The sequence below is a fragment of the Vicia villosa genome, linkage group LG5 (assembly GCF_029867415.1).
Source record: "Vicia villosa cultivar HV-30 ecotype Madison, WI linkage group LG5, Vvil1.0, whole genome shotgun sequence".
NCBI classification, from domain to species: Eukaryota; Viridiplantae; Streptophyta; class Magnoliopsida; order Fabales; family Fabaceae; genus Vicia; species Vicia villosa.
Window position 1 is genome coordinate 18,812,437 of NC_081184.1, and position 72,089 is coordinate 18,884,525.

At 34.5% G+C, this 72,089-nt stretch overlaps 1 protein-coding gene across 1 annotated transcript; it reads left to right on the forward strand.

Moving 5' to 3' along the window:
- The first annotated feature begins 27,551 nt into the window (after positions 1-27,551).
- On the forward strand, positions 27,552-34,893 carry LOC131604321 (uncharacterized). The gene is made up of 2 exons (XM_058876768.1): positions 27,552-29,104; positions 34,845-34,893. The coding sequence occupies exons 1-2, from the start codon at positions 27,552-27,554 to the stop codon at positions 34,891-34,893; spliced, it is 1,602 nt and encodes a 533-aa protein (XP_058732751.1).
- The last annotated feature ends 37,196 nt before the right edge of the window (positions 34,894-72,089 follow it).

A 72,089-nucleotide genomic window follows, 5' to 3' on the forward strand; every position in this document is an offset into this window, starting at 1 on the left:
TTGGTCTGTAAGGAGATGAGTTGTGATGTTCGATCTTGAATTCTTCACAAAGCTCCTTCATCATTTTGTTATTCAAATTTGACCCATTGTCAGTGATTATCTTGCTAGGAACACCGTAGCGACAGATGATGTGATTCTTGATAAACCTGACGACAACTTGTCTTGTAACGTTCGCATATGAAGCTGCTTCAACCCATTTGGTGAAATAGTCTATGGCTACCAAGATGAAGCGATGTCCGTTGGACGCTTTTGGTTCGATCATTCCAATCATGTCGATTCCCCACATGGAGAAAGGCCAAGGGGAAGAGAGTATGTTGAGAAGAGATGGTGGCACATGAATTCTATCGGCGTAGATCTGACATTTGTGACACCTCTTTGCGTACTGGAAGCAATCTGACTCCATCGTCAGCCAATAATATCCTGCTCTCAGTATTTTTCTTGTCATGGTATGTCCATTGGTGTGAGTACCAAAGGAACCTTCATGTATTTCTCTCATGAGTATTTCTGCTTCTTTTCTGTCAACGCATCTGAGCAGAACCATGTCGAAGTTTCTCTTGTACAGAACATCTTCATTCAGGAAGAATCTACAAGCTAACTTTCTCAAAGTCTTTCCATCTTTCTTTGACGCCCCAAGAGGGTACTCTTGCTTTTGAAGAAAGTTCTTGATGTCGTAGTACCACGGTTTGTCGTCGATGATTGCTTCTACTGTGAACACATGAGCGGGCCTATCCAGGCGCATAACATCGATCCGAGGAATGTCATTCCAATGATTTATCCTAATCATGGAAGAGAGTGTGGCTAATGCATCAGCCAAGTTGTTTTCTTCACGAGGAATGTGATGAAAATCTACCCTGTCGAAGAATGGTAACAATCTTCTCGCGTAGTCTTTGTAAGGAATTAGCCCTGGTTGGCGTGTTTCCCATTCTCCTTTGATTTGATTGATGACCAAAGCAGAATCTCCATATACATCCAAGTGTTTGATTCTTAGATCCATGGCTTCTTCGAGACCCATGATGCAAGCTTCATATTCGGCCTCATTGTTTGTGCATTTGAAAGTTAATCTGGCAGTAAATGGAATATGGGTACCCTGAGGTGTAACAATGATTGCCCCAATTCCTCGTCCATAAGCATTGACAGCTCCGTCAAAGATTAAGCCCCACTGGGATCCTATCTCAGGTCCTTCGTCTGGTAGTGGCTCATCGTAATCTCTCATCTTGAGGTACATGACGTCCTCGTCCGGAAAATCGAAACTGGTTGATTCGTGACCATTGAGTGGGTGGTGAGCCAGGTGCTTAGCTAGAATGCTTCCTTTCACGGCTTTCTGTGCGTGATACTCAATGTCATATTCTGATAACAACATCTGCCAACGGGCAATTCTCCCGGTTAAGGCAGGCTTCTCAAAGATGTACTTGATTGGATCCATATGAGAGATCAAACAAGTAGTATGTCGAATCATGTACTGGCGGAGACGCTTGGCAGCCCAGGCCAAAGCACAACACGTCTTCTCGAGCATGGAGTAGCGGGATTCACAGTCAGTGAATTTCTTGCTCAGGTAGTAGATGGCATGCTCTTTTCTTTTTGTCTCGTCTTGCTGTCCAAGGACACAACCCATGGAGTCTTCTAAGACGGTTAAGTACATTATCAAAGGTCTTCCTTCCACTGGAGGAGACAAGATGGGTGGTTCGAGCAGATATTCCTTAATGCTGTCGAACGCTTTCTGACAATCGTCTGTCCAGACGCAACTTTGATTTTTCCGTAGAAGTTTGAAAATAGGAGCGCAAGTTGCAGTCATGAGATGTATGAATCTCGAGATGTAATTCAGACGTCCAAGAAATCCTCTAACTTGTTTCTCGGTTCTGGGCGAAGGCATTTCTTGAATAGCCTCGACTTTGTCTGGATCTACTTCAATTCCTCGTTTGCTGACAATGAAACCAAGGAGTTTTCCTGAGTAGACACCAAAGGTACACTTGTTGGGGTTCAGGCGAAGCTGAAACTTCCGTAAGCGTTGAAATAACTTTGTCAAATTCTGTATGTGATCTTCTTCATTTTCTGATTTGGCAATCATGTCGTCCACATAGACTTCCACTTCTTTATGCATCATGTCGTGGAAAAGTGTAGTCATGGCTCTTTGATAAGTTGCCCCTGCGTTCTTTAGTCCAAAAGGCATAACACGGTAGCAGAACGTGCCCCAGGGGGTGATGAAAGCTGTTTTTTTCCATGTCTTCAGGTGCCATTTTAATTTGGTTATATCCTGAAAATCCGTCCATGAATGAGAAGACTTTGGATTTTGCTGTACTGTCCACCAACATATCAATATGTGGTAAAGGAAAATCATCCTTAGGGCTAGCTTTGTTCAAATCTCTGTAGTCGACGCACATGCGGACTTTTCCGTCTTTCTTAGGAACGGGAACAATGTTAGCTAACCACTGAGGGTATTCTGAAGTGACGAGGAAACCTGCGTTGATCTGCTTTTGAACTTCCTCTTTGATTTTCATGGCCATCTCCGGATGAGTTCTTCTCAATTTTTGCTTGACCGGAGAGAATTCTGCTTTTAATGGCAAGTGATGCTCCACTATACTGGTATCCATCCCTGGCATATCTTGATAAGACCAAGCGAAGACATCTGAGAATTCTTTGAGCAGCTGTATCAAACTCTCTCTGATCTCTGAACTGAGCGAAGCTCCAATCTTAACCTCTTTTCTGTTTCCATCGGAACCAAGGTTAATGATCTCTAGAGGCTCATTGTATGGCTGAATGGCCTCTTCCTTTTGTTGAAGTAACCGTGAAATTTCCTTTGATATTTCTTCGTCTTCTTCTTCCTCTGCCTCGAATACAGGAAACTCAAAGCTTGGAGAAGTCATACGGTCGCACGTTTCAACGGGGTATTTTATGATTAATCTGCATATGTGTGATAAGTTTTATTTAGACAACGAGGGAAGACTCGGTGTATGCAGTTAATGATTTTTTTTTTGATGTTTTCTTTTTTAAGGGTGTTTTTTTTTAGGATTACCAATTTCCGGAAAAAAAGAAAAGGAAAAACTAAACGAAGGAACAGAATGACATTTTTATTTATGGACAGTCATTTCTTGAAACAAAGACCCTATAAAACAAAACTCTATTGCTTTGGGCGAAGCAAAGAGGGACATTTAACTAAGAAATAGTAAAATGCAAAGCCCTATGAAACATCTCTTCACCCTGGGCTATGGTGAGAGGACAAAATAACGGTGAAAGTTCCTACTTAGGAGTGCGAACAATAGTTGAAACTTCAACAGCTGTCCAGTAGTGGCGAACCCCATTGTGCACTAAGTAATCTGGAACCTTAGGCTTAAGCTGGCCTGTGGTAGGTCTTGATTTACCAACCACTGTCTTTGCAACACTCAGACGATCTTCTTCTACTTCAGCAGACTGAGCGGTGTGAGCATACCCCTTTCCAAGTGGAGTATGTCGAACTTTCTTTTGAGGAAACTTCCAATCTTCTGAATGGAGAGACTCGTTGTCGGAGACACTTTCGAGATCATCCTCTTCTGTATTTTGGTCTTGCTCTTCTCCCAAGATGGCATTGACTAGATATGTGAACTCTAGATCCTTAGCCTCGGAAGGTGACTTGGGGACATAATCCTCAATGATGATTTCACCAGTAGATGATGATGAATAGCAAGGGTTATATATCTCTTTTGGCTGAGAGAGGTACTCAAAATCACTGTTCCATCCAGTTGGAACAATATCTTCAAGGGATATTCTTGAACTTCCAGGAGCGGAGTATTTCACCATGTAGTCGAATTTTCCGCTTGGTTCTCCTAATGTATCCCAAGTCTCTTCGGGGATAGGAGGAACTTCTTCTGATGAACCATGACTTCTGGTGGTGAAGTTGTCAGTAACTTCATCACTGCTTGGTTGAGTCTTACTTTCAGATCCCTTAATCGGATAACAGCAAGGTGATTCAGATTCTGATAGGGAGATATATCCTGCTTTGTTAAGATAGGATAACCACTCCTCTTCATCGGTGTTTTCCATACCGATGGTATTGACTGTTTGTTGAACAGGCTGAAGAAAACCTCCACTGCAGAAAGTTTCTTGAATAGGGAGACCTACTTCAATCCCTGGGATAGCTTTTGATGATGTCGGAAAGAATCCAATTCCTGTTCTGTTCTTGTTGTTGGTAGGAATATTAATGTGACCCCAACCACTGGTAGTACCATCCTTCACAACTTGGATTGCATCTCTGTATGAAGAGATAGACGCTGCTTTCTCCTTTCCTTTGTCTAAGGAAAGCGCTTGGAATTTAGTTTCAACAACTTCTTTTGGTTCTATGTCGGAGAATGATGATAGGTTACTGACGATCAGAGCTCGTTCTCCACATACGGTTACCAATTTGTCATTTCTTATGAACTTCAGTTTCTGATGAAGTGTTGAAGTAATTGCCCCAGCCTCATGAATCCATGGGCGACCTAGCAAACAACTGTATTGTGCTGGAATATCCATAACTTGGAAAGTGATTTTGAACGTCTGAGGTCCAATAGTTATGGGAAGATCTACTTCTCCGAAAACTGACTTCCTTGATCCATCAAATGCTTTGACGATGACATGAATTTTTCTTAGAGGGTAATCTTCGAAAGATAATCTTGATAATGTTGATTTAGGCATGACGTTGAGCGAGGATCCATTGTCTATTAGGACTCCTGTGAGTGTATCACCCATGCAGCCAACTGAGATGTGAAGTGGAAGATTGTGGTCCACCCCTTCTTCAGGAAGATCTTCGTCACAGAAACTTAGGCTAGTTCCCGCAGAGATGTTGGCAACGATGTTGTTGAATTGGCTTATAGTAACACTTGGTTCTACGAAAGCTTGTTCCAAAACTTTCTGTAGAGCTTCCCTATGAGCTTCAGAACTCAATAGCAGGGAAAGAACCGAAATCCTAGACGGAGTATGTAGTAATTGATCTACAATGTTGTATTCACTCCTCTGGATTAACTTCAAGATCTCATCATTTTCTTTCGCTTGAACAGCATTGGTCGGATGATTGTCTTGTCTATGTGGTACTTCCTCCGAAGGTTTCTCCACATTTTCTGTCGTTCTGTTGAAGACTCGTCCACTTCTGGTGACTCGACTAACATCAGCAATGTTGACAACAGACGGTAATGGTATTTCCTTACCATTTTCAATGAATGTAGCGTTGTATTTGTATGGTATAGCCTTGCTGGACTCATACGGTACAGGACCTGGTATGTAGATGACTAGTGGTGCAACTGCTGTTTTCCTGCTATCATACTTAACTTGCATAGGTTCAATTTGATTAATTTGAGGAGATACGGTAAAGACTTCATCATCTTCTCTGTTGTCAAGAACAGTAATGGTATTGTCATCCATCAGCTTTTGAATGTCGTTGCGAACACGCAAACATCCTCGTGAATTTCTTTGACAGATTCCGCATCTACTGTAAGCGTGGAAATCTGTTCCAAAGTAGGCAAGTCCATTTAAAGTTTTGTGGAACCTGACTACCGATCCTTCAAGGTCTTCAACTTTGTAGATTTTGTATTCTCCTGGACATCCTTGAACCATGTTGATGTCATGTTCAGTTCTGACTCGGATATGTTGAATCCATCCCAGGTTCATTTGTTCTTGTAATGCAGCTTGAACTATGGCACATCCTTGAGTATTCTTTGGACAAATTTCACATGTGAAGTAGTTGTGAGGAGGTACATGACCGTACCCAGCTTGTTTAGCGTGCATCTTGACAAGATTTTCCCCTATCTGACGAATGTCGTAGATTTGAATGACATTGGGGTGTTGATCTATCAGATTTACTGAAGCTTCTTTGTGCTGCGGCAAAGGATTTGCTTGAACGTTTGGATTAGTATCTTTGAAGGAAAGCATTCCGCTCTTCACTAATCGTTGGACGTCAATCTTGAAAGGGAAACAGTTCTCAATATTGTGACCTGGTGCCCCCTGATGATAGGGACAAGATTGGTCAGCCTTATACCATGGTGAGGAACTGTTTGTAGGATTTGGAGGACTCCTCGTCTGAATGAGTCCTTTTGCCAGTAATGTTGGAAACAATTCCGCATACGGAATTGGTATGGGGTCAAAGGCAGGATACCTTGGAGCCCGATTGTTGTAGTTTGGAGGTCGAACCTGCTGCTGAGGTTGCTGCGACCTTTGTTGAGTTTGTTGTTGCGAAACCTGAGGTTGATAAGCTGGCGCTGAGTTAACAACCAGAGTTATTGTTGCAACTTGAGGTTGGAATTTCTTCTTGATTTTGTGTAAGACATTGCTGACATCTTGATCCTTTTTCTTCTGGAAAGAACTTCCATACTTCCTTGGACCAACAGAAGATTCTGGTTCTTTGTTCAAGCGTCCTTCTCGAACTGCTTCTTCTAAACGCACACCCATGTTTACCATCTCAGTAAAATCACTTGGTGCACTTGCAACCATTCGTCCGTAGTAAAATGGACTCAAAGTTTTGAGATAGATTTTTGTCATTTCTTTCTCTTCAAGTGGTGGACAAATTTGAGCAGCAACTTCACGCCATCTTTGAGCGTATTCCTTGAAGCTTTCTCTATCCTTTTGAGTCATGGCCCGGAGTTGATCTCTGTCGGGAGCCATATCCAGATTGTACTTATACTGTTTGACGAAGGCCTCTCCGAGGTCTCGAAAAGTACGAATCTCTGAACTGTCCAAGTTCATGTACCATTTGAGTGCAGCACCAGTCAGGCTGTCTTGAAAATAATGAATGAGCAATTGTTGATTATCAGTCTGAGTTGACATTCTTCGAGCGTACATCACAAGGTGACTTTGTGGGCATGAATTCCCTTTGTACTTCTCGAATTCTGGTACTTTGAATTTGTGAGGAATCTTAACATTTGGAACCAGACAGAGGTCTGCAGCATTCTTTCCAAATAGATCTTGTCCTCGGAGAGTCTTGAGTTCCTTCTGCATTTGCAGAAACTGTTCCTGGAACTCGTCCAATCTTTCATACACGCCAGCATCCTCACTGGGAGCGTGATGATATACTTGTCCGCCCTGCGGGGGAAAAGTATGCATAATGGGCTGTGGAGAAGCCATGACAGCAGATCTTGGAATCTCAGCATTTTGTTGTGTGAAACCCATTGCCGTTGCTCTTGGAACTTCAATTTCCAGAGGTTTGTAACCCTCCGGTGGACGCATATCCATGGTGACTTTTGGAGCTTCAGAAGCTGGAGGTATGTACCCTTCTGGAGTAAAGTTATACGGCATGCCCCAAGGTCGATCAGGCGGCATGGTATACTGAGGAATAGGAGTAGAAACGATCTCGGAAACCACAGTCCTTTGTGGTTCTTCTGGTGTTGGTCGATTCTGCGCAACTACCAGGGCTTCTACCATACTATTGAGTCTTTCAACAGTACCTTTGAGAGTATTAATCTCTTCCCTGAGTTCTTCATTCTCTTGCTCAAATTTCTCCAAATGTTGCTGCTGGTCCAGTCCGAGTCCCAGTTCCTAATCAAGATGACAGCGCTCGCGGCAAAGAGCCACAAGTTGTACAAGTTCAAACCCCGGTGGAGATCACTGCTGAGGATCCATCAAAGCAAGAAATGGAGGAAATATTGAAAATCATCTGCAAGAGTGATTACAATATTGTTGAGCAACTGGGGCACACTGCTTCAAAAATCTCAATGCTATCTCTGCTAAAATATTCAGAAGCTCATGCCAAAGCTCTGATGAAGTTCCTTAAAGCTGCGCATGTGCCTCAAGAGATCTCAGTCGACCAATTTGAGAATTGTGTTGCCAATCTAACCGTGAACAATGGTCTCGGTTTCTCTGATGTGGATCTAACCCCTGCTGGAAAAAATCACAACAAAGCCCTACATATCTCCATTGAATGCAATGGCACCACTTTATCTCATGTGCTAGTAGATAACAGTTCTTCTTTGAACGTGTTACCGAAAAAAGTACTAGAAAAGCTTGACTTCGAAGGAATTGTGTTACAACCAAGTGATGTTGTGGTAAGAGCCTTTGACGGGTCAACCAGAACGGTATACGGAAAAGTGAATCTCCCAATCAGAGTGGGTTCTCAAATCTTCGATTCTATCTTTTACGTAATGGAAATTCACCCAGCCTACTCCTGTTTACTTGGACGTCCTTGGATACATGGGGAAAACGCTGTAACTTCTACCCTGCATCAGAAGTTAAAATATCCAGTAAAAGGAAAGATTGTCACAGTCTATGGCGAAGAGGAATATGTGGTTAGTCACCTAAGCAATTCCAAATATGTTGAGTTGGAGGACGAATTCATCGAAACTCCATGCCAATCATTTGAGGTGGTCTCCCCAGATGTCTCTACCACCAAGCATATTCCTGCTACTCCAACTACAACTATGACTTCTCTCAAAGGAAAGTAACTTGAACGAGTGTTGTATGGATGAGACAGCTTGAAAGTCTTTGTTCACCTCCTTCTCCTCCTCTCTTTCTGGAGAAAGGAAAGTAACTCTTAGATCCGCGACAATTCTCATGTCAGTGCGTACGACTAAAGCGATGTATGATATGCAATTAAATTATTATTTTTCAAGGAAACATCATAATTACGTTGTGAAACATCAAACTTTATTAATTAAGCGAAAACGCCGTTTTTACACACTTTGAAAAAGGAAATACAGAGAAACTGAGAGAAAGGACTCTAAAACTTTGACGAAGAGCCGACTTCACGTTCTAACATCTTCTTTTGTTTCTTGAGCTGAGCGTTCTCTGACGTGAGCTGATCGATGATCCAGGAAGCAGGAGGGATATGATGAGAAAGTGACGTTTGTGTCACTTGTCGATCGAGTACTTCAAGTAACTCATCCTTCCTTCTTAGGATGTTCTGAATCTCAACGTTTTCCATGTTGACAATTCGATACTTGTTCCTCCAAGCATTCCTTTCTTGGCATACCTTGTTTAATGCTGCTTGCAGTTTTTTAACATCGGTGGAGAAAAGGTAAATTGGTTCCCTTAGGGGAATAGGTTCTTGATGTTGATATGGCATCCTGAGCTTGAACGCTCTGACGCGTACCCATTGAAGGTAAGGATCCAGGGAGATGCAAAGATGTTTTCCTAACAATCTTCTCCCTTTACTGTGAACAAAACGCCAGGCTTGGACAATTTCCTTCTTCAGCATGTTTCCATGATCGTCGATGTTCTTAAAGAACAGACCCTCCAATTGGATGTTACTTGGTATATTTTTCATAGGATAGCCGTATTGACGACGGGCTAAAGCTGGATTGTAACTAATTCCTCCCTTAGTTCCAATAAGGGGTATGTTGGGGAAACTTCCGCAACTGAAGATGATCTTGGTTTCGTCGTTGTCAGGACTACACCAATCAATGTCTGTATGAGTGAGAGACATGATTTTCTGTGACCAGTAAAGGCCATCCCTCATGTTCCAGAAAGTGCTAGACTTCGGTAGGTGCGAAACGAACCATTCGTATAACAACGGTACGCAGCATGTGATTAATCCTCCTCGCTGCAGGTTTCTTGAATGCACAGAGTGATAAGCATCCGCAAGCAAGGTTGGAACTGGATTTCCAATTAAGAAGATCTTAATTGCGTTGATGTCGACGAAATCGTTAATGTTAGGGAACAAAAACAATCCGTAAATAAGCAAAGCCAAGACTTCCTCAAATGCGCTCATATCTTGGATGCTGACGAAGTACCGAGCTTGATCAAACAGGAGGGCAATCCTTGAATTCCTCCTCTACTCACCATATGAGTTCTGATGTCGACTACGTTCAAAGGAGTAGTTGCAGCAATGATAATGTCGTCAGGATTCTTTTCCAAACCGGAGTACAGATCTTGTGCGTACACGGGTATTCCAATCAGACGAGAGTACTCCTCTAACGTAGGTATGAGCTGATAATCTGGAAAGGTGAAGCAGTGATACGTTGGATCGTAAAACTGTACCAAGGTGGGAAGGATCCCATCCACCATGTTGGTATTGAGCAAAGGCAGAAGTTTTCCATACTTCTCCTTGAAAGCCTGGGGGTTGACCACCAGTTTTCCGAGCTTTCCCAGTTCCTCGACCTGGGGAATCTTGAAGGTGTATTTCCTAGCTCTCTTTCTTCCGTAATCCATGGTATAGATCCTTAAGTCCTTTCTCCGTTTCTCTCTTTCTATGAAGTTCAAAACGTTCGATATTTAGTTTCCTTGAAAAACGACTCGAAAAAGACTCTTTTTGTTTTTAGTTGTTTATTAATGAATGATGCATGAATGCATGAATGCACACACAAGAGTTTTAAACAAACATGGCGTTGAAGGGTATAGTGGTCATGAAGTCAAAACGCAGTCTCCCGCCCCAATGGTAAACTAAGGTTAAGGATTTTTGTACCTGTAGAACGGGTTCTAGGGGTCTCAGAGTTTTTGCTCAACCTTAAAGATACGTTGATTGGTATCTATAAGAGAGTTTTCTCTGAGTGTAGTATCTGCGTGACAATTACTTCCGTAATCACCGCTCTACGTCCTAAAAAAGGCTTTAAGTGGGGTTAATGTGTTTCTAGGTCCTCCTGGTACAAATCAGTCTCGGAATGCAGTGGCGCAGTTAATCACAACCAGCCAAGCAAATCCCAAGAGTAGAATTGTGAACCAAGATTAGAGGGTCTTCACCGGGAAGACATCCTCCATCCTATCTTATGTTGCACTCAAATCCGGGTATAGGATTTCTCACCACAAGGGGGAATCAAGCCCTTTCCCGATACGGAAAAAACAAAATAAACAAATATAAATGCAGCAAACACATGATATGACACAGAGGTTAGGCAGGACCTCTCTTGCTTGAGGGGGAATTTGGCATCCCTAATTCCTCATTGGGGCTGGACCAGCAACAGGTCAACCATTGGTTTGGATGAAAAACCAAGGTTTTTAACACTTATATCCCCAGCAGAGTCGCCATTTTTCTGTGGTGGTCGTTTTCTTTACCTCCCCGTTTCACTTGGGAGGACGGCACGCTAAACCCTTCACGCGAAATTTGGAAGGAGAATGCGCCCGTGGTGGGATGAATTTTATTTCAGTTCTTCCTACGATATCACACGAACTTTCTTATTTGTCCTACGAGTAGGAAAGGGAAAAAAAGATCTCAACTAAACCCTAGGAGTTTGCTAAGTGTGGGGATTTACACCTAGACTAGAAATTCTGGAGTCCGGGGGGTCGGTTATACATAGGGAAGTGTTTAAACACCCTACATATCTGTAGTACTCTACAGGAACCTTCTCTGTGTCATTGTGTTTGTGTTTATTGCTAATGATTGGGAAAGTTTCTCCTTTGTATTAGGAGAGAGAATTGAATTGATTTTAAAAGACAGACAGACAAACAAACTGACTATTTTTGGTATTTTATTAGCTCGCTGAGATTCCTTGTGAACCTCATGCCTACATATCCCTAGTGGAAGTCAGAGCTTAATGTAGTTCGGGGAACTAACTAGGGAAATTAATTGTTTTTTTGTGCCTTGCTCGAAGCTCAAGGTTGAAGCTTGGAATTAAATCTCTGTTTACAGTAAAGAGACATGGAATTATCTCTACAGAGAGGTATTTGTACTATTCTACCACAAACATTTAAAGGAGTGACAGAATAACTGAATTCATTTCATTCAAGAGGGGGACCTTACTTGTGTATGTGCAAGTATACCAGTCAAATGCCTCTTAAATGAAAGAAAGATGCTCATCCAAATTAGGGAAAGTTACCACATGTCTGGGTTTTACTGCCAGCTCATGCCTTTCAAAATCCTAAATGGGAGACTTGATTAAAATTGAAATGAAATGTTTGTTTGTTTGAATGTGGTAGAGTAGTAAAAATATCTCTCTATAGAGATAAGCTATGCTTATCTACTGTATAAAAGATTTGACTTTAGCTGGCTTGTATGAGGCCCAAGCTTGAGGCTTTTTGATTGATTAATTGATATTATTGACTCTGGGAGATGACTCCACTGGGGATTAATTACAGGGTATTTTTGTGTTCTGTACAAAGCCCAGAATTGAGGCTGACTCTACTTAGGGAGACTCTATTTATGTGCCTTGTACAAAGCCCAAGGTTGTGGCTAACTGTTGAGGATAATTGAATGAATGACTCTATTTTATGTGCCTTGTACAAAGCCCAAGGTTGTGGCTGACTCTAGCTAGGGAAAAACACTATTTTCTGCCTTGTACAAAGCCCAAGGTTGTGGCGGACTCTTAAATGAATTAAGTATGGATGACTATATGGGGAAAGATCCTAAGTGTTAGGAATCTTTGACACATGAAAGATATGGTTTATCTGCCTTGTACAAAGCCCAAGGTTGTGGCTACTGAGTGATGAAGGACTCACTGGGGAGACTCTATTATCTGCCTTGTACAATGCCCAAGGTTGAGGCTGACTCTTGACAGGGGAGTTTTATTGTTTGGGTGCCTTGTATGAAGCCCAAGGTTGAGGCTAACTGTTTTTGTTGGTTTTGACTCTACTGAAGAGGTTTTATTTATTAAAAGACTGTTTTTTCTTTGGAAGCTAACCCTTTCCAGGGATTTTGACTCAGCTGGTGAATTTGTCTGTTAAAAGACTGACTTTATCATGTTTTTTGGAGGCTAACCCTTTCCAGGGGTTTTGACTCTTTTGGGGAAATTATCTCCTAAGAGAAATGAATCTTTATTATTTTGACATTTAATGATTGACTTTGGAGGCTAACCCTTTCCAGGGGTTTTTTTATTAAAATGAAGGAATGTGTGGAAGCTAACCCTTTCCAGGGATTTTGACTTTTTAGACAGATGTTGGAGGCTAACCCTTTCCAGGGGTTTTTAAAATGAATGGCAGAAAGATTATCTAATGGGACTTCTTGTTTAAAGCCCAAGATGAAGGCTGACTCAATGCTGAGGATGATCAAACATGGATCCTAGACTCTGCTAAGGAAGATTGATGAAGATAAGGGTGACAGAGAATGTCCATGTCTCTCATTCCAAAAATGTACTCAATGCAAAATTGAGACAAACTTAGCTTGTTTAAAGTCTGGTTTAAATTGGAAGAAACTCACCAGGGTAGGCTAAAAGGTGACTAAAGACCTGTTCCTATGTTTATAAGAAACCTGATGGGTCCTTGTATACAAGCTCAAGAGGAAGCTGGAAATGCTTTTAAGAAGCCTGTGGGTCCTTGTACAAAGCCCAAGAGGAGGCTAATCGAGGGTCCTTGTTATAGCACAAGAGAAAGCTATGTAGTTTTGAACTTATTTTGGCTCTAAGCAAGTGGGTAAGAGGTTTCACCGGGAATAATTCCTCTTTGGGTGGATGTGTCCTATTATTTGGATTCTAAGGTTTTTGCCAAGATGTTTCACCGGGAATAATTCATCTTGGGGGTTTGAACTACAGATCTCTAATTAGGAAAGAGCCTTCACCGGGAAGACATTCTCAATCCTAGGTCATATTCCTAATATATATATATATATATAGTTTAACTGTCCTAAGGTTTATACTCAAACGCAGTTCTAAACTAATATATGCACAGTTTATATTTGACAGTAATTTAAATAAAGACTGTAAATTGAAAGCTTGTAAAGCCTAACCTGGATGGAGTGGAGGCCATTGAAGAAGTATGTACAGAGCCTCAACAGTATTTTTGTTGTTTTGTTGATAACAATTGAATATATATGATAAACAGTTAATGGTTTTTGAAAACAGAAGAAGTGAAGATGGACAAAGGTCACATAGGTATCTGAAGAGTTTCACCGGGAATAATGCCCTTCAAATACCAGAGGAATGTTTTGAAAATAGAAAGAAGATTTTGAAAATACAGTTTTGAAAACAAGCTAAGAAGAGAAGGTTTTTGGGACTTACACTCTATTAGAGGCCCAGTACTTTGCAGTACTGGTGATAAAAAAAACAGTTGGAAATGATTTGAAATGATATAAGGTTTTGTTGTTTGAAAACCTTAATCATTTGATTTAATCAGAGATTGAAAACAGTTTTGAGAATTGACAAAAGTCAACTTAATTAAAGTAAAAATAAAGATTTTTACTTAATTAAGACCTAAACAATTAGGGTTTTATCATAAACTTATTTACAAAGTGATTAGGTTAAAATAAAGTGATAATATATATTTAAAGTATTTAAGAAAACACTTAAAAACATACTATTTTAAACCTAATTAAAATTCAAGAAATAAATAATATTTTTATGATTTTTTTGACTATTCACAAAATAGATATATTAAATAATAGGTGTATGAAAAATGAAGTGAAAATGATTTATTTTGATAGGTGAATTAATTGTGTGAAGTTGTGAGGAAATTTAGTGTAAAAAGTGATAAAAAAAATGGTTTTGTCACCTAGAGGGGTTGAACTCACGCCCTCCAAGTCATTGGCCAAAACACCCACCATCTGGGCTACGCGCTCAGTTTGTTTAAGATGCACACCTAACTTATTATATTTTCAAACAAGTGGCCAAACATTGAAAAATAAATGAAGCAAAAAGTCTGGGGCGAGGGGGATTCGAACCCCAGACCTTGGGCATGAGGAGACTAAGAGCGCATGTGTGGCCACTAGGGCAAGTTGTTCAGTCGTTAATAAAACGCACACCATTCAAAATAAAATAAACTCTCCCCTGAGAATTCAAATTTGCGCGCCACCACCATCTTCATCTTCAACCTCAAGCTCTCCATTTTTGAATTTCTGAACTTACTCGTTTCTCAACCATTTGCAACGATGTAAACATGAAACTTGCTCTAAATTCACTCACGATTCTAAATATGTAACTAACATGACCTATCATTAACTACATCTAACTAATTTACCAGAAATCGTGAAGAACCCTAAAATTTCAAAATTAAATTAAATGACTATACTGAAAGATAAATGGATGATGATAGAGGGTTTTCAATCCTCTGATGATGCTGAACAAGATAGAATCGAGCTATTTCACAAAGAGTACTTAAATTAAAGAGAGGGAGTTCAGAAACTTACCTCTGAAAATGGAGATCGTGAGGATGATAGAGAGCAACTGGGCTTGTATGAATGATCCCAAAAGCTTCCTTGTGGCTCAGTGATGCTAACTGAATGCTTGTAATGACCTCAAACCTCCTGAATTGTTCTATGGACCTCCCTCGATTTCAGCTTCAAGTGAACATGGAGGGTGTTGATTCTCGAGTTACAGATGAGCTGCAGCCATCTGGTTAGCTTCACTATGACCTGAGGAGTGTGTCTGGATGATTGGCTTGCCTTGAAACCTTCTGAATCACTCCATGGACCTCCAACTGCAGATGCTCTAAAGTGAGAGCAACAATGGTGTTCCTCCACCTACAGAAATGATCCAGGTGCTTGGATCACCTCAAATGACCTCCCTTGAGATGTTAGAATGCTCACTTCCCAAAGATAAGCTCTGGTTTGAAGAAATCGATTCTTCTTGCCAAAGAACTTTGAAAAACAATGAACAAGAGAAGAGAAAGAGAAAGCAAGTAATATGGTTGCTTTGGTGTGTTTTTCTACTGAATTGTGCTCTCCTATTTATAGGCAAATGTCTCAGTACTGAGTGAGAGAGTGAGCTTGCTTAGTGAAGCAAGTTTGGTTTCTTAGCCATGAAGAAATTTCAAAGAATATCCAAGTGTGATCATTGCATTTTCGAGCCACCTCCCCTATCCATTGATTCTATCTGATCTTAGGGGACAATTCAGATGCAAAGTGAGCTCTAATTGGTTGGTGAGAAGATTCCTTGGGTGATTCATCAATTTGCCATAAATTCTCAAATGTAATCATTACATAATCACATGTTCTTGTTTTAGGAATCTTCTTCAATTATCATGGCATGGTGAAAATGAATGCATGGCATGTTTGCAGATGTATTATGGGTCATGTAGCATCTGTATTTGAGGTCATGTGCACAAAACTTCAAAGTTCCAAAATGATGCATGACCTATAATTTCACTTCATGAGGCCAACTTTGAACAAGCATAACTCTTAGCTCAAATTGAATTTTGAGAAGGTTGAACACAATTTGGAAAGCCCTAAACATCTAATTTAAATAATTAGTTTATGTCTTCTTCAGAATCCTTTGGGAAATTTGTGAAAAATGAGGCCAAAGTTGGAAGAAAACTAGGTTAAAACACTTAGAAAAATTTCTAAGTGTTTATGACCTAAACTTCAAAATTTCCAAAACTTCATAAATGGTTGATCTTTTGAAAAAAGTTCCCTTGTAAGATGTTGTTTTATTTGGCAAGATCTACAACTTTCATGTTGGAAGTTTTTTGAGTTGTGTAGGTGAAATTTTGAGATCTCACCATGCCTTAAAAAACCCTAATTCCCGACTTTTCGCTCCTTGATGAATTTCTTTGAATTTCTTTGGCCAAATGACTTTGACATCCATATATTGATGATATTGATCTTTGAAAGTCATTTTTTGACCAAAAACCTTAAAAGTCAATGATGATCCTTCACAGTTGACTTTTTCCTGACAAAGTGAATTTTTGGGCTTTTGTGTAGAAATAAGATCTTCTCCCTAAATGGATGATATAAATGGAATATATGGAGGTATTAGAGATCCTTGAATCATGTCTTGAGTTTTGGATTCATGCCCTGATCAAAAGTCAACTATCTTGGTGAATTAGGTCAAAACCCTAATTTGTCGACCATGTGAAAATAATGACTGTAGACTTTGAATTGAAGTGTGATGTCTAGTAGATCTTGTCATATGAGTTATTTGAAGATGATTGATGTCTTTGAATGACCCTCTGAGGTTTTTTAGGGTTTCCCAAATGTGATCCCTGATTTTAGTCCTTGATAGGCTCAAAACCCTAGTCTGGTGACCTGAGTAAACCTGTACTCATATGATTGGATGTCTAATCAATCATAGATGAGAAAAGTGAAGTTTTTGAGCCCCATGATTGTATTAGAGACTAATCTTTGTATTGATTGATCCTTTGCCTGAGCTTTCTTGTCTTTGAGCATCCTCGATTAGGTACCAGATGGAGAAATGACTGCTCTGGGTACTTGTCTTGACCTGATGAAAAATCCTGAAGATATGCCATCTCAGGGGGGTCAAAAATTAGGGTATGACACTAGGATCTTTTCCCCATAGAGTCATCCATACTCAGTTTATTTAAGAGTCTGCCACAACCTTGGGCTTTGTACAAGGCAGAAAATAATGTTTTCCCTAGCTAGAGTCAGCCACAACCTTGGGCTTTGTACAAGGCACACAAAATAGAGTCATTCATTCAATTATCCTCAACAGTCAGCCACAACCTTGGGCTTTGTACAAGGCACACAAAATAGAGTCATTCATTCAATTATCCTCAACAGTCAGCCACAACCTTGGGCTTTGTACAAGGCACATAAATAGAGTCTCCCTAAGTAGAGTCAGCCTCAATTCTGGGCTTTGTACAGAACACTAAAATACCCTGTAATTAATCCTCAACGGAGTCATCTCCCAAAGTCAATAATAATTAATTAATCAAAAAGCCTCAAGCTTGGGCCTCATACAAGCCAGCTAAAGTCAAATCTTTCATACAGTAGATAGACACAGCTTATCTCTATAGAGAGATATTTTTACTACTCTACCACATTCAAACAAACAAACATTTCAATTTCAATTTCATTCAAAGTCTCCCATTTAGGACTCTGAAAGACATGCTCTGGCACATCCCCGGACTTGTACACTTTCCCTAATTTGGATGAGCATCTTTCTTTCATTTTAGAGGCACGATGGCTGTCATACTTGATCAACCAAGTAGACTCCCCTCTTAATGAAACATCATTTTTTTTTTAGCTTTTCTGTCACTTTTAAATGTTTGTGGTAGAATAGTACAAATACCTCTCTGTAAAGATGACTTCATGTCTCTTTACTGTAAACAGAGATTTAATTCCCAAGCTTCAACCTTGAGCTTCAAGCAAGGCACCAAAAACAATTAATTTCCCTAGTTAGTTCCCCGAACTACATTAAGCTCTGACTTCCACTAGGGATATGTAGGCATGAGGTTCACAAGGAATCTCAGCGAGCTAATAAAATACCAAAAATAGTCAGTCTGTCTGTCTGTCTGTCTTTCCAAATCAAATCAATTCCTTCTCCTAACACAAAGGAGAAACTTTCCCAATCATTAGCAGCAAACACAATCACAATGACACAGAGAAGGTTCCTGTAGAGTACTACAGATATGTAGGGTGTTTAAACACTTCCCTATGTATAACCGACCCCCCGGACTCCAGAATTTCTAGTCTAGGTGTAAATCCCCACACTTAGCAAACTCCTAGGGTTTAGTTGAGATCTTTTTTCCCCTTTCCTACTCGTAGGACAAATAAGAAAGTTCGTGTGATATCGTAGGAAGAACTGAAATAAAATTCATCCCACCACGGGCGCATTCTCCTTCCAAATTTCGCGTGAAGGGTTTAGCGTGCCGTCCTCCCAAGTGAAACGGGGAGGTAAAGAAAACGACACCACACTCGTGCATCGTTTTTGGTCCCAATCTTGTCTCATGGAGCTCCAAAAAACAGTCCTTAGTTGCTCGCTCAATCACTGAGGCTGAGTTTAGAGCATTGGCTCACTCTACTTCTAAACTCCTCTGGCTTGCGTCTCTATTAACTAAACTTAGCATACTGTTTCATACTCCAACACTGTTATGTGACAACCTAAGTGCTGTCCTTCTTTCTCACAATTCGGTTCTGCATGCTCGCACCAAACATATTGAATTAGATATTCATTTTGTTCGCGAAAGAGTGGCTGCTCATCAAATGCTAATCAAACATGTCTCTGCCACAGCATAAATCGCATACACACTCACTAAACCGCTAGGCACGGCTGCCTTCCAGGATCTTCGCACCAAACTTAAGGTTGTTAACTATCCTTCAGTTTGAGGGGGGTATTGGAGAATATTTCTATATATCTTTTTCTATCTGCTTTATGTGTTTGGTGTGCTGTATTTTGTTGATTGGTTATAATCTGTTAGCCTAGGTGTCTTATGATTAGTGGCTAACAATGCGGCTATGGATAACTCGTATATATACTCTTGTATCGCAACTGTTAACACTTAATGTGAATATCATTCTTCTTCTATTCTTCTTCACTTGTACCTCTCAATTTCCCTTTCTCTATGAGATGAGATCAGAGATCCATCTCTAACACAGCACAACAAAATGACACCACCACCTAACACCATAGATAAGTTTTGCATCTAATTGATTATTAGAATTTTTCCATCTAACCCAATGATCCTATATTATATCAGGGAGCATAGAATTTTTTCCATCTATTCAAATGATCCCATAATAAATAATAGATCACAGATTTTTTTTCAATCTATTCAATTGACCCCATACTAAATCATAGAGCATATATTTCTTCCCATCTTTTCCAATGATCCTATATTAAATCATGAGCATTAGTTAGTTTAATGAATCGATTAATTGATAACATTATATCTGACGTCCATCAAATATTAAAGATAAAATCACACTCCAAGAAAAATGTTCTTTTGCGAATTGATTTAGTGACATGAAAATCATGTGGCCAAAAATTTGCACCTGCGACGTGATTATCATGTCACTATATTTTTTAATATTAAAATAATTAGAATAACATTAGCACATGGGAAATCAACTTTTTATTTTTAAAAAATGTTTGTAGCATGTTAATCACGTCGCAACATAAAAATTAAAATAGAAAGATTAAAAGGGTCAGGCGTTCTGATGGGGGAGTTTAAAATTTTTCATAAATTAGTTTGTGGCATGTATATCATGTCGCAACAGTTTAAGAGGGAAAACTTTCTGGCTTTAAATTGATGCGGTGCAGGTTGGTGCAAGTTGACTGACTCAAGTTTCCGACCGTTGCACACTTGCGACACAATTTTTATTTCGCAAAATTGCGGCGTGTTAATCACGTCATTGCATCATAATGATTGATTTGACTCACTACTAGAAATATATGATTTACCTGCAAAATTACCTGCGAAAATATTCCGCAGGTATACCTGCATATTTGATCTCTTGTTAAAATATAAAATTTTATATAGGATTTTAAATTTATAAATTATTTTTACTATTTTTGGTTGGAATTAAATAATAACTTATATATATATATATATATATATATATATATATATATATATATATATATATATATATATATATATATATATATATATATATATATTAAACGTGAAGAGAATATTTTTCTTAATATTTTTTATTTTATTGATCAATAAAAAATACTTATATGCTTAATTTTTTATTTTGAATTAAAATAAATTATGACTTTTTAAATTTATCTTTATGTAATTTTATTTAACTTTATATTTTAGTAAAAAGAGAATTGAATAAGTATAAGTATTAAAAGTATTATTATTTTTTTTCTTAAACTATTTTATTTTAGGGTAATGCTAACTTGTGCCCCAATGGCACATGTTAAGAAAATATAAATGAAATGTTTGTATTGAAAAAGTAAATAAATAAATTAACTATGAACTTTTAATCAAATCAATACACAATTTTCAAACACAAAGTTTCTATATCCAACACAAACATTTCATTTATAGATTTCTAAACATGTGCCTTGGGGCACAAGTTAGCATTACCCTTAATTTTATCATTTTTACTCCTAACATTTTCTCTTTCATTTTCCAATGATGCGAAAGGTGAACACGCTCTGTTTTCGTCATTTTCTCTGAAAATCCTAGCGCTGCCATCGAACCACCTTTTTCCTCTCCCTCCGTCACCACACCTCCAATCGAAGAAACGAGGTCATTTTCGTGCTCATCATCATGTGACCTTCAACTTTAACCAGTTGGATTTTTGTTTTAGACAATATCACTTCCATCCACCCTTTCACTACCTCCGGCCGCCGCGACTCTAGACGAAGAACGATGGCCTTTTCTGCTCCGATCATGTATTTATTGACATTCATGTTTTTCTTTCTCATAGTTTAAGGATTTGTTAATTGATCTGTCACTGTTCTTTATGAGTACGAAGAGTTTAGATTTCACTGCAAGGATTTGAAAAATGATAATTTATAAATGTGTTATTTGTAGATTTTTAACAAACAACAAGAAATATTATGCATCCTGTTTTCATCAGCTAAGTCTTCAATCTAGTCACTGTGAATAATCATGAGCAAAATCCCAAATCTATGTCACTCATAAATAGGGGTGGGAATAGGCCAGGCCGGCCTACAGGGACCTATGGCCTAGCCTATATAAGGCCAGACCAGGCCAAGCTTATTTAATAAAAAGGTCAGGTTTAGGCTTTTCTAAAAGCCTATTTAATAAAATAGGCTAGACTTAGGCTATTAAAAAAGTCTATGAAACTTTATAGGCCGGCCTATATTTTCATGTATATTAAAAATAGGCTAAATAGATCGGCCTATATTTGCATGTCTATTAGAAAAAAAGCTAAATAGACAAGCCTATATATGCATATATATTAGAACAAAGGTTACATAGGACGACTTATAAGGTTTCTTAAATAATATGGATTAATTGAAAACCATAATGAAAAATAGGCTTTTAAATAGGCTTTCAGGCTAGGCCGGACTTTTAAAAAGGCTAGGCCAAAAAAGAGAGAGCCTATTATAGACCACAGGTCAGGCTCAGGCCTTTCAAGTATATCGTAAGCCAGGCCCAGGCCTTATAAAGTCTAGCCTAGCTTATTTCCACCCCTACTAATAAAAATCACTCAAAGCTTTATATCAAAATTAGTTTTCAATTTGATCCCACTATAAATGAACTTTAGAGAAATTTAATGTTAGGATTTAAATAAAGGAATGGATGAGACATATATATAAAAAGGTTAAATGATAAAACCAAGTTTAATGCATTTTCATCAAGTTGACTCAAATTACATTCTGGCTTCATTCAAATCACCATTTAAAATATGATACGAATTCAACATGATTCAAATCACCCTTTTACATATGATTCAAGTAATTCATCATCATGATTTCAATAACCATTTTCTACAAGTTGATTCAAATAATGTTAAATGTATTCGAGTAAGCCCTTGTATGCTATTTATGTTATTTTAATTTGCATTTACTAGTAACAAACCCGTGCGTTCGCACGGGTTCTGGTACGGGACGCGCAGTTGTTTCAAATGCATATTTTTTAATAGAAAAAATGTATATGAAAAGTAATTAACATTTTGATCAATAATTTCATGTTACCGTTAACATTCAATATTTTGATAAATATCTTAATGTTCCCGTTAATATTCAATATTGTGACCAGTAACTTCAGGTTCCCGTTAATATTCAATATTGTGATTAGTAACTTTATGTTCCCGTTAATATTTAATATTTGAATCAGTAACTTCAGGTTTCCGTTAATATTCATTATTGTGTGATCAGTAACTTCATATTCCTGTTAATATTCAATATTTAATCAGTAACTTCAGGTTCCCGTAAATATTCAATATTGTGATCTGTAACTTCGTGTTACTGTTAATATTCACTATTTTGATCAGTAACTTCATGTTCCCTTTAATATTCAATATTTTAATCAGTAACTTCAAGTTCCCATTAATATTCAATATTGTGATCAGTAACTTCATGTTCCCGTTAATATGCAATACAAATAATCAGTAACTTCATGTTCCCGTTAATATGCAATATTGTGATCAGTAACTTCATGTTCCCGTTAATATTCACTATTTGATCATTAACTTCATGTTTCCGTTAATATTCACTATTTTAATCAGTAACTTCAAGTTCCCGTTAAAATTCAATATTGTGATCAGTAACTTCATGTTCCCGTTAATATTCAATACAAATAATCAATAACTTTAGGTTCCCGTTAATATGCAATATTGTGATCAGTAATTTCAGGTTCCCGTTAATATGCAATATTGTGATCAGTAACTTCATGTTTTCGTTAATATTCACTATTTTGATCAGTAACGTCATGTTCCCGTTAATATTCAATATTTTAATCAGTAACTTCAGGTTCCCGTTAATATTCAATATTGTGATCAGTGACTTCATGTTTTCGTTAATATTCAATACAAATAATCAACAACTTCAGGTTCCCGTTAATATGCAATATTGTGATCAGTAACTTCAGGTTTCCTTTAATATGCAAAGATAAATGTTTTTAAGTGTGAAAAATTATTCAATATTTGAATCAATAGTAAAGTTGTTACCGCTTATAACAATAATATATTTTTGTATATGAAAATATTTTAATAAAACATAATAAAATACTTTCATATCCTAAAATGTTGTAATTTAAAAAACTTAATAAAAAATATTATGAATAAAAAATAATATTAAAATATTTAATGTTGTAAGAAAAATAATATTTTATATTAATGACTAATCCAGCTTATAATCTCTTTCATTATCACAAAAAAAAATTATATGATTAATACATAGATTAATTAATTAATATTAATATAATATAATTTTAGAGCAATTACGCAAGATAATAGAAATCTAACTTTATGCTCCAAAATCAAAAGAAAAGAGGAGATGATAGAAGGGTATTATATGATTTATATTAGTTAGAAGGGTAATAATAGAACTTATATTATCCATTAAGAATATTCTTGGTATAATAGAGACATGTTAGAAGGGTATTATATTGGGCTTTTAGTAGCGTTTGGGCTTTTATGTTATTATTATCCATTAAGAATATTATATAATATAGTCTCATAGAGACATTTGGAATCAATCAATGAAATCAAGTTATCTTTTTATCTCTATTTTTCTTAGCTTAATTTTAATGTCTTTATCTTTATTGTAGAAACCCTAATTCTATATTCTTGGTAGGATTAGCTTCCCATCAATTGGTGCTTTCATCATGTACTAAAAATCCTCCTACGGATTACCCTTATCTTACACCTTCATCTCATCAATGGAGCATTCCTCCTACCTATCCCACAAACCCCTCTTTCATAACTCCTACCACACCTTCATTTCCATCCTTTCCATGGGAACTTTTCTCACCCTATTACACAAATCCATATGTTCCAACACCATCACCATATTGTAGCAACCTGCCCTAAAAATTAGCTTTTTAAAGTCGCCACCTATTCTACCAGGGCGAATAGGAAACCCTACACAGTTAAGAGATTTCTGGGTAAGTTATTATATTCAGGTCAAGGGAAGGTGTTAGGCACTCTTAACCCTTTCCTAAGGTTTTGAGTTTAAGGCAAAGGTTTATGGCTAAAAGTGTTAAGGTTTATAGCTAAGGAAATGAATAGGGTGAAAAATGAGATTTGAATTAATTGAGATTTTGGGGAAGGGGACTCGCCTTGTTGCCAAGTGCCTACATACCTCCTTATGGAGGATCAGAGTCTACATAGTTCGGGGCAGGGTTGTACGCCTTAGATTTAGTATGAATGTGTTGAAGGTATTTTGAGTTACCTTATTGTAGTTTTGAAATCCGTAGTTTGCAAGGTATTTCGAATTACCTTATCGAAGTGATGAAAATCCATAGTTTTGGTTTGATGTGTTTTAAATGGCGTACAACCCTGATTTTAATTTGTTCTATTAATCGCAATGATCAATAGGTTTGATCACCATAATTAACAGATTTATAAAGGATTTCTAACAATTCTAATCGATAGATTCGATTATCACTAATAGCAAATAAATGTATTTTAAAAATTGATTTATTTAATTTTATCGTTACTCCTCATAATCAATCGATTTGATTACAAATAATAACGAATTGATAAAGAGAAATATGCTAATCATCGTAACCAATAAGATGGTTAAAACCTTTTAGCAAAATAAAAACCTTATTTTTATTTTAGTTAATTAATTAATTGATTATTAACCATCGCGACCGATTAATTCGGTCGAAATGAATAATAAATAAAATCCTAGTATTTTGGCCAAATGGCCAGTGGGATTGGGCAAACCCTAATACCTGATAACCTTTCTATGGTTTTTTGTGATTTTTAACTGTTTAAAACTAATTAAATAAATTAAACGAAATAATCAAATAATCGGGAAATAATCCTAAACCTTAGTTATTAGCTTAATCCTAATTTTATTATCCTAACCCTAATTAAATAAATTAATCAAATTAAACATAGTTAATTAACATTTAATCTAAAGATTAAATAATAAAGTAAATAGAAAAAAACCTGGCTTTGATCATGTGTTGCTGCTTATTGATAGTGTATGATAGGACTGCACCTTTGAAGGCGTTGGATCATGCTTTGGTGAGATCTGAGGGCTGAGATATGAAGGTGCACCATAAACTCCCTTTGTCAGCGTGTACTTGATCTGGGATAAACCTAACACACAAAGGGTTAAAATATAAAGCGTGGAGGGTAGGGATCGAACCCAGGCCCTCACGCTGAACACCAAAACGTCTTTACCAGCTGCGCTGCGTGGATGAACTGATATTGGATCGCAACCGTATGATGATAATAGATCCACTATTTGCTTATGATTTCAAACGAAAGTTGCTGATGGGCCCACCTCCAGATGTCCAACCAACCAAAACAAAGATGAGTGCTTGGACTTTTTTGACTGACCAATCAGTGACGCTGACACGCCACGCGGCCATTGACTGTCGCCTGTAGTAGTCCAACCACCTCCCATGGAGTTCGCCTCCTTCTTCTCCGGCGATACATCTTCCTTCACATGCGAAACAGCGACCAAAATGAAAAAAGAAATACCTAGACCCACCAAACTTGATGCTGCAATTTCAATGAAGCAGTTAGTTTGCATTTAGGAAGTCTGCAACCATCAGAACAATGGTGAGGGACCTCAGCGCCCTAACAATGGCGTTTTTTGATTCAAGGCACAAACTTCACATGTGATACGTTAGAATCGTTCCACTTAACACCCTGACCACGATTATGCACATCAAATGGATCAACAAGGTATAAATTAATGGATTCGAAGTTCTAAGGACCTTACCTCCGGTGAAGACAAGATGAGAGGTTCCGGATGGTTGCCGGCTTGAGTAATGGTCGGATCAGGTTCCTCAAATCCTCAGGAGCATGAGGCAATCCTCTAAATTGGATGGAAGTGGCTGTTTGTGAGGGAAAACTCTTGCCCTAATTTTTGAGAAAACTTTGCAAGCATGAATAACGTTCCTTTTGCGGCCAGTCCTCCCCCCTGCGTCTCAGTCCCTTTTTTTATTTATAGGGAACTAATTAGGTTAACAAAAACCATATCAAATCGTCATGATTTGCATGGTTGAAACTTGATTTGGAGATGATATTAAAACTTTCTTTTTTTAGTCCTCAATCAAGCCTTAATACACACGATCCCCTTCTCTCAAAAATCAGACTTTTAGCTTCTAGAAAGATTCTCCATATTTTTTGTGATTTAAATTAATTATTTCATTTTTAATGATTTATTTATTATCTAAATGAATTAAAATTCAAATAAATATTAGTAAAAATCATAAAAATAAAATTATGGATGTAAAGGCCTCTCTTAAGGTCATGGGCATATTTAGAACCCAAATGATAGACCCATTAGTCTAGAAAACCAAAATTACCTAATTAAGGTTTTGTGTATTTCACTAAAATCGACCAACTTCTGAGCCTCGTATCTCCTTCAATTTTTTCCATATGACCATGCTCTAGGACTTTTTGGAAAGCTTAAAGAGTCCTCTAAATGACCCTTCTGGTTTCATCTCAATTGAAGCTTCCATTATCATGTTATGGTTTTTTGAAAAAGATGACCTTTTATTGACCTTTTTGGAGGACCTGTAATGTATTGGATCATATCTCTTGAATGAAGCATTTCTGGCCTTGGCATGTGAGACACAAAGTTGTAGAAAATCCAATTTCCTTCAAATAGGCCTTAAGTGAGGAATTTCTAATGTTCCATGTGAAAGTTATGGCCAGTCAAAGTTGAGTTGACTTTTTAGTTAAAAAACCCTAATTTGAACCTTTGACTTTGTTCATTTCTGAGTTTTTATTAATGAATCATGATCAACCTTTGATCAAATGATGGATATAACCTCAAATACTTGATGTTGACCAAAAGTCTTGAAGTTTGACTGTATTTTGACTATAGTTGACTTTTAGGTCAAACTAGTCGACTGTGGATCATCTGAGCATTTGAATGAGCAATCCTTGGAATTGAAGCTTGACTTTTGACATAAAGATACCTTGAACCCTAATAAACCATATGAAATCCATTGGAACCGTTGATACATCTTTTCTTCTTAGAAAATCCAAAACCCTAATTTGAAAACCCTTTGATTAGGAGAGAATGACTTGAGTTTAACCATTGAGCCTTGAACCCTTGAAGATGAAATGAGATGGGCAAATTTTGGGGTATGACACATATTTGTATTTTAATCATGGGTATACACCTCCTCCACCTAACCCATATTCATCCTATCCTACATCTCATTATTCACCCTACTACAACAATTATCAATTTCAAACTCATTCTAGCAATAAAAGAGGTTTTAAAAAGTATTTGCACACGTTTCATCCTTGTTTCAAGAAATCATAAAAAAATCCCAAAACCGCCAGACTCCGCGATGAGACCTAATAAATGGAGACGACTACCAAAAATCCGACGTGTGATACATTCATTAACACCACTATTTGGGGCTTCTGCAACGCATAACTGCTATTCACGTTTGGATTACCATCAAATTTCTTCGGATAAATCACTACCATCAAGCGATTTAGATGAAAAATGGAGTCATATCTGGAACCAACTAACCTCATGATAGAGAAAAGTTGTATTGCTGAAGAGGACCTAGAAGAATCATCTGACCCGGATTCACAAGAACGCATTGACGGAACTTCTTTTTATGAAGCCACTCTCGCTGTTGAAGTGTTCGGTGCCATCGGGTCGTTAGCTCAGTTCCGCCTCACTGGTGCTCAGAAGGATTTTATTGTCGTGGGTTCCGATTCCAGTAGAATAATTATCTTGGATTACAACAAGGAGAAGAATGTTTTTGATAAGATTCATCAAGAAACGTTTGGGAAATCTGGTTGCCGGAAAATTGTTCCAAGTCAGTATATCTCTGTAGATCCCAAAGGTAGAGCTGTTATGATTGGTGCTTGTGAGAAGCAGAAGCTTGTTTATGTGTTGAATAGAGATATTGCGACTAGGTTAACTATTTCTTTGTCTCTAGAAGCTCATAAATTGCATACTCTTGTTTTTTCGATCTGTGGTGTTGATTGTGGGTTTGAGAGTCCTATTTTTGCTGCTATAGAGTTGGATTACTCTAAGGCTGATCAGGATTCTACTTTGAATGTTAAGACCGGTGAAATGTTTAGAGTAGAGATGGTAGATTGGACAAGAGGTGCTATTCAAGATGACAATTCTGCACTAAACATAAAACATGTAGACCTCTCAAATGTTCATTACCTTAGTGGGCCAATAAGAGTTGTGGACAATGAAGGCCTCCCAGCCTTGCCTGGAGATTTGCTTGCTGTTGAAATATGCAACTTGGGTGCTCTCCCTGGCGATGAATGGGGCTTTACAGCAACATTTGACAGAGAAAACGGAGGCGGTTTCTTGACGGATCATTTTCCTCATGCCACAAAAGCTATCTGGTACTTTGAAGGGATATATGCTTATTTGCCTCGGACACTAAGAGTGAGGTTTCCAGGTATAACACACCCTGGTATAATTGGAACTGCACCATCAATGGAACTTCTAAACATGTGGAATGAAAGGGAAATAGATGTTGAGGGAAATGGTCTTAAGTCTCTGAAACTATGCGAGGTTTTGCAATCCAGACCCTTAGCAAACTTACCAACACCGAGAAACAGTCACCTCGGAAAGATTGAAAAAAGTTTTGTAGAATGGGAGAAGATTGCAAGGGAAGCAGCAAGAACAGTACCTGGAAGAGAGAATGGTGGAAATTATGACATTAAGAATCTAAGTAGAGGTTCAAAGGTATACCTTCCTGTTTTCATAGAAGGAGAAAATCTCAACACTGGTGATATGCACTTTTCACAAGCTGATGGTGAGGTCTCACTATGTGGTGTAATAGAAATGAGTGGTTTCTTAGAACTCAAGTGTGATATTATAAGGGGTGGAATGAAAGAGTATCTTACACCAATGGGTCCTACTTCCCTTCATGTGAACCCAATAATTGAGATAGGCCCTGTTGAACCAAGTTTCTCAGAGTGGCTAGTGTTTGAGGGCATTAGTGTGGATGAACATGAGAAGAAACACTACCTAGATGCAACTGTTGCATACAAAAGAGTAGTACTCAATGCTATTGACTACATGTTGGCATGTGCGAATCCTAGTGGATCACAATATAATCCTCACTTATCTGTCATTGACAACATACACCTTCCTCCCACTCTTTTATCCAAGTTTGATTTGATTTACTTATTACTTGACAAGGTTGATGAACAGACTGACAAACGAATTGCCAAACATATTGTTTCCATACAATTTAAGGATCATGGGACCATGGAGCAGGATGTGTTGGATATTGCTACACTAACTGATTACGTTAGCTATGTCCGAAAGCATATACATCCCCAGTTGCCAGATGAAGCTGCTGATGAATTAATTACTGGCTATGTAAAAATAAGGGGTAGGGGAAAATTTACGGGCAGTAGCAAGAAGGTAAAAACAGCAACTCTGAGGCAGATTGGATGTTTTTTTACGCCTTAGTGAAGCATTGGCTAGGATTCGCTTCTCATAATGGGTTGAAAAGCATGATGTATTGAAGGCATTTCGGCTTTTGGAAGTTGCAATGCAGCTGTCTGCAATGGATATAAAAACTGGAACTATTGACATGGATCTTATTACTACTGGTATGGCTGTTTCTGAAGCTCAGAAGACTTTGAAATTCTATGAGCTTTATTTATGTCTTAACCATGTTTCTAGAGAGTGGTTTGATCAAGTTGATAATGGGGATAAATTGCTTGTTAATGTTCCTGGTGGTGATGATGGTCCAAGTGCGGTTCTTGTTTGTGCTGAGAATTTTGTTATTATTAGGAATCAGGGTCATCCAAATGTTAGGACTGTGAAGAAGAATGTTGTGATTGTTCAGTCTAAACAGTGGGATCCAAGAGTAAATTTAGAACCTTGAGGACAAGGTTCAAGTGAACCCCGCGACAATGATAGAAGGGTATTATATAATTTATATTAGTTAGAAAGGTAATAATAGAACTTATATTATTATTATTATTATTATTATGGTTATTGGGCTTTTAGTAGTGTTTGGGCTTTTATGTTATTATTATCCATTAAGAATATTATATAATGTAGTCTCATAGAGACATTTGGAATCGATCAATGAAATCAAGTTATCTTTTTATCTCTATTTTTCTTAGCTTAATTTTAATGTCTTTATCTTTATTGTAGAAACCCTAATTCTATATTCTTGGTAGGATTAGCTTCCTATTAGGAGATATATGTTTTATATACACCTACAATAAAAAGAGGAAATCTAACTTTATTCTCCAAAATCAAAAAAAGAAGTAGAATTTGTAATCAAGAAAGTAGTGATTTGAAAGGAAGAGTTCGAAGTTGGAAAAAGAGATGTGGTTACCAAGACCAAAACCAAAAAGTCACTTTATGAGTTGATCAAAAGTTTAGAAGCAAAACAATAAGAAATGAGTAGAGAACAAAACAATTGAAATCTAGATGGAGAAGACATCCACTTGTCAAGTTTAGAAGCAATAAGGGCATTAATGTCTTTTCTAGAACAATGAATTTTCTTATATGATAGATTATCAAATTTCACCATTAAAAAACATAATAAAATATTTTCTTATCCTTAAATGTTATAATTAAAGAAACTTAATAAAAAATATTATGAATAAAAAACAATATTTAAATATTTATTGTTGTAAGAAAAATAATATTTTATATTAAATGACTAATCCAGCTCGAAATATCTTTCATTATAAAAAAAAAAATATTATATGAATTTTTTATATCATGATCTTGATTTATATATTTTTGTTCTATATAAACATATAAGAATTTTTTATTATTAACTTTAATTCCATAACTTAATAGTTTCTTAACAATGAATTATTCGTTCTAATAGAAAATCGAGTATTACGTTATCTTTAGATCTTATTGAATAATGGAATAATATTGTTGAGTTATCAATTATCAAGTTTTATTGCTAATGAGGACAAACCCACATCATCATTCCTTGGACATGTGAAAAAAGCTTTTGAGAGACAAAAATTGTACTTATTCGTGCTACTTAAGTAATTTATATTTGAATTTTCTAAGAGACAAGATAATATAAAGCATTACATCTCATCTATTGTAACATATCCCCCTCATAGGCATTGTGCAAAGCAATAATATTATAGAAAAATTATTAAACTAAAGGTAATCATTTTTTGTAATAGAACTTCTACCTTTTGAACGTGTTCACCTTAACTTTCTGATGAGTAAAAACTACAAATATATAATGCACGAGCGCAAAGTATGCTTCGGGTAAGTTAATTGCTCAAAAGGGTAAGAACAAAGTTGGCCAATACATGATGAATTGTAGAATAAGTTATCAAAAGCATAACCTTGAATGACTTATTGATGTGTAAATAAATAAATAAACTCCATTGTCTATCTATTATTTATATTTTATTCTTAAAAGTTATAAGTTAGTAAGCTTAAAGTTCAAGTTAAAAACTTTTAGTGCAAGAAAGATTGTATGGCAAGAAAAAAATGTAAAATTAACGATTAGAAAAATGTGTAAATAAACAAACTAGTAAAAAGTACATAAATTAAACTAAAATAAATTACAAATTATATTGCATTGATATAAAGATCAAGGTGCATATATATTTCATATAATAAATTTTTAAGGATATGTTTGATGTGCTGGATAAGAGACACAATATGATATATATATATGTATTATATTTTATCTCGATATAGTATTTAATTACATGATATGATAAGTTAATCCTGAAACATATCATATTCAACCTTATTAGTTAAAATTGTTAATATAAATATGAATTGAGTTAGAATCTCACACGATAAAAGATAAGAAAATAATTTACTAAATTACCCTTATAAAATATAATTTAAAATAAAAAATTAAATATGATAAAATATAATTAAAGATTAATTTAATACTAGTCGTTTACCCGTGCGATGCACGAGCATGTGATATTGAATTATTAATAATGATAAAAATTTCGTAAGTTTATTTAATTTATAAGTTTAATAAATAAATTACATATAATATTTATCATCATTTCGATTGTAAAGTAAATTATTTAAAATTTTGATAAATAAATATAAAATCAAAAATAAAAATAATATGTCACACACTTGTGATATCTATTACATGTAAATAATTATAATAGACCGCTAACACCTATTAATAATTTTATATTTTTCGTTGATTGTAATTAAAATAACAAAATATAATAGTCATATAATATAAAATAAATACCAACACATCTGACAATTTAGAACGAATATAAATAAAATTAGAAATAGAAGGAAAAAAAAAGTAAATATAAGACACAATATAATGAATTGAACATTCTTTTTTCTTTAAATATATTTTATTATGTGTACATTTTGGGTTCATTTTAACAATATCGTTAAAAAAATTGTAATTCTTAAAAGTCTCTTATCTGAAAGAAAAAAAAAAAAAGCATTCTTATATTGTATTTATCATAGGTTTGTTTTGCTTACTATCATAAAAATTAAAAAAATCTAACATAAAAAAATTATATTAGAAGAGAAATTTTACCTGTGTTTAAATTTAAAATACATCTGAAAAACATAATCAACAAATAGCAAACATCAATAAATATTAGAAAAAAATAACAAACAACTATTTTATTTATGAAGAGGAAATTGAGATATTAAAGAAATTTTATGAACAAACCTTAATTTGTAAGTCTTTAAAATACACATAAAAAAACATAATCAACAAATAGTATACATCAATAAATATTATAAAAAAATAAGAAAGAATCAATTTATGAAAGAAAAATAATATGGAAAAAGTTTTATGAACAAACTCTATTTTGTAAATCTTCAAAAAAAAACATAATCAACAAATTAGAGTTTTATGAACAAACTCTATTTCACTAATATTTATTAATATGGGTTATGCTTATTGTGTTTAGTATTAAAATATAATAAATGAATAAAAAAATAAAATTAAAAAATAATTAAATAAATAAATAATAAATTAATATGTGAAATTACAAAAGTATCCTTCATTTTGGCGCCAAAAACTCCTTAAAAGATTTAACAACTTTAGTTAATAAGACTAAGTTAAAAAATATTAATTAATTTTAAAAAATATGGATGATTGTCATTAGGGTAATTTTTTAATTTTATATAATATAAAAAATTAAAATCTAATAAATTGGAATATTTAAAAATAAAATAATCATTAAAATTCTAAAAATATGAATACTAATTTTATTTTTTTATCAAATTAAATATATTTTCTTACAAAGGGTAGTTTTTTCATTTACATATTATATATCCATACTTTTATTTTGCTTATCTAACATATAATAGAATTCATGATCTTTTTCAAAAAAAACTGAAATTATTTATTCAGTAGTGTCAATGAAATTTTTTTTTTCAATTGTAATAAAATATTATTTTTTTTACCAGTTTGTAAATTTTAAAATATTTTACAAAATAATTTGATAAAATTGTAGTTGTTTTACAAATATATATATATATATATATATATATATATATATATATATATATATATATATATATATATATATATATATATATATATATATATATATATATATATATATATATATAATGTTATTATATTTGGTATTCTGGGTGAATCAAACACATGATATGATAATATGTCTATATCATATCCTATCTTTATCCTATCTTCATCCTACTTTATATTTTATCATGTTTGTATCATATCCTACGCATCAAACGGACCCTAAGATTATTAATTTTGAAATGGCGTATGTTGACATTTTTGGAGTAAATTATTTAAGAGAATTAATTTCTTTTATTCACAAATCAGTTTGTCTTTTTATAAAATATTATCAAGACTAGCTTGCATGACACACGTCTTCTTTTTTTGCGTTAAACAAATTTTTAAGGTAGTTATTTCTGCATGTGAAATAACAAACTCTTCAATCTTTGAATCTTCACGCTTTTATATCTACAAAACTCTAAGATTTCACCTTTGATACCTATATTTTCTTAGGTCCAGGTGCGTTAGTTTTTCTAGAAGGTTTAGGTTTATTACCTTTAAACCTCTTCAATTTGTCAAAATGGAATGGCTCTAAATGGCAAGTTCTTTTGTAGTGTGTGCATTTGTAAACTGGACGATTATTATTCTTGTGATTTACATCTTTATGAAATTTTCTATCTTTTTTTAATCATAGTCCATTCTTATTTAAAGAAGGTATTTGACTTGATAGGATCAATTCATGCTTTTCTTTCCTATGGGTAAACTTTTCTAGAGTTTCATGCGAATCATTAACTTCCTTGTTCAAAGAGACACACGTCTCATAAGATTTATTTTAGTTTCTAATTTTAGTTATTTCTAACTTAAATAAGTTATCCCTTTCTTCCAGAAACCCTAAATGTTATTTAAGGCCTGGGTTATGTTTTCTATGTTTCTTTAACCAACTTAGAACTAGTTTTATTCAATTATTTAAAAGAAGGCTTAGTTACCTCAATATTATATTCCTCGTAGGATGCCCTTAAGAATACTTCATTTTCTTTGTTGGAGGACGATTCTTTTATGGTTCTCCCCGAGGTTGATGTTTCTGTGAAGGCAAGCCTCTACAACACTATGTTTTGATGAAGACAACTATCATGAGTATATATCAATAAAGGATGAGCAAAAAGATCAAATTAGTTATGGATCAAGATTGCAACCTTCATGGAGATTAGCTTTGATTGATTGATCTTCATGTCATAATGGTACAAGTTAAATCCTTTTACATTGATATTCCTTAGTACTCAAAAATCATATAAACTTTCATAAATATGCATGTCCAAACTTATATATGCATGGCATAAGTTTTCATATACCAAAAACATGCATTTCCACTTCTTATGTTGAGGTAACCGGTTACCAATATTCATGTAACCGGTTACTGAAACTATGAAAAGTATTCCCACTAGTTTTTGTATGGGTAACTGATTACCCGTGTTTCAGTAATCGGTTACTGAGTTAAAAATTTCAAAAATTGTGAACATTGGGAGTGGGTAACTGATTACCCTGCTTTTGGTAACCGATTACCTACTGAACCAGTGCCTTGTTTCACTTTGCTTCATATTCAAACTTGAATATCTTTTCAAACTTTAAACATTGCATTGTTTGATCATTTTATACTCTTTCTAAAGGGGTAAACACCTATATAAATACCATAAACTTTTGATTTAAATCTCACCTCTTTCATTACAATTTACCACCTTTTTGTCATATATTTTCATACAAGTGTTTCATACTTGAACTTTTATTGAAACTTTTTCTGCACATTGTTAGAAAAGTTTCTCATTCATACATAAACACTTGAGCACTATTATATCATTGTAAATTGTCTTGCTTGAAAGAGAAGATCAATCCTAGTGATTGATATACGTTCATCAACATTACTATTCAAATATATCTGGTTATTATTGACTTGCTATCCAGGATTGTTGGAAGCAAGGGTTGTTGATTAGTGAGAGGATTTTTCTCATAATCAAGTTAGTAAATCCAAGAGGATTGTTCTTGGTGGTGGAAATCTTATTGTCCAGGATTGTTCTAAACAAGTTAGGCACTTTGAGAGGATTGTTCTCATAAATGATCTTACTGAAAAATCTAAGAGGATTGTTCATGGTCCAAGAGGATTGTTCTTGGTGTTTGGTGTTTCTTGTGTAAGTCACAAACAATAGTAAAATCTCTTTCATGTTGAAAGGGGACTGGAGTACTCTCGGATTGTGAGGGGAACCAGTATACATCATCGTATTCTTTACTTCTCCACATTTATCGCTTTCACAAATCATAACCAGAAAAGAAAGTAACACATTTCTAAACTCTTACAACAAACCAGAAAAATAAGAAAAACAAGTATTCAAAAACTGGATAAATCTTCAAAGTCCTAATTCACCCCCTCTTGAGCGCACTCTTGAACTTACAATAGGCATTAGAGCAGGTTATAGGTAACATGTTCCTAAAAGATCCTGATGGCTTCCGCAAATCAAGATCCGGTTTTTAGAGACGATGGTAGCAACAACAAACCTCCATTGTTCTGTGGACAGTACTTCGACTTTTGGAAAATTCGTATGAAGGCTCACTTAGAAGCACAAGGAGAAGAAGTATGGGAGGCTGTCCTAGAAGGTCCTCATGTTCCTACAACTGTTGTCGATGGCATTGCATCAGATAAACTTAAAGCCTCATGGAATAACGATGATAGGAGAAGAGTTCTTGCTGACAAAAGGGATATCAATCTTCTTCAAGGAGCACTTAGTATGGACGAGTTCTTTCGTGTTTCGGCATGTACAACGGCTAAACAAATATGGGATACGTTAGTAGAAACTCATGAAGGAACTGTTGAAGTTAAGAGATCTCAAATGAATACTTTAAGTCAAGAATATGAATTATTCAGAATGCAGCCCGGAGAATCCATCCTTGAATTATAAAAAAGATTCGTTCACTTAATAAATCATTTAAGTGCTCTTGGAAAGAAAGTCTCTACCGAGGAACAAAATCTAAAGGTTCTTAGATCTTTAACCAGAGAATGGCAACCAAAAGTAACGGCAATATCCGAGAAGAAGAATCTATCTAGAATGACTTCAGCAACATTGTTCGGTAAACTTCAAGAATATGAAACGGAACTTGGAAGATTGGAGAAGCATGAAATTCAAGTAAAAGATTCAAAAGACATTGTCTTAGAAACAAAAGTCAAACATCATGATAGCAATCAAGAGGATGAATCCACTAGTGAAGAAGATAATGAGTTTATCAAAAAGTTTGAAAAATTTCTAAGAAAAGAAAAGAAAGAGGAGATCATTAAAGGGGAAGCACCAACAAGGAAGGTTAAATGCTTTGAATATGGAGAAAAAGGACATGTCAAAAGTGAATGCCCTACACTTGAAAAGAAGAATAAATACTTCAAGAGAAAGAAGGAAAAAAGGCCAAATAAAGCATATGTAGCATGGGATGATAATGAAGTAAGTTCATCTTTCGATTCCAAAAGCAAAGAATATGCAAATCTAGCATTCATGGCTTCGCACCATTCCGATGATGAAAACGATGAGGTTAGTAATGAATTTTCCATTTATGATAATGATGTACAAGGTGCCATAAATGAACTCTTGAATGGATGTAAAATGTTATATAGAATCATATCAACACAAGAGAAACAAATCAAGTCTCTTAAAGAGAAAATTGATACTATGCAAAAAGATTTTGAGGTTGAAAAGAAACAATATGTTGATAAAGAAATACAAAAGTCTACATGTAAGAGAGTCCTTGAAAGATATGAAAAAGGACAAATTGGTTTAGAGGGTGTTCTTAGTCAACAAAGATATTCTAATGATAAAAGTGGGCTTGGTTATTCAAAGTTATCAAAAAAAAGTTCTAACAAAACTGTTATGTTAAGGCTAGTGACCAAAAATCACAAGAGAAAGTTAACAAGCCTAAAGTGTTTCATCACCATCCTAAGAAAATATTTCCTAAAAGGAAACCTTATGTTCCTAGATATAGAAGTAATTTTGTTCCTACATGTTTTTATTATGGTATTGCTGGCCATACACCTAATGCTTGCTATGTTAGAAACTTTAGTGTGGCAAGTGGTCATTATGTGTGGGTTAAGAAAGGAACTAACTATGATGGACCCAAAGCACATTGGGTACCAAATCAAACTTAATTTGTTTTGTAGGTTTGCTTCAGGACCACTTAAAATCTATGGTGATTTTGAAAATTGGAGGTTCTAAGCATTTGATGGAAGATATAAACTAACTTTCAAATCTAGTTATAAAGTCCAAGGGTAATTTCACATATGGAGAATACCTTAAAGGAAGAATTCTTGACATTGACAAAGTTGGAGCACTAACTTTCATATCCATTTAAGATGTACGTTATGTTGAAGGACTAAAGCAAATTCTTCTAAAAAGCAAAAGTCAACTTTGTGACAAAGGCTTCAAAATCATATTGACAAAAGATGAATGTTTTGATGAAGTCACTCACGAGGTAAAACTCATAGGTAAAGAAGTAATATTTGTTCATATTTTATAATAATTTATCTTTTTTCCATCCTTTTTGATAATGACAAAGGGGGAGAAGATATTTGTGTATATGTGTATGCTTGTTTGTCTCTAACATTTGCAGCCACAAAGAAGTAAAATTCTCTATAAATCAAGGGAGAGCTTTGATCAAGGGGGAGTTATCAAAGTTAGGGGGAGCATTCACATAAGAACATTACACTTCAAATTTCAAAGGTTGTCATCATCAAAAAGGGGGAGAATGTGAAGGCAAACCTCTACAACACTATGTTTTGATGAAGACAACTATCATGAGTATACATCAATAAATGATGAGCAAAAAGATCAAATTAGCTATGGATCAAGATTCCAACCTTCATGGAGATTAGCTTTGCTTGATTGATCTTCATGTCATAATGGTACAAGCTAAATCCTTTTACATTGATATTCCTTAATGCTCAAAAAACATATAAACTTTCATAAATATGCATGTCCAAACTTATATATGCATGGCATAAGTTTTCATATACCAAAAACATGCATTTTCACTCCTTATGTTGAGGTAACCGGTTACCAACATTCATGTAACCGGTTACTGAAACTATGAAAAGTATTCCCACTGGTTTTTGTATGGGTAACCGATTACCCTTGTTTCAGTAATCGGTTACTAAGTTAAAAATTTCAAAAATTGTGAACGTTGGGAGTGGGTAACCGATTACCCTGCTTTTGGTAACCGATTACCTACTGAACCAGTGCCTTGTTTCACTTTGCTTCATGTTCAAACGTGAATATCTTTTCAAACCTTAAACATTGCATTGTTTGATTATTTTATACTCTTTCTAAAGGGTGTAAATACCTATATAAATACCATAAAGTTATGATTTAAATCTCACCTCTTTAATTACAATTTACCACCTTTTTGTCATATATTTTCATTCAAGTGTTTCATACTTGAACTTTCATTGAAAATTTTTCTGCATATTGTTAGAAAAGTTTCTCATTCATACATAAACACTTGAGCACTATTATATCATTGTAAATTGTCTTGCTTGGAAGAGAAGATCAATTCTAGTGATTGATATATGTTCATCAACATTACTATTCAAATATATCTGGTTATTATTGACTTGCTATCCAGGATTGTTGGAAGCAAGGGTTGTTGATTAGTGAGAGGATTGTTCTCATAATCAAGTTAGTAAATCCAAGAGGATTGTTCTTGGTGGTTGAAATCTCGTTGTCCAGGATTGTTGGAAACAAGTTAGGCACTTTGAGAGGATTGTTCTCAAAAGTGATCTTAGTGAAAAATCCAAGAGGATTGTTCATGGTGTTTTGTGTGTCTTGTGTAAGTCACAAACAATATTAAAATCTCTTTCATGTTGAAAGGGGACTGGAGTACTCTCGGATTGTGAGGGAAACCAGTATACATCATTGTGTTCTTTACTTCTCCGCATTAACCGCACAAATCATAACCAGAAAAGAAAGTAACACATTTCTAAACTCTTACACCAAACCAGAAAAATAAGAACAACAAGTATTCAAAAACCGGATAAATCTTCAAAGTCCTAATTCACCCCCCCTTCTTAGACGCACTCTAGAACTTACAGTTTCTTCCCCTTTTTGTTTAAATTTTGTTTTTACCATAACTTTTAATCGGTAAGTCCAAATGAGTTTTCGTTCGAAGCGTTAGATAGCTAAGGTAGTATACTACCTCGTGATAGTGCTTGGTGAGATAGTTGAATTGTCTTTATAGGTATACTGTAGGGATCTTTGTGACGATATGTATGATAATTTAGCGAACCATTGTAGTTCTTTAACGATGAGTTAGGGATATCATGAATTAATATGAATAAATGTTGTGTGACATTCGTGTATCGGTAATATGTTTGAGTTAAGATGCGTAGTTTCAATTTGTAATCTACTCCGTAGTTGTTGTGCAGGAATACTGCTATGGAGATATTACGAGTGTTGTTTATTAATTATGTGTGAATAATTAATTGTTGCAAATTTATGATGAGTTGTTCATATTTTATGATGATTTTGTGATGATTGATTATACACTTTTGTCGTGGATGTGGAATAATAATTCGGTGCAGGATTATTATGTTGTTGTCAATAAATGGTGTTTACGATCATTGTGGGCCTTAAATGTTATGGTTGTTGTTGTGTTGCATTGAATTGTATGACATACATCATATGTCGTTGTTCTTGTGAAAGAGGCGAGTTCACAATTTCATCTCAGGACTTCTGGTTTATCCCAAGCTCAGTGTTAGGGCTTGGATCTTGATGCGAGGCTCGGGGTTTAGTGTGGAACTCGGTTTAGACGAGGAACCATTTTGTTGAGTCGGTACCACATGCACGAGTTAAGTAGTTGTTTTCATTGCATAAAACATAACTTGAGCACATGAATATTATGATGACTATTATGAATTGAGCTATTTGATTGGTATGTGAGATGCGCTGATTTATGTGAATGATGTGATGTGATGTACAATAATGTTTGAATAGGATCGTAAGGGGGAGGTAGGATCCTAATGTTCGAATAAAATCAGGATTATTTTGTAAGATCGAGAGGGGATAACAAGATCACAATACATAAGATCGTAACAGAAAAGGTAAAAGACTACTTAAAAAGAAAATAATTGTGCATATTTGAAATATTTCTACATGATGTTTTATTAGGCAAGTATATTAGGGGGAAAATGGACACCACCTAACTGAAATTGTTGCACCTTTGTATCTCGTGATCCTTCTCAGCTTGTAATGGTGGTGGCCGAAAAATGACTGATTGTTTCCGGAATTGGCCAATCACACATAATCATTAGTTTTACCATTTTTTCACAATTTGACTACAACATACGATTCTACTTAAGATCCAAAATATTGGGGTGAGTGAGATCGTAAAATCGTAAGATTTTAAGATTTAAATAGTGACTTTGATAACCATGGATACATATGTGCATGTTTGCATTCCCACACACATTTACATATAAATCAATCTAAGGCTCTTAAAATGTTTGTTCCTGTTTTTACAAAAAAAATATGAATCTTAGTTTAAATTATCCATCATGAGACTGTTTTAAAGGCTCCAATCTATATGTTTTCTACATCATAAAAACACTACACAAGGTTGTCTTCGGTTCATAACTTTTTGTCTAGAAGTCCTAAATGTTCCACAAAGTTAATGTTTCATTTACTATTTATTACAAATTTTGCAAAGTGTGTTATGAAGTTTCATGAGACTAAGATTGAAAGGATAATCAAACTGAGATAGAAAATACTATGAGATGCTCCATGTGACACAAATTGCTATACACACATTGCCAAAATTGCTAAATTTTGTAGTAACTAGTAAATAAAACATTAACTTTTTGGAACATTTTGGACTTGTAGACAAAATGTGTAGTCATTAGAACAATCTGATCTTATTACCCATTGATTTCAAAGGTGACAAATGAAAAAATAAGAATGCCCTCATATTTGAAAATCTTTTAGACTTCATAACCTCGTTCAATTTTGACTCATTTTACCTTCACTAATAAACATAAGAGAATACACATCAAATTATCTCACTATTTTTGTTTATAATTTTTAAAAATAGATCAAGATTTTTCTAAAAAATGTTGAAAATTCTAGTAACATTTTTTTTCATTGTTTCTGAAAAATGTGTTCTTAGTTTGCCTTCTATACACTCTCACTTTGTAGATTGTTGTTAGCATAATTAACTTAGGCCCTGTGAGTTATAAAAACTTGTCTCTTGTAGTCCAATAAATGATACTTTTGGTCTTCCTTATTCTAATATAATTTGTATTCACATTCAATTCTTGAGGCTCATTGCACCATGTCAGATCGAAAAACCACCTAATTTATTTTCTTAAGGGTCATCACACGCAAGCATCTTGCTCTAAAGGTAATACAATAACCTCTATGGATTGTGTTATTATAGAGTATATATAGTGTTTAATTTAATAATTATACTTGTTATTCTTTAATAACTTTGTTGCTTTGTACTAGGAAGTAATAATATGTTGTTGTAAATATTGTGGCTTTAGAAATAAACAAAATAGGGGTGTCATCTTTTACCACTTAATGTGATCATAATTTCTAAAGAGGTACACCATGTTGATTCATCATGGGGAGTCCTTTGTACTATCTAGTACTATCTCCCCTAGTACTTTTTAAATATGGTTGAATATATTATCATTATTGAAGATCTTATTCAGAACATGATCAACGATGCATTTGGAGTTGATACGGATCATGTAAATGAAATACCAATTGCATCAAATTTGGAGATTGATCGACAAGAATATGTGATACCAAGTGCAACCCAAAAAAGAAATGAAATCAAAAAGTACGATAAATTGGCAAGAGAAGGAGAACAACCTTTAAATAAAGTGTGTAGAAAATATTCAAGATTGTTTTTTTGATAAAGTTGTACCATATCAAGTGTTTATGTGGATTGAGTGATAATGCGATGACAATGATTTTAGAATTATTTAAAGATACATTTGAATATCCAAATATTTCAAGTCCGTTCTATGAAGCCAAGAAATTAATCACATAACTTGGAAATCAAATGAAGAGGTATGTGATAACAAGAAAAAAAATTAATGAAAATATTCTTCGTTATTTTCCATTAAAACCTTGATTATAGATTTTATTTTTATCATCAAAGACGACCAATAATATGAGACGATATTTAGATGATACTAACAATGATGGAATGTTGAGGCATCCTAGAGATTCGGAGGCTTGGAATAAATTGGACTTGACACATACATTGTTTGCATCAGATCTGTGAAATGTGTGTCTTGCATTGACTAGTGATGATTTTAATCCATTAGGTTTGATGAGTACAAATAATAGTATTTATCCAATCGATCTTTATTCCATACAACACTACTTAATAGGTTTGCATGAAGAAGACGTTGTTTATAATGTCAATGATAATTCTCGGTAAAGAAGTACTAGAAAATAATATTTTTGTCTACTTACAACCCTTAGTCAATGAGCTGAAGGAGTAATTGACAACGGGTTTGGGTACTATAACTACGAGATGCAACCTAAGAAGGGGGGGGGGGTAAATTAGTGTTGTTAGATTTTTCTCAATTTTGTGCTATATTCTTAATTATCTTAAGTTATGAAAATGACACTACTACGGAATACATATCTTACACGGTTGGAAGAAAGATTCTACTACGGGCGGGGGTCCGTATAAAGTAGGGTGTGGTTGTATGTGCCCTCTTTACCAGCACTGACTACTAGCTAGGGTAAAAACATAGTAATGCATAACATATATATATGGTTGTATAAAACCACTGTAGTAAAAGGTTGAGGTCACGAGTTCGATACCTAGCACCAGGATTTTTGCAGATTTCAAAAATACATAATGCCACAGTTCTAGATCCCAACCATAATGGAAGACTTAGAGATAACATTTCACTACAGTCCAAGACTCCAACCATGGTGATATGCTTACTTGAGTTAATTATAACTTATGTGGAATGTTGATGTCCCTAACTCCTCACTAAATATATAACGTTTCAATCTGATTTAGAGATAAAAAATATAACAAGTTATATTATAAGAACAACTCACGCTAATCAATGTTATACGATCTTTATATAACTCATTATCCATATTTTTCTCTTTAACTATTAGAACTTGTTTCAATGCTTCCAATTCTTCTGTTGACACTTCCTTCATCTTTAGTTAATTTAGCCAAATATTATTTACTTTGTAGACAATATCATAGATGAAGGAAGTGATAACTGAAGAACTAGAAGCATTGAATATAGTTCTAACAACTAAAGAGCAAAACATGAATAATAGGCTGCAAATAGCTCTTTAAAAATTGATAAGTGTAAGATGCTTTTTTAATAAAACTTAATATCTCATATTATAATAATTCAATTCAAAAGAATATATATTTGGTAAACGGTTGAAAAACACTCAAACTACATACGATACAAAAAACACTTATCTTCTATGACATGTTGACTAAACATAATGAAAGCTACAATGTACAACAACATAAAACTTTTATCAACAAAATCATCAACAACACACCACTTTTACCAACAACAACATATCCTGAAAAACATAAAACTTTTATCAACAAAAACAAAATCATCAATAACATACCTTAAAAAACATACAACTTTTATCAACAAAAATAAAATCATCAGCAACATAGAACTTTTATCAACAATAACATACCTTAAAAAACATACAACATAGCTCAACAAAAAAAAAATCAACAAATTAGAACTGTAATCAACAACAACATACCTTAAACAACATAGAATTTTTATCAACAAAAACCAAATCATCAACAATATACAACTTTTATAATCAACAACATACCTTAAACAACATAGAACTTTTATTAACAAAAAAATTCATCGACAACATATAACTTTTATCAACAACAACATATCTTAAACAACATAGAACTTTTATCAACAAAAACAAAATCATCAACAATAAATAACTTTTATCAACAACAACATACAACATATCTCAAGAAAAACAAAATCATCAACAACATACAAATTTTAACTTCAACAACATAACTTAAACAATATAGAACTTTTATCAACAAAAACAAAATTATCAACAACATACAACTTTTATCAAAAATAATATACCTTAAACAACATACAAAATTTATCAACAAAAATAAAATCATCAACAACATAAAAATTTTATCAACAATAAATTACCTTAAAAAACATACAACATAGCTCCAAAAAAACATTAACATTTTCAAACAAAAACAACAAAAATATCACAACTCATAACTTAAAATCTGGAAACGTCTATGTACCTGAAATATGAAAAGGAAGTAAAAGAAATGAGTTTGTGTAACACATTTCCTTGATCCATACAAGTTGAAGATGATATGTTGTATTTTTGCGAAGAAGTGGTATGCAACTGTTCAAGGAGTAAGGATAAGGCGTTAGATAGTGTTAGGGTTTTGTTAAGAGAGAGACATTGTTACGTCTTGAAAGAACGAAATTTTGCTTCAATATAAGTTATACCTTTCACCGCGATTGATAAAAACGACTATGATTAAATATAGGTACATTTCACAATGGATGTCATTTTAGACCATGGTTAAAGGTATTTTAATTTAAATTTAAATATTAGGATTATAAGTGACACCCCTATTTTGAATAAAAAAAATGAAAACTACCGGTGCTGGGATTCGAAGCCTAGCCTTAACATATCACTACGACTATTAATATGGACCATAGTGAAATATCTTTTAATAAAAGAAATAAAAATGCAGACACCTAAATAAGAGCTATTGCTTCGGTTGGCTTAATAGTCGGGGTAGTAACATATTACTTTAGGTGTATTTTGTAGTAATGTGATAAGCACTTAGGAAGATAAAGTGCAGAAAATTAAAGTGTTGAAAAAATAAGGAGCACAAGGAATTAAACTAGTTCCCATTAGCAGGAAATGCTACATATAGTTCATTCGCACCTTGAAGGATTTTCAATATGTTAGATCATTGTACAAGTCTCACATCAAGACCATTCTTACAATTTTCCAACATAAACACCAACACTGTGGTAGACTTTGAATTACCTTAATTTAAAGAACATTTTTCCACAAAACACCAAACACTATGGTAGACTTTGAATTACACCAATTCAAAAAACCTCTTACAATAAAAAAATTATTACCACAAACTTGCTTGGTGATTAAGTTACAACACATTTTTTGAATAATCTTAAGTATTTAAATCTTAAATGAATTCCCAGATGAAGATTGATCTTCCCTTTCAATGTCTATTTAATAATATATAAGTCTTAAGTGCTCAGAATATATTATGATACTTTTTTGAATGATTTTAAGGTTATGCACAAAGTTTTAACATTTTAAAAATGAATGAACATTCAAAAAATGATTCAAATTGTATTAAAATTTGTATGAAATATGTAATGGAATTTATAATGATTGTTCCTTAAATATATGTTAAAAAAACCTTTATGATCAGATGCATATGTTTGTAGATGATTAATGGAGGTTTGAAATGCATTAGGATGACAATGTTTCATGAAAATGACACAAAATCGAATTCTTAAACGTTTTAAATATTTTCAAAAATGCTAATCATGTAATCGCTATCTTAAATTATGTAAGCGGTTGCCTGACTTAAAAAGTGCAGAACTCATATTTTTCAAAATTCAAAAATATGAGACAACAACAACTCGTAACCAGTTTCTTAAATCATGTAACTTATTACCTAATTTAAAAAGAGTAGAAATCAACTTTTGATGGCTTAGTTTCAACGGTTTTCATGCATGATGTTCATGGCTTTTAGAAATGAAGATTGATATAATTTTCTTAAGCATCTTAAGAGATATATTATGCATGGAAACAAACTTAAATTAATCATCATTGATCTTGATTCTTAGCTTTATTATCTTCAACATGGTTCAATCCTTGTCCACCAATTTTCTTCTTTGATCACCATTGTCTTCATCAATCTTAATCATGGTCTAACATCTTAATTTAAGCTTCAAAATTAGCAAGCATTCATCATGTGACTTTTTAAGCTCTTTCTTCTTTGATAGTCTTCATCAATATTTGTCTTCATAAAAACTACATTTTGTAGAGAATGAATATCTTCTTCACAGATACATACAATTCTTTTAAGAAAGAGATGTTAACGTTACATGCAAATTTGATGTGGATAATTAATGACTTTCTAGGATTGGGTGCACTTTTTGGGTGGAACACATACGTAGGACTTGCTTTCCTATCCTGTAATTATGAAACTACTTCTCGTCATTTTAAACTAGTTGTAAATGGTGTTTTATGGGCCATCATTGTTTCATTAATCGGAGACACAAGTTTAGATTGAATAGGGTTCAGTTTGATGGTGAATAAGATATGTGGATTCCACCAAGAACATTATATGGACATTAAGTTTTTGAACAGACTAATAAAATTGAATACAATTTTTGGTTAAAGAAAGCTAGTGAAAGAAAGGACTGTAAAAAGAATACGTGAGAGACAACCTATAGAAGGTGATAGTACACTGTCATACCCCAAAATTTACCCATCTCATTTCTCCTATTCAAGCTCATACCAAATTTCAAGGCTCAAAGATACATCCTCCTAAACAATGGCTCAATGAACTAGGGTTTTGACTTCTCTGAAGAAAATCAATGAATCAAAGTCTCCAAAGGATTTCGTATGACCTATGATGATTCAAACTATCTCTATGGAAAAGTACAAGCTTCAATTCCAAGGATTGACTAGTCAATTGCTCAGAAAGTCAACAGTCGACTAGTTTGACCTAAGAGTCAACTGTGGTCAAAGTACAGTCAAAATTCCTGATTTTTTGTCAATATCCTTGTTTTGAAGTATCATACATCATGTGATCAAGGATTGATCATGATTCATCAAAGAAAGTTCAGAAATCAACAAAACCTAAAGTTTCTAAATTAGGGTTTTTTTGACTTAAAGTCAACTGAACTTTGACCAGCCATAACTTTCAAATGGAACATCAGAAATTTCCCATCCAAAGCTCATTTTGAAGGAAATTGAGTTCTCTACAACTTTGTCTCTCACAAGCCAAGGCTAAAAATGCTCCATTTGAGAGATATGGATCAAAAGATTATAGGTCCTTTTTGAAAGTCAACCAAAAGCAGTTTTTTGTCAAAGCCAACATCATCAAGATAAAATCCTCAAATGGAAAATAGCTTCTTAAGTGGCTTATAAAGGACATCTTGAGGTTTCCAAAAACTCTTAGAACTCTTCCATACCTTAAAAATTGAAGGAGATATGCCTTGTCAAAGTTGGACAATTTTGAAGGAAAAAATGTGAAATAAAAGGCCTCAAAATGGATTTCTTTGCAAAGAGGCCCAACTCTTTTTGGCCCAAACTTGATCCCCAAGATATCCATGGCCTCAAATCTGATTGTCACGAATTTTGAAATATTTATTTGATTTTATATGAATTTTTAATCATTTAAAAGTGATTTTAATTCATGAAAATCAAGTAAAGATCAAATATTCAATTAGAGATCTTGTACTAATCAAATCCAATAACCATTCATACCATATTGTCAATGTAATTTTGTGCAAGCAAAATTGGTGCAAGAGAGATTGAGATTGGCCAAATTTAGAAGCTTTTTTACTCATATTTTCCAATCAAATTTTCATACATCAAAAAGCAAGATTGAAATAGATTTGGCTCAAGTTGGTTAACCTAAATTCATCTGTTATAAATATACAAGCAATCCAAAGCATTAGGGGACGAATTGGTTGCCTCCAAGACCCTCACAAAAAGCTTCAAAAAATCAAATAAAAGTGAAATTCGGATTCAAGGATTGAAGCCAATTCAAGGACATTTGAAGATTTCAATCCATTCTTTAGTGTTCCCTGAAGTTATCTGAATCATCTCCAAGCCCTCACGCGTATAGGACCATCGCCTACACGTTCACGATTTGCACCCATAGATTTGAATTCGTTTTCATTGATTCGTGCATAATTAATACAATTTGAGTGCATATTTGTATTCTTAATGATGTTTTGATGCTTTCTAGATAATTTGATTGGAGTTTGAGTGCAGGATGAAGCTTTTGTCATAGTTAGGGTTTTAGAGCTCCAAATTAGGAGTTCGTGATAGAGAGATAATTGGGCCGAACGGGTGGTACCAATGCGTTCAGGAAGCGATTTCAAGTCATTCTGTACCTTCGTCGTTAATTTTTATTACGTATTTTTTTTATCTTTAAACTTGCAGGTATTGTAGCTATGCTTTGTCCGTAGGTAGAATTCTGTAGCTACTGAATAAAATCATAGCTAAAAGTCTGGGCCGTTCGCAGGGAAGAAGATGATGGCAAACGCGCGCTTATCCAGTTTCAAATTCTGATTTTCTCTTATATGTTATTGGGCGCATTATTTAACAACCAAATGTTTCCAGCGCAATTGGCAAGCAGCGTGTTCAACCTTGCAAAAGGGGGTGGGTTCGAACCCTATCCCTGGTTAATATTTTGATTAATTATTTTCATCATGTTTAGTCTACAGATCCCACGCAACAGGTATCACACGCCCACTGATGCACCCTCAATCTCAACCACAAGATCTCAAGCAAGCCAGATCTAACGTACCAGGTTTGAGGGCACACCATGAACCTTCAGAAGCTTGGTGTACCTAATCAGAGCTAAGTTATTAATTTCCCATTTATTTTCAATTACATAAATGCCTTTATTTATTTTCTTTATTTTATCTTCATTATTATAATTCTTTTTATTTCCTTTTTTCATTTATTTTTACTTATTTAGTAAACTAGTTTTTTATAATAACTTTATCCTTTATTTATTTTTTTATTTTATCGAAAACCCGATTTTTCTCATAATATTAAAGTTTTTTACAAACAATTGTCTTTCACATGTGCTTTGATTAATTGATTAATTAGGGTTAACCCAATAAATTGTTTAATTTTTAATTCAATCGAACTTTGGTTTTACCCTTTAATGTTTATTTTAAAATTTTGTTTTTATTTTATTTACATTATATTAACCCTGATTTATCCCGGTAAATCAGGGTTGTCGATCTTTAATGCACTAACAATTCTCTTCTTCGTGCCAAATTTCTAGGGTTAACCAAAATCCTTCAGCCACGCGCCATACCAGATCAAAAAGCTAAGTTTCTATTTTTTTTAACCCTATAATTATTAGATTTTTGTTTTGGTTTATCTATTTTATCGAACTTTCGTTTTCATTAACCTTTTAGGGTTTGTCTAAAATCATTTTATTTTTATTTGCCTTTTGGGTTAGAATAGGGTTTGTATCAATAGTCAATGAATCTGTAATACACTAACATTTCTCTTCTTTGTGCCTAATTTTCAGGGTTAACCGAGATCAATGAAAGCTCAAACCTTGTGGTAACCCTAAACTTATCATCTATTTAATTATTTCTTTTTTTGTGGTTTGTCCACAAACCTTTTTTGCCTTATTATGTAACTGCTCCGAGGTTGTAATAGTAATTAGGATTTAATTTTGCTGCTTTATTTTCTAATTAACTGCGTGGTTAGTAATTTAGGGAGTGAAAACCTTGAATTGAATTTAGAATAATTAATTGCAAGATAATATATCTGAATCAACCACGTGATTGTGCACCCACACACCTTTAATGGTAACCCCTCTTGTTGCCTTATTACTGTTGCCTTATATTGTTGCCTTGTTGCCTCTAACTATACTAAAAAATATTCAAGTCTCTCGGATACGAGGATGCCTCAGCAAATGTTGCCCTCAGTTCATTTTCATCACTAAAGATCATAAGTCCCTTCGATGCTGCCTTCGGTTATATGATCTCGTCCCTCGAGGTTGCCTATAATGTGATATAATAGTCCCTTTCGATTGTTGAGGCGTCCTCTTTGGTTGCCTAAAATGACTATTTTATCCTTCCCTTAGACTACCTTCCCTCTTTATGGTAGGGACAGTCTTATGGCGAACGATAACTTCGACGACCCTTCAACCTCCAATAAAAGGACTTCCTACCCTCTTTTGGTATGGATAGCCCTGAAAGGCTAAAAGAACCTTTTTAATAGGGGTAATTACCGCCTAATTGCTTGCTCTGGTTTAAATATTTTTTTACCCTTTTATCAAAAACCTTCAAAAAGGCTACGCTTATTTACAAGCTAAAGTCCTTATTCAAATATTTTTCTTTATTCACTGCAAACATTTTCAAACATTTCAAAGTGAGCTAAGCAATTAAGAGCCCATGGAAAACCATGGATGCAAAGGGTGCCTTAAACCTTCCCTTTGTATAAATTACCCCCCCCCCCCCGAACTCAAAATTTCTTTTTAAGGGTTTTTTCTGTTCTTTTAGCCTTTCTTTGAATTGGATAAAATAAAAGTCGGTGGCGACTCTTGCTATCCGCGACATTTCTTTAAATTCAGTTCACCGTATTACATACACATTGTGATCCTACACAAGGTCATCCTCAACAATGGAAAAAGAAAAGCATACATTTTTAACTTCTTTATTGAAAGTATAATCTTCTGCGCCATAATCTTGATATGATGCATATTTAGAAAAATGTGTACGAAACACCATATTCAATTTACTAAATTATAAGTAAAAGAGTAAATACCATGTTAAAGCTCGAGAAGACCTTATGCCACATGGAAATTTTATTTCAAATCTCGTTCTTTGGAGTTATGGTTCACTTGGTTGTTCACCCTGTTGAAGAAGTAAATCTTGGAGGAAGTGTTTATTATCGATGGATCTATCTTATTGAAAGGTAAACTAGTTGATTATGTTTTAATTTTACTAACTTACAAAGTTTCTTTAACAGATACTAATATAGATTAATAATAGGTACTTAGGACAAATTAAGTTCTATGTATGTAATAAGACAAAACCGAAAAGGTCTAATGCGGAAGGATAACATTTTCAAGAGATTCTTACATTTGTTCAAGATATCTAGAAAATATTGAGACTAGATTGAATCAACCTGGACGTAAAGAATATGACCTTATTGGTCATATCCAAACTGACTCACGTGTAGTAAAAATATTTTCTAGAGTTTGAAAACCTATTTGTGGATCTTCATATTACATACTGACATCAATTTGAAAAGTTGCAGGCTCTTACGCACGTTATAACAAATTGTCCAATAGTTGATGGTTGTCTAAAATAAGTAGTTTTATTCCATTTGAATCATCTAATATTAATTTTTTAACATCTAATATCTAATAACCAAATAGGTAGTTCTAAATTATTACTCACAACCAACTGAGACGCAATCAAAGAAGTCTTGTTCAAATAGACAAGAAGGTTCATAGAAAGTTTTATCATTGATTCTGCAATTGTGTTAGTTATAATAAAAAAAATTGATGTTTGTGTTGAATTTGTTTTTTAAAAATAAAATTACTAATTGTATGTTTTATCGTGTATATATTTGCAACAATCTCGACTACATTGATAGACCAGATAAAGATATTCTCATTAGTCTTGCTCATGATCCTTTGGTAAAGTTACAAGTTTTCTCGCATACAATGTTAATGAATACAAATTTTGAATGTTGGAATGAGACAATTCTTTAAAAACTCAAAACAATAGAATTAATTGCATGTATGTGACACAAAGTTATTCAAGCAATAATGATACCTAAATGAGATTTGGAGGGGTTCCTTACTAAGGAAAATTGATATACATTGTTGTGCTTCACTATGATGGCTTCTCAAGGCCCATGTTTAAATGCGAACGGAATAATACCAGAAACCCGAGAGGAATTAAGATATATAATTTGGGTTTTACCTCTCTAAACTTTGCAAGGCTACTACATATTGAAGAACATGAAGATAATGAGCCATACATTCAAGCGTCACAAGCTCAGATGGATTTTTACGTGGTTGATGAGAAGGAACAAGGATAAAGCATACTTTTTAATTTGAAGCTAAGAGACTTGTACGACATTAATGGAAATAATGAAATTATTACACCCATTAAGCGATATCCATCACAAAATTTGGAATAAATTTTCTCTAATGATGATCTTGGAACTTCAGCTGTTAATGATGACAATATGTAAGATATTATTTTTCATTATTAAGAAGTCTAGCTTATTTTTAACTCGTATGATTTTTTTTATCCCTAATCAAAGTATGAGATTCTTAAATTTTATGTTGAGTCATAATCAATGTAATGAAGTACAAACATGTGACATTGTTAGTCTATGTTTTATTGCATAATTTTTTTTAATTTATTGTGTTTACTAAAATTGTAGTCGCAAATATAAAATTTTGATGTTACTAAATTTAGTATAGTAACTTGTTTATTATCTATACTTGAAGTTTTAGCTTGTTGTGAAAGGATGACTTCACCATATGAAGATTTTCGTTGCAAAACAATATAAGAGGATAAAAAAGACGAGAGCTCTCAATCTGACCCAAGTCTCTCAATCCATTTAAAAATCATCTTCATCATCTTCAAAACCATCATAGGTTAGTAATAAACTCTCAATATTACTCTATGGAGATTAATTGTTTTGATTGTTGACTAAATTCGTTGTGCACCTTATTTTGTCATTGAAGGGTCATTCGAGGTTTGTAAAATCCGGAGATTTTGAAATATCAAATGATTCCCTATGTTCAGCGGTAACTCCAACATCTATTTCTATGACAACATCAATAACCCCTCTGCCAATCAAAACTACAATAACTCATCTGCCAATTCAAACTACAACAACCACTTTGCCAATCCAAACTACACCAACTACCTGTGTTACTACACGAACAACAACAATTATCCCTCCCTCAATCTAAACTACATAACCAACAGCTTCTTCAGAGACATTTCCTCACCATGACATTTCATCTTCTCACTCTAAATATGTTGTGGTAGAAGATGAAACAGAAATTGTTCAAAACAATAGTTCTCAATATTGGAATGTAGATGTTATTAGTAAGTAATTTAGTGTTAAATTATATTTAATTTAAATTTTTTTTATATGGTTGAGTTATGAAACATTTTTGTTTACTTTTTTATGTGATAAATGAGGCAATTCATATTTCAAACACATGAATATGTGCAAAACTTGATTGAAAAATTCGTGATGAAACAAGGATAATAATTAGATGGAGTTCATATCATCTTCCAGTAGGATCAGCTGCTCGTTTGTTAGTAGCGTATTTAGGTGGATTTGTTAGATAGTTTCAAGACTTCCCCATAATTTTTGATAATTGGAAGATAATTCTAGAGAAGCTAATAAAATTGGATTATTGGAAAAACAATTATCTTGGATAATCAATGAGGAAATTACAAGCATGTTGTACTAAGTAGGTAAATCTATTTTATCTTCTCTGGAAGGTTTTTTAGGAATCAAAAGAAACTATTGTTGAAGCAGGCATAGCGGCAAGCAACAAAAATTTTGGAAATATTGATCCGGGAATTATCATCCTCAGAGATGGAGAGATGCCATTCAACAGTTTCTACGGTTTCGAACTTTGGATTGAATGAGTAAAAAGTAAACAAAGATATAGACAGGAAAAGAATAAACACATTCTTAGAAGAGAAATAACTTATCAGGAATGTAAATATATTCACTCTTCACAAACATACACTTACCAACCCGTTATACTCAACCTATGATACTCATCTATGTCATCACGTATCTCTCACATAAGCGTCCATCTCTGCAGCACAAACGAGATCATCTCACAACTAAGGTTATCTCTAACGCGAAGCTGTGAGAACGTCCGTATTTTCACGTCGGCGATCTCTCGCGCGCCGCTCAAACACGAAAGCATTAAGTACAGATACCCACAGTGATTGTTAGCTGTAAATCTATCTCTAGAGTTCAGAAACTAACAGATAATCATCCTAGATAAAGATTCAAGCAGTTTATGTCTAAAGCAACTCAAATCTCCAGCACAGAGCAAAAATCCAGAACAACATCAACACAGATTTGTAAAGCAAGTTAAACATAACATTATAATCGGTAAATATACATAAGATTCGAGTAAATATACAAACAAAACCCAACACAAAAGAAATACACAAAGAATAGAAGAGATAAACCAAACATCTCGCGGGTTGTCATCTCCGGTTGATGAGAAATCCACCTCCGATCTTCCAAGTGCATGACCCGGTGTTGTTTTCTAAGCCAATCCTACTCTAAGAATGAAGTTGATGGTGTTGGGACTCAAAAATACCCAACCCATAACCTAAAAATGTGATTTTCCCCCTTTTTATCAAGTCTGAAAATTCGCAGGTCCGCTTAGCGGAGTCTGCTAAAAATCAGATTTTGTTTTCGCCATAACTCGAGAACCGTAACTCCGAATTGCGCCCGGTTCGAAGCGTTGGAAAGCTTATTCAATGTTCTATCTAATAATGAATGAATGGAAACCAAAATGATGATTTTGGTCATCCTTATTTTGAGCCTATGGAAGTCCGCTTGACGGTGGCTAAGCGGGCTTGCACCAAAACTGTGAAATCGAAGTCGTGCCTTTGACACTTTATTCCTCAAGGCTCCAATAAGCATGAATACCTATAAAAACAAAGGAAAAACTATCAAATGGTATAAAAGTATATGAAAATACAACTATTCACAAAGTATATGTATTTATACACAAAACGAGGAATTATTCAAACGGTATTAACAAAAGTATCGATAAGTGCCACTATTTACATACACAAAATAAGTACATTTTGGCACTTATCAAACTCTCCCCAACTTGAAACTTTGTTTGTCCTCAAACAATGTCAAATAAATCAAAGAATTGAAAGTAATAAACCAAAGAATTGTGAATCAACAAGTTTAGAAAAACCAAAACAAATGTATGGCTCAATAAAAAACGTATAAACAAAGTAAATACTTACCACTATCCTACAACGACAACATGTAAACGAAACGAATCCTAAACACAAAAAGCATACAAAACATTCTAACACAATACATGCTCACATCATGAATCACACCTAGCAAAAATTCATCAATGGATGAAGAACACATAAAGGTGAAGGACTTTTAACACTCAACCAACAATCTTGCAAACAAAAGATTAAATTATGCATTCATCCAAAAATCACATTGAAGATACAAAAGCAAGAATCACAAGGACTTTTCAAGGTTGTAATGTGGCTTGGTTAACAAACAAGGGATAAGTCCTAAGGCTAATCGAAACAAAAACTTGCCTAAACCTAAGGGAGTGATCAATCCACAAAGTTCTAAGCAACAAAATCTCGATTAAACTCCTTCCTTAACCACAAGTTTCTCAAACCAATCACAATACTTATTAGTACAATTATTCACTTCTCTTTTCTTTTTCTTTTTCAAAGCTTTTTCTCCTTTTTTTTCTTTTTCTTTTCTTTTCTTTTCTTTTTTTTTTCTTTTCAACCTCATAAAAACAACCAAATAAGTAGAAACCATTTTCTCCCCAACTTGAATTCAACCACACCATCATATGAATACTTCCAACTTTCTAAGGCAAGGTAAAAATTCATACCAAAAATCATGGTTGAGGGTTCAAGAAAACAAAGAATCAATCATCCATGCAAAAATGAGAACTAAACACTCAAAGATAAGCATTTAGCAAAAATAACATGGACATTGACAAAAAGCTCAGAAGGGTTAACAAATGATCACACACTCACAAGGTGAATTGACTATTTGGCTATGGTGGTTGTGCTCAAAATGAAACAAAATGCCTTGATCCTTTTCATGCTTTCACAAAATCAACATAAACAAAAGATTAAGCATAATAAAATCTAGTTAAAACAAAGATTGTGGCCTCCAGCATATATAAACAATGGAAAGCTTCCTCACATTTATGGTTTGGGAACTAAAGTGATTCAATCAATAAGCAAGTAATGCAAAAGAATGAATGGTATGGTAATTGTACAAATGAAAAGTTTCCTAAACATGTTATGCTATAGAAAGCGATAAATGAATATCTTGAATGATACAACTTCAAAAATAATATCCTACCATACATCCGCAAGTTGAAACACTCAAGCTTTGGAAAATCACCTCAAAAATCTTCAAATCACCGAACAAAATTTGAGTACAAACAACCAACAAAAGAATTAGAAAAACAAAACTAATATATATTACTAATTAGCCTTGGTGAAAGTGGGAAAAATGAGTGAACCAAGTGGAATGGAAGCCCCACTGGTACAAAGCAGGAAAACAAAATTTTACTGTCATCTCTTAGCGGAGCTAGGCTCGCTTAGCAGATGACAGAAAAACCAGAAAAATCAGAACAGAAACAACTGTTCCAATTTTCCTCCACTTCACCTAAATACTTCTTAATCCTAAATATAAACAACATTTACAACCGTTGGGGTGCCTCCCAACAAGCGCTTGTTTTACGTCGTTAGCTCGACGCCTTTATTGTTTCGGTGTTTGGAAAATAGCTTCCTCCAATCATGCCATGGTGACGTCTCACCGCACAAGCCTAAAGAAAGTTTCCTAACCAACCACTCAACAAACGTTACGAGTACAAATATATACAACAATTTCACAAACATAAAAGAAAACACAAGTATAAAAATATGTACACAAACAAACACATATATATATAAGTATGAACACGTACATGTATTATTATACAAAAAGAGAAAAGTTGGTGAATGTTGGATTCACAAGTTGAAAAGTGAATATTTGTTATTAAAGAGCTCATCCGAGATCAACATATTTCACCAACATTCACCAATAAAAGTATACTTATATGTAGCATATACAAGTAAACTTATATGGTGAACATAAACAAGTAAACATGTACAAGTAAATATATATACAAGTGAAACTATACAATATATACAATATATACAAAGCTCAAAACCACGGAAACTATTGCGATGCAATCAAACCATCCCCGGCAACGGCGCCATTTTGTTGAAGCAGGCATAGCGGCAAGCAACAAAAGTTTTGGAAATATTGATTCGGGAATTATCGTCCTCAGAGATGGAGAGATGCCATTCAACAGTTTCTACGGTTTCGAACTTTGGATTGAATGAGTAAAAAGTAAACAAAGATATAGACAGGAAAAGAATAAACACATTCTTAGAAGAGAAATAACTTATCAGGAATGTAAATATATTCACTCTTCACAAACATACACTTACCAACCCGTTATACTCAACCTATGATACTCATCTATGTCATCACGTATCTCTCACATAAGCGTCCATCTCTGCAGCACAAACGAGATCATCTCACAACTAAGGTTATCTCTAACGCGAAGCTGGGAGAACATCCGTATTTTCGCGTCGGCGATCTCTCGCGCGCCGCTCAAACACGAAAGCATTAAGTACAGATACCCACAGTGATTGTTAGTTGTAAATCTATCTCTAGAGTTCAGAAACTAACAGATAATCATCCTAGATAAAGATTCAAGCAGTTTATGTCTAAATCAACTCAAATCTCCAGCACAGAGCAAAAATCCAGAACAACATCAACACAGATTTGTAAAGCAAGTTAAACATAACATTATAATCGGTAAATATACATAAGATTTGAGTAAATATACAAACAAAACCCAACACAAAAGAAATACACAAAGAATAGAAGAGATAAACCAAACATCTCGCGGGTTGTCAGCTCCGGTTGATGAGAAATCCACCTCCGATCTTCCAAGTGCATGACCCGGTGTTGTTTTCTAAGCCAATCCTACTCTAAGAATGAAGTTGATGGTGTTGGGACTCAAAAATACCCAACCCATAACCTAAAAATGTGATTTTTCCCCTTTTTAACAAGTCTGAAAATTCGCAGGTCCGCTTAGCGGAGTCTGCTAAAAATCAGATTTTGTTTTCGCCATAACTCGAGAACCGTAACTCCAAATTGCGCCCGGTTCGAAGCGTTGGAAAGCTTATTCAATGCTCTGTCCAATAATGAATGATTGGAAACCAAAATGATGAGTTTTGTCATCCTTATTTTGTGCCTATGGAAGTCCGCTTGACGGTGGCTAAGCGGGCTTGCACCAAAACTGCGAAATCGAAGCCGTGCCTTTGACACTTTATTCCTCAAGGCTCCAATAAGCATGAATACCTATAAAAACAAAGGAAAAACTATCAAATGGTATAAAAGTATATGAAAATACAACTATTCACAAAGTATACGTATTTATTCACAAAACGAGAAATTATTCAAACGGTATTAACAAAAGTATCGATAAGTGCCACTATTTACATACACAAAATAAGTACATTTTGGCACTTATCAACTATTTTACAAGCTAATAATACCAAAAAAATGGAGTTTAAATCAAGACCAACTGTTATGCTAGCTTATTATAGCATCACAATTGTCCCAAAGGCTTTGGATAAGATGAATAAAAATTTTAGTAGTTGAAAGATGTTAGTGGAGGAAATAGGAGCATCTCTTGATATTGCATCTTTCATGATTGGTAGTATTTACTAGGTCTAAATAGTTTTGGGTGAGGGCCATTTTAGGTCAATATTTATATTCTTTGTCAATAACTAGTTTTGATGATATGTTCATTATTATTGATGAGTTTTAAGTCAAAAGATATTTTTCTACCATTAATTTGTAGCATCCTGATAATTTTGAGATTTTCTTTTGTGATTTAGTGACTAGTGACAAATTTTGTATGACTAGTGAAAGTCTTTGGCCAATGATAGGTCTTGTATTATACTTGTTGAGAGATTCCGACCATTGTCATTAGAAGGTGCAACCAACATAGTTGTAATGAATCGCTATAATCAACAAAAGTAAGAGTTTCCTCTGAAAGCACATTTAATGTTAATTAGGTGGTTTAAGGGGTTATAGTTATGACTATTAACCGATTAAAAAAAATTGTGACTATTATTCATTATGTGTTTTCTACCCATTCAAATAAGTATAAGTTTTATATCTAACGAGCCACTTTGTGAATTATAAAATTTTAGTCACTTAAAACTCACTCAATTTCTCTTTCGCATAAGCAGGAATAATTACAAACTACAATTCAAAACTCTATGTTTGAAAATGAAACATTTGAGAAAGTATTTGGAAAAGAACATCTTGGATATGTTTGTCGTATGGGACTTGGAATCAAGTTATATCAAATTAATAGATCCACGAGATCGGCGTCCTCTTCTAAAGCAAATGAAACAATAAAAGAAATTCAAGAAAAAATTGTTGCACTTAAAGAAAAAAATTCAAAAAATGATGAATTAATTAAGAAATCGTGTTATTAAAGCAAAGGGACAATACTAGGAAGGGGAAAATTGCACTCTTAATGCAAATGCAAAATTCTAGCGAAAGAAATGTAAAGTATGCTTGATGCATCTAATCTTAGTTATTTTTGACATATTGTATATCATGCTTAAAAAAATTCAATGAATATTATTTTAATTTTTTTCAGAGATCATATTAGAATCACACAAAGGTGATAGACATTCTTCTGAGTCTAACTATCGAATTAAAGATAATGAAACATCACTAAAGACTAGTTAGAGTTGTCTTAGATCTATTTAGTTTGTTTTATTTTGATGTACTTGTTTTATGTGGTTTCATACACTACTATTATGTTAAAAAAATTGATGGTAAAAGTATTTTATCTTTTTAAAAAGATAATGTAATTTATTCAATTATTATTTATTTATCATTATTTAAGAATAAAAATAAATTTTTTTAAAAAATATTACCAAAAATAAAAATAAAAAGTGAAAAAAAGATAAAAAATATCAAAAATAAATAATAAATAATTAGAATAATGAAAAATTATTTGTTTATAGTAAACAATAATCTAATAATTGTTTAAATTGTTGCTAAAAGTATAAATATAAATAAGGGTTAATGAACTTTTTCGTCCCTTTAAATATTTCAAATTTCGTTTTTAGTCCCTCCAAAATTTTCCTTCAAGAAATCGTCCCTTCAAAATTTTTCTTTTGAACTATTGGTCCCTAACGTCAAATTTCGTAGCTAATCAGTGGCTAAAGTCGTAGCTAATCTCTAGCAAATTTGACGTTAGGGACCAATAGTTTAGACGAAAAATTTTAAAGGGACGATTTCTTAAAGGAAAATTTTGGAGGGACTAAAAACGAAATCTGCAATATTTAGAGGGACCAAAAAGTTCATTAACCCTATAAATAATTAGTATAACTATACTAAATGTATTATGTTGTGACTATAACAAGCATTAAAAACAATAGAATTAACAACGATTTACAACCGCCCCAAATACCTTTAAAGGCTAGCTGTTAACTAACTGTCACAAATATAATCGACGGTTGAACTAATGTTTTTTTAAATCATCACAGATCGAATATGGTGAGTCGAGCTCTTGCAACGGTTAAGAAATGGTCCCAATCAAGTATTGAGGATGTCCCAGCCGCTGCACAAAGTTTTTTTTTTTTCTAGTAATGAAATCTAAGGGCATGGGGATACACTTCTAAACACTTTGAATTTCGTAATTCATATATTGAGTGGATGAGAGACTATGATAGAACTAGGTAATTCATATAGATTTAATTGATAGAACTAGGTAACCAATTGTGTGCGTATACCCTTTATATTATTTTATTTTCCTTCATTTAAATTGTTTATATTGTTTGACAAATCTATTTATTTATTATATATATTAAAACAGACTCCAACATCTTATGTTACATAGTCCTATTTTTGCCACATCATTAAAAATCTATGCCACGTCAAATATATTCATATGTAGCACCTTTAAAAACTCACCTTCACTTTTCAAAAAAATTTATTACTCTATTAGATGTCATGGGTTCAACACCGTGTAACTACAAATATCTATTAACTTAACAACTATTTACTAATAACTTCAATATAACATAATTTTATAAATTTAAAAAATAGTCTATGCAATCTTTTCATCTATTTCATCATTATTAATATATTCTTGAAAGATAAAATTAATTCTATTCGTTTATTTAATATAGATAAAATATTTAAGTCAATATAATACAAGTTTTGTTTCAAAAAAACAATACTATTTACTACTTACAAAAATTTAGTTGATAGATGAACATATAAATTAAGACAAAAAATAAAATATCAACCTAAAAAAATTCACACTAAAAGTTCACATCCGAACGACTCATACTCTATGTAACATATCATCACCGTCAAAGTTTAGATCTAAGAGAAACCTCTCTATTTTTTGAAAAATACATTTTTAATTTTGTATTTTATTCCTTAAATCATTAAGTTATATTATTAAATTTTATTAAAATGACGTGAATAACTTTATTGAAATACAATCTTTTATCTTTTAATCTTTGGTGAATTTGTCTCTCATCTATAAAATGATTAAGATTTAACATTTTTACAAATATTGGAGTAAAAAAAAAGAAAACATAAAACCAAATTATTAAAAATGTTGACCATAATGATTTTTTGCATAGAGTCTGGGACGCTCGGATATAAAATTTCTCGGATTTATAAAATGACGAAGATTTAACTTTTTTAAAAAATATTAGAAAAAAAAAGGAAATATGAATCAAAATTATTGAAATCTTTTACTATAATGATTGATTACATAGAGTCTGAGTCGTTCGATTGCATAAGTTTTCTAATCTATAAAATGATAAAGTTTAATGTTTTTAAAAATATTGGAATAAAAGAAAATATAAAACAAAATTATTGGATATTTTTCCATTTATTTGTCATTTTGAAATTTAAACAGCAGCATCTTAATTATCATTTCTATAATTCAAACATATTTTTTCGTTTAAAATTGTTTTCTCTCTTTTATTCTCTTCATCTTATCGTCTCAATTGCAATTCTTATTATACTAAATAAAATTAAAAAAATATATATAATTCAATATTACTTTTAAAAAAATTCATCAATATATACTGCGTATCTGTTACCCTAGGTTTTCGACTTACCAACAAATAGGCAACTGGGGCTCAAAATTGGTAATTGGGCCTCAATTTGGTAAAAAGGCCCTAAATTGGTAATTGGGCCTCAATTAAATAATTACATTGCCATTTGGGTCGAAGTGGTTCGACTAAGTAATGCTTAGTAGTCGAAGTTGTTCGACTAGAAAGATGATCAGAGGCTTCAGCGTCCGATCAGAAGTATGCGAAGACTTAAGAATTTTGCTGCAGAAACTGAAGTGGAAGTCGAGAGGTATTAGAAGTTAAGAGGCAGTTTCAAGCAGTTTTCTAGCAGTTCTTACAGGACGCGTGGAGGTCTCACAATTGAAGATATTGCATGTCGAAGACACGTGTTGACTGATAACCAGTCGACCGTTAGTAGTAGTTATTTTATTTTTACTATTTAAGCAAGTTCCATAGGAATAGTTAGGGGTCCGCATTTTCTACATAAACACAAGTAAACTCAAATCTCTGTGCAAAAATGAGTAACGAGTGCAACTTTGGAATGTACGTATGCGTACCAGTTTAATTAATGCAATTATTTTACGTTATATCTCATCTTTCAGTGCACATTTACTGCTTTTTTTATTGCTTTGATTTACTTTAAAGCCTTTAATTTTAGTGTTTACTTTTATTTTAAAGTTAGTGTTGCATTTAATACAAACCAGATACACATAATATAACAAAATAAAGCAATTAGTCCTGGAGTATTCTAGTTGATTCCGCAAAAGTAACCTTTAAAAAGGAAACTAGCGCTTGTTTACCATTTTCTGGGTAAACAAATTGGCACGCCCAGTGGGACCCGTCAATTGCTGTCTGTTTTATATTTGTTAGTACAATAGTTATGTATGATATTAAGAAGTGGTCGGAAATTAACTAACATGGCTGAAGTTAATACAAATAATTCTGATCTTTCTGGAAATCAAGGAGGTGTTCTAACCGGAGCAACACCGCAAAATGCCGCAGATTCATCCCCAGTGGGAACAACAAATACTGGTGGATCGACGGCAGCAATAATGGTATCATCACCAACGAATGTACGGTCACCGTTGAATCCATTACGACCGCCGTTTCATGGAATGATGCCTCCACCGGGTTTTAACCCTCAGTTTGGAATGCCCACGTCTATGATGCAAGGTTTGCATACAAATCCTTCATTATATTCTGACAGCATGATGGCTACAAGCATATCAAATCCAGGGGGTCGACCTATAGGCATAGGATATAATCACCAGGTTTTGCCATCTTTAAGTACTACGTCAATGTTGTCAATTCGACAATAAATGGACGAAAGTAATCATGAAATGGTGAATGCCCTTACTCAACAAATGGGAACTGTTTTTACTCCCATGATAAATAACACGAATCAAAGTTATGAAATATTGGCGGGACAAATGGCCAGAATTGCAGATTTCTTTGGAGCGCCCCCACAACCAAACCTTTCGACTACTCAAGGGTCGAATGTGAGAGGGGTCGAACCTATAGGACAAGGAGATCAAATTGAGCCAGAGATCCCTAGAATAGTACAAAGGCATCAAGATGCTAACCAGGTTCTTAGGAACATCCAGCAAGATGTCAATATTGGACACAGTAATATCTCTAATGTAGTTGAACAAATTTTAGTTCAGAATGGAATAAATGTAGGTTTGCATAGACCAAATTTCGTTTCCCCGTTGTCAGAATATGTAAGGCAAACAGAATTGCCTATGGGGTGGAAAGTCCCAAAATTCACCAAATTTGCTGGTGAGACTGGCGAGTCGACGGTCGAACATATTGCTAGGTTCCAGACAGAGGCTGGAGAAATAGCAAACAATGAAATCTAAAGATGAAGTATTTTCCAAGTTCTTTAACGAAAAATGCATTTACTTGGTTCACGACCTTATCTCCCCAATCTTTGTTCTCATGGAACCAATTAGAACAATTGTTTCATGAACAATTTTATATGGGACAGTCGAAAATCAGCTTGAAAGAATTAGCTGGAGTTAGACGAAAGGGTACAGAACCAGTCGATGACTATCTAAACCGTTTTAGGTTACTGAAAGCTAGATGTTTTACACAAATTCCTGAACATGAGTTAGTCAAAATGGCTGCAGGTGGGTTAGATTATTCCATAAGGAAGAAATTAGACACCCAACATTTGAGAGATATGGCACAACTGGCAGATAGAGTACGCCAGGTCGAAAGGCTAAAAGCTGAAAAAGCCAGAGTTAGTAAATATCATAAGATAGAAAAAATAGCTTATGTTACTACAAGTGAGTTCGACTCTAATAGCGACAGTGAATACGAAGAGGGAGAGGTCAACGTGGCTGAATTAAAGCCAGGGGCACCATATATCTGTAAATTGCTTAAACCTTCAAAAGATAAAAATCTGGTTGAAAGTAAGAATGAAAAATTTTCTAGTAAAACGTATTCATTTGATATAACAAAATGTGATGAAATATTTGATTTGTTGGTTTCTGATGGGCAAATCATAGTACCCCCGAGACTTAAAAATCCTCCTCTTGAACAAAAGAAAAAAAAGAGGATTTTGTAAATTTCATAATTTCTTGGGTCATAAAACTTCTCAATGTGTCCTTTTCAGGGATTTAGTGCAAAAAGCTTTGAAAGAAGGAAGGTTACAGTTTGGAGAAAAGCCAAAGTCATCAATGCAAGTTGATACTGATCCTTTGCAAGTCGAAGAGGCTCACTATACTAAGCTTGCTGATGTGATGATGGTCGAGACTACTGATGGTTTCGTTAGAAAGAAAAACGGCGCTACTGATGGCAAAGTTTTGAACTTGGTTTATCCTGAACCAAAAGAAAGTCTTTTCAAATTCCTTGAGAGATGCCACAATAACAACTCCCAAGTTGGATTATGCCCAAGGTGTGATGCTGTTTTCAATGTCGATGCTGCAAACAAAGTGAGGTTCGACCCTCGTCGAGGCAAGAATCGTCAATTCATGTATACAGGAGAAAACAGTGGTCGAAGGGCTGGAGAATACAGGAAGATGTTTGAAAAACCAAGGACTTTCCGTCCCAAGACGGATGTCCCTGAAGACAAATGGGTGAAACCCATTAACTTCAGAGGTAAACGTCCAGAATGGCAGATTCAAGGCGATGGAACCAATGCTGAAGGTTCTTGGACTGATAGTGGATCTAAAAGAAAAGATTACATATCTCCAAACTACAAAGGAAAAAACCCCATGACTCGAACGGAGTGGAGACGTTACCAAAGAAGCCACGAGAATGGACAAGAAGGTTCGAAAATGGTGCAGGCAGGATTTTCTCACTATAAGTCAAAACCTTTTCACAGGAAGTTGACTGAAGAACAGGCTAAAATAGCAAATGAAAGATTAGCTGCTGGGATGATCCTAGGAAAGAAACTCATCAAAGAACTAGTTGATGATGATGCTCCGGCTCTCAATACGGGGAAAGAGCCTGAATATTCTCCACTGTCGGATGAAGAGGTCGACGACAACTTTGACATAGAGTCAGATGAGTTGCTAATCGACTGTGGAATTGTCTCTGTACTTCCAGCAGAGTTCGACAGAGTATCTGAGGTATCTGAGAACGAAGATGATTTTCTTCCTGACGAGAATGTGGAAGAAACACCTGTCTGTTACTATGTAATGGGAAAAGGGGTGGTAGAAGAGCAAAAGGCTGTGTTCGAGAGGCCAGGTCGAGGAATGATGTATCATTTGAAGCCTTTATTCATAAGGGCGAAAGTGGATGGTGTTCCAATAAACAAAGTGTTTGTGGATGGTGGGGCTGCTGTAAACTTAATGCCCTATTCTTCACTTCAGAAAGTGGGAAAGTCTGATAAAGACTTAAGACCCCATAATATGGTACTGTCAAATTATGAGGGCAAGACAAGTGGAATACTTGGAGTAATTCAAGTAAAACTAGCTGTTGGTTCGTCTGTCAGGTCAACCGTCTTCATGGTGATTGCATCGCAGGCAAATTTTAAACTGCTGTTGGGTCGAGAATGGATCCATGGTATTGGGGCAGTTCCTTCCACCTTACATCAGCGTGTGGCCATTTGGAGGTCAGATGGTATAGTGGAGAACATTGAAGCCGACCAAAGTTATTACAAAACTGAAAGTGGTCGCAGACACTTCGACCATCATTTGGCAAATGTAGCTCCTTGCTACAAAGCAGAAGATGTATATCCTTCTGATGAAAGTGTGTCTAAGTATCTGAACTTAGACCCAAATTATGGTTTCATTTGGAATAAAGAAGATCCTAATGAACCATTGAACCATGAAAGTCCTCTAGAGCAGAGGACAACAATCAAAGACGATGACCACTGAGTCAGAATACCTGGCTCGAATAACAGCCTATTTGGCCGAAAACAAAGAAAAAGCGGCTTTAGAAGCCGAACTAGAGAAAAATATGACGATTGAGGCCATGATAGTAAAAAATGAAAACGATCAAGAAGTCGATCACCAAGTCGAACGACTTGACGGGATATACGATGACGAACCTTTAGGTTTCGAAATGGATCCATCAGGATCGGTAAAAAGGATGCAAGCTCAAGATCCTCTTGAGGAAATTGACTTAGGTGATGGAGTCATTAAAAGGCCTACTTATGTGAGTACAAGGCTTACAGGTGACCTAAAGACCAAGTTGATTCGACTTTTGAAAGAATATAAAGATTGTTTTGCATGGGATTACAATGAAATGCCTGGTTTAAGTCGACATGTGGTGTAACATCGACTACCACTAAACCCAGGGAAGAAACCTATCAAGCAGCCTCCTAGAAGATTTGCGCCAGAGGTTATGGAAAAAATCAAAATAGAAATTGAAATATTGCTTAAAAGCAAGTTTATTCGAACTGCGTGGTATGTCGAATGGTTAGCTAATATAGTGCCTGTCATAAAGAAAAATGGTAGCCTTCGTGTATGCATAGATTTCAGAGATTTAAATAAGGCTACTCCTAAAGATGAATATCCCATGCCAGTTGCTGAAATGTTAGTCGACTCTGCAGCCGGATTTGAATATCTCAGTTTATTGGATGGATATTCAGGTTATAACCAAATTTTTATAGCTGACGAAGATGTACCTAAGACGGCGTTTCGATGTCCAGGTACTTTAGGAACTTATGAATGGGTGGTAATGCCTTTTGGTTTAAAAAATGCTGGAGCTACATACCAACGAGCCATGAATTCCATGTTTCATGATTTTATTGACAAGTTTATGCAGGTTTATATTGATGATATTGTAATAAAATCTAACTCTGAAAATGGTCACTTAGACCATCTTCGACAATCTTTTGAACGTATGAGGAAATATGGACTCAAAATGAACCCTTTAAAATGTGCTTTTGGTGTACATGCAGGGGATTTCCTAGGCTTCGTGGTTCACAAGAAAGGCATTGAGATAAACCAAAATAAGACGAAAGCAATCTTGGAGCTAAAGGCACCAGAAACAAAGAAACAACTCCAGTCATTGTTGGGTAAGATTAATTTCTTGAGGAGATTCATCTCAAATCTAAGTGGCAAAACGAAGATATTTTCACCACTTGTGAAACTCAAGAACCAAGATCAATTCAAATGGGAACAAGAACATCAACAGGCATTCGACCAAATAAAAGCTTATTTAACTAAGCCTCCTATTTTGTTACCCCCCAATAGGACAAAAAGCATGAAGTTATACATAGTTGCATCAGGCTCGACAATTGGGAGTATGTTGGCCCAAGAAGATGATAATGGCGTCGAAAGAGCCATATATTATCTAAGTCGAACCCTAGTAGATGCTGAAACTAGGTATAATGATATTGAAAAATTATGCTTATGCTTGTATTTCTCATGTAACAAACTTAAGCAATATATAAAGCCTGTTGATGTGTATGTGTCTTCTCATTTTGATATTATTAAACATATGTTGTCTAAACCAATTTTGCATAGTCGAATTGGTAAGTGGGCCTTAGCGCTAACTGAATTTTCCTTGACATATGTCCCTTTAAAAGCTATGAAAGGACAAGTTGTGGCTGATTTTATAGTCGACCATGGGTTAGTCGAATTGTCTGTAAATCAAGTCGAACGAACTAACTGGAAACTGTTTTTTGACGGTTCTAGTCACAAAAATGGATCAGGAATTGGAGTCTTGACTATCTCTCCCAAAGGACTTCCAACAAAGTTCCATTATAAAATGAAAGAAGTATGCTCTAACAATGAGGTCGAATATGAAGCCTTGATAACTGGTTTGAAGGCCCTAATAGATTTAAGGGCAAAACGAGTTGAGATTCGAGGTGATTCTGAGCTAATAATTCAACAAATCAAAAAAGAGTATAAATGCATCAAAGAAAATCTAATAATGTATTATGCAATTGTGATACGCTTATTAGAAAAATTCGAACATGTTGAGATCTTGCATGTACCAAGATCTAACAATTGCATTGCCAACGAATTGGCACAAATTGCTTCTGGGTATAGAGTTTCTAAAGACAAGTTAGAAGATATGGTCGAGATCAAGAATAAAGAAACCCATGAAGTATTAGACCAGTTAGGTCAATTGTCGACGTCAAAATTTGAGAGGGTAGGTGATAATGTTGAAAGCAAAGTTGAAAGTAAAGATTTGTATGCCTTGGAAATTTTTGCCATCGACAATATGACTGATGCTGATTGGAGAAACCCATTGGTCCAATACCTAAATAATCCAGTCGGAGGAACTGATCGAAAGATTAAATATAGAGCTCTAAACTATGTGATATTAGGAAATGATTTATACAAGAAAACAGCCGAGGGTGTATTGTTGAAATGCTTAAGTGAAGCTGAAGCATATTTGGCTGTGTCAGAAGTTCATAGTGGTGTTTGTGGAGCTCATCAATCAGGCCATAAGATGAAGTGGTTGTTGTTTAGACAAGGTTTATATTGGCCAACAATGTTAAAAGATGAAGGATAGAAAAACACTTAGAAAGGGGGGGTTTGAATAAGTGTAGCTTTAAAAACTTGACCGATAAAAATAAATTGCACAGTTATTTTTATCCTGGTTCGTTGTTAACTAAACTACTCCAGTCCACCCCCGCAGAGATGATTTACCTCAACTGAGGATTTAATCCACTAATCGCACGGATTACAATGGTTTTCCACTTAGTCAGCAACTAAGTCTTCTAGAGTCTTCTGATCACACACTGATCACTCCAGGAACAACTGCTTAGATACCCTCTAAGACTTTCTAGAGTATTCTGATCCACACGATCACTCTAGTTACAACCTGCTTAGATAACCTCTAAGACTTCCTAGAGTATTCTGATCCACACGATCACTCTAGTTCCTTACAACTTAATGTAATCAAATCTAAGAGTATTACAATTGCTTCTTAAAAGCTATAATCACAAACTGTGATATTTCTCTTATCGTTTAAGCTTATTCTCACTAATATATTACAACAGCAATGTAGTGAGCTTTGATGAAGATGAAGATTCTGAGCTTTGAATAGAACAGAGTTTCAGCAAGTTAATATGAGTTGTTTTGTTCAGAATCGTTAACCTTGCTTCTCATCAGAACTTCATATTTATAGGCGTTGGAGAAGATGACCGTTGAGTGCATTTAATGCTTTGCGTGTTCCGTACAGCATTGCATTTAATGTTATACGCTTTTGTCAACTACCTCGAGCCTTGTTCACACTGTGTCTACTGACGTTGCCTTTAATAGCTTCTAACGTTCCTTTTGTCAGTCAGCGTAGCCTGCCACATGTACTTCCTTCTGATCTGATGTTTGTGAATACAACGTTTGAATATCATCAGAGTCAAACAGCTTGGTGCAAAGCATCTTCTGATCTTCTGACCTTGAAGTGCTTCTGAGCGTGATACCATCAGAACTTCAGTGCTTCTGATCTCATGTTCTTCTGATGCTTCCATAGACCCATGTTCTGATTCTGCTTCGACCATCTTCTGATGTCTTGCCAGACCATGTTCTGATGTTGCATGCTGAACCCTTTGAGACAAAGCTTCTGAGCGCTGAATTATGCATACTCTTTATATATTTCCTGACAAGGAAATTGCATTGGATTAGAGTACCATATTATCTTAAGCAAAATTCATATTATTGTTATCATCAAAACTAAGATAATTGATCAGAACAAATCTTGTTCTAACAATCTCCCCCTTTTTGATGATGACAAAAACATATATAAATGATATGAATTTGCGATCAGAAAGAGCAGACGGAAAAAGACAAATTACACAGCTATAGCATAAGCATGTGAATATGTCTCCCCCTGAGATTAACAATCTCCCCCTGAGATAAATAATCTCCCCCTGAAATAAATACTCGAAGAACTTTAATAAAAGACTTCCCTGATTATTTCGGTAGAGACGATCACATAAGCTTCTGTCTTCAGAGAATTCATAGCTTCTGACTTCTGCTTCCATTGGACAGCTTCAGAACTTGAATTTCTTTAGATCCCTAGAACACTCATAGCTTCTGATTCCTGCTTCCATTTAGGACAGCTTCAGAACTTGAATTTCTTTGATCATCAGAACATTCACAACTTCTGATTCCTGCTTCCATCTAGGACAGCTTCAGAACTTGAATTTCTTTGATCTTCAGAACATTCACAGCTTCTGATTTCTGCTTCCATTTAGGACGGCTTCAGAACTTGAGTTTTCTGGATCTTTAGAGCATTCACAGCTTCTGATTTCTGCTTCCCTCGGATAGCTTCAGAGCTTTGAATTTCTACCAACATCACTTCATGCTAGATTTGTATCAGAACATTGTTGAATGTATCAGAGCATCATCAGAGCATCTCTACATCCTGAAATGTTACAGAACAAAACTAAACGACAAAAGTCAGCATGAACGAGTCAGAACATAAAATGTATATTAGAACACATGATATGTATCAGAGCCATATAGGCTAAAATAATGTATCAGAGCAAATAGAATTTTGTCAGAGCAAATAGACAAATATGGATCAAATTCTATTATCAGTGCTTCTGATTCTGAAGCTTGACAGCACTCAGCTTGCTTCAGTTTCCATGAGCTTATTCTTTTTACAGAATAACACTTCTTATGGTTTTGCTTCTTGTGTTTGCTTTGAAGATTCTCTTCACTTCTTTATACCTGCAAAACACTTAAACCATATAGAACTTGCAGTTCTTGTTAGTAAATGTGTGGGAGCTTTACCCAGCAACTGATAGATTAATCAAATCATTTATCATTTATCTTCTCCCCCTTTTTGTCATAACATCAAAAAGAATATTTCAAAAGATTCAGATGTATAAAACGACAAATAAAATCACTGGAATGTAAAAACAAAGAAACTTTTCATTGATAATCAAAAGATATTACAAAAGGTTCTTATGTTTAACAAGATGAGAAACATTCCTAGCAAATACATAAAAAGTCATCCCAAGAGGAAATGACTACAAAAATTAAAAACAAAACCCTAGCAAGACACATTCTGTGTCAACCCATCAAGAATCCCTGTGGTCTTCTTGTCTTTCCAGACTAGAACCTCCACTGTAGGAGAGATTCAAGAGACCAAAGAGGAAGAGAGGGACAGTTCACAGATAGAGAACTGCTGTTGCAAACGGGGCTTTCTCTTAACATAGAAGTTAAGAATATCATTCTTAACCTCTTCCCATAATTCAAGAAAGTCTTCTGTCTTTGGGTGAACGTTGATAACAACATCAAAGAAGAGGTCTGACTTGAGAGGTATTAGGAGAGCCATCCCGAGATATGCATAGATCTGCCGCCTTTGAGTCATAGATCTTCAACAGGCTTAGAGCATGATTAAGAGATCCAGACAAAGGATTCAAGAT

Bases quoted from the DNA above. Each gene is read 5' to 3' on its own strand.
- LOC131604321 (XM_058876768.1), top strand. From the start codon at position 27,552: ATGGAGTCATATCTGGAACCAACTAACCTCATGATAGAGAAAAGTTGT. The intron at 29,105-34,844 runs GTTGGCATGTGC...TATATATGCATG, and splicing joins CTCAATGCTATTGACTACAT to GCATAAGTTTTCATATACCA.